Source organism: Procambarus clarkii, chromosome 1 (genome assembly GCF_040958095.1).
Source record: "Procambarus clarkii isolate CNS0578487 chromosome 1, FALCON_Pclarkii_2.0, whole genome shotgun sequence".
Lineage (NCBI taxonomy): Eukaryota > Metazoa > Arthropoda > Malacostraca > Decapoda > Cambaridae > Procambarus > Procambarus clarkii.
Window position 1 is genome coordinate 49,061,498 of NC_091150.1, and position 63,913 is coordinate 49,125,410.

General features: G+C 45.4%; 2 protein-coding genes across 2 annotated transcripts in view; both read right to left on the reverse strand.

The window, feature by feature from the left end:
• Positions 1–14,920, reverse strand: part of LOC123746049 (spidroin-1) — a 19,846-nt gene extending 4,926 nt beyond the window's left edge. The window contains exons 1-5 of the mRNA XM_045727274.2: positions 14,820–14,920; positions 12,156–12,355; positions 8,569–8,694; positions 7,317–7,415; positions 6,596–6,675 (exon numbers count right to left, since the gene is read on the reverse strand). Coding sequence (XP_045583230.1) covers positions 6,596–6,675; positions 7,317–7,415; positions 8,569–8,694; positions 12,156–12,353 — 503 coding nt within the window. The 5' untranslated portion in view covers positions 12,354–12,355; positions 14,820–14,920. The remainder of the gene's footprint in view (positions 1–6,595; positions 6,676–7,316; positions 7,416–8,568; positions 8,695–12,155; positions 12,356–14,819) is intronic.
• Positions 14,921–26,741: 11,821 nt separating this feature from the next.
• On the reverse strand, positions 26,742–60,722 carry LOC123746095 (uncharacterized). The gene is made up of 4 exons (XM_045727401.2): positions 60,655–60,722; positions 42,336–42,450; positions 40,789–41,205; positions 26,742–29,207 (listed from the first exon to the last, which is right to left on the reverse strand). The coding sequence occupies exons 2-4, from the start codon at positions 42,426–42,428 to the stop codon at positions 29,025–29,027; spliced, it is 693 nt and encodes a 230-aa protein (XP_045583357.1). The 5' UTR covers positions 42,429–42,450; positions 60,655–60,722; the 3' UTR covers positions 26,742–29,024.
• Between the last annotated feature and the right edge of the window lie 3,191 nt (positions 60,723–63,913).

Sequence of the window (63,913 nt, forward strand, 5' to 3'; positions counted from 1 at the left end):
ATACAGTGCCACACAAGAGGCTAGTGCGAAAGTTGGAGATGCAGGCTGGAGTGAGAGGGAAGGTACTCCGGTGGATAGAGGAGTACCTAAGCAACAGGAGACAACGAGTCTGTGTGAGGGGTGAGGTCTCAGATTGGCGAGATGTCACAAGTGGAGTCCCGCAGGGGTCAGTCCTTGGACCTATACTGTTTCTGGTATATGTAAATGATCTCCCAGAGGGTATAGATTCGTTCCTCTCAATGTTTGCCGACGATGCAAAAATTATGAGGAGGATTGAAACAGAGGATGATAGTAGGAGGCTACAAGATGACCTGGATAGACTGAGTGAATGGTCCAACAAATGGCTGTTGAAGTTCAACCCGAGTAAATGCAAAGTAATGAAACTAGGCAGTGGAAACAGGAGGCCAGGCACAGGATACAGAATAGGAGATGAAGTACTTAATGAAACAGACAGAGAGAAAGATCTAGGAGTTGATATCACACCAAACCTGTCTCCTGAAGCCCACATAAAGAGAATAACGTCTGCGGCATATGCGAGGCTGGCTAACATCAGAACGGCGTTCAGGAACCTGTGTAAGGAATCATTCAGAATCTTGTACACCACATATGTAAGACCAATCCTGGAGTATGCGGCCCCAGCATGGAGCCCGTACCTTGTCAAGCACAAGACGAAGCTGGAAAAAGTCCAAAGGTATGCTACTAGACTAGTCCCAGAACTAAGAGGCATGAGTTATGAGGAAAGGCTGCGGGAAATGCACCTTATGACACTGGAAGACAGAAGAGTAAGGGGGGACATGATCACAACCTACAAAATCCTCAGGGGAATCGACCGGGTAAACAAGGATGAACTATTCAACACTGGTGGGACGCGAACAAGGGGACACAGGTGGAAGCTGAGTACCCAAATGAGCCACAGAGACGTTAGAAAGAACTTTTTCAGTGTCAGAGTAGTTAGTAAATGGAATGCATTAGGAAGTGATGTGGTGGAGGCTGACTCCATACACAGTTTCAAATGTAGATACGATAGAGCCCAGTAGGCTCAGGAATCTGTACACCAGTTGATTGACGGTTGAGAGGCGGGACCTAAGAGCCAGAGCTCAACCCCCGCAAGCACAATTAGGTGAGTACACCGGCGGGGGGCTTCACCTCGCCGAATCCCCACCAGTCACCATCACCAGAGATCAGCGATCACACCGCAGAATATCATTTTGAGCATGTTCTGGTGCTACTGTAAGCGCCTGGTGGCGTCACAGGGCGGCCCGCGGCGTGTATGATCTCTCTCGTCCCGTCACCACAGGATATCCTCCACCCTCGTCTCAAGTGAGTTATATAAATATCTACGGTCCATACTCATCACGTTTAAGTTAATTAAATTAAATGATTTATAATAATATCTATAGTGTTTAAGAAAGAACTAATATGCACATTCCACAAACTTTATAAGACAGAAGGAGAGATACTACGCTCCAGTAGAGGTAGGAAGCACACGCACTCAGCCACTTCGACGCTCGTCGAAGGTAAGGGGGGGGTGGCTTCGGAGGTGTTGTGGCCGCTTTCTCATTCCCTCCCGCCACTGCGACCCTCCTTGAGCGGGTGGTCTTAGAGATTATTCACATCTCCAGTGGAAACTACCCGTCGCCATGATCTATAAGATCAAAGTGAGATTTAAAGGGAGACCAGCTACTCTCACGACGACATATCCTAGAGAGGATCGCCACAATCACTGGCGGCAACAATCAAAACCAACGCCGCCCCGGTTGACATCAGAGAGGACAGCCGTGCAGCTGAACTACTATTTACAAGCGTGGAGGCTGTGGAGAAACTCCTGTCCCCCTACTCACCAACCTATAGAGGTCGGAGGCCTGTCACCCTGCAGGCCTCCGACCTCCTCACCCCGTCGCGCCGCTACACGGCCTGCCACTCAATCTTTACAAGCAGAGTTAACACATTCATCACCACCGAGACGGAAACCGATATCATAGAAAGCATCAACTACCTGAACCCGGCCCTGACTGCGGTGACAGTAACAATCATCCGCAACGACACCAGACGGCCGACCATGACGGTCACCTTCTCTTCCCCTGCAGCTGCGACCCAAGCCGCCACCAACGGCTTCAGATGCCTCGGTATCTCCATAACACTGGACCTCGTGAAGTTGGAATGATTCTTACAGCTGAGGCAATGCTGCAGATGTTATAAATACGACCACTTCATCCAGAAATTTCCTCTGATACGAACAAGTGCAGCATATGAACACGGGACCACAACTACAAGACGTATCAGGCGACCACAGAACAGTGCATCAACTCTGGGGAAGCCCACACCACCGTCTCCCAAGACCGACTGCCCAGTGAGGCAGAGGGAACTGAAACAGATAGTCGAAGCAAAACTCACCACTACCCGTCTGAATGCAAAGTTCAACATCCAGTTGGCAGTGTTCTTACCCTTGCGGGTCTTTGTGAGCCGCAGGCCGGGTTTTGCCCATCCTTAGCTATCTGAATTGTCGCCCCACTTGTCTTGCAGATGTTTCTCTTCCAGTGGAACTAGTGAAGTCAAGCCATTATCTTTCCCACTCTTTAATCTTCTCCTCTCTTGCTACTTGATCCACAGTTTTAAATAGCTCTTGGTTACTTTCAGTGGGATGTCTCCGGTACTCCACTCATGTCCCTTACATTTGTATTGAGCATCTTTATGTAGTCGTTCTCATACCATTGAATGTTCATCTTTTGAGGGTTACTTCGCCCATTCGTATGGTGCGGAACTCTGAGACAGCTCTCAATTTGGTTATTAAGGTCATCAACAAATTTTTCAAACCACACACATTTGTATGGTTTGCACTATGATGTTACCGCAGGCAAGGATTTTGTATACATATTTTCCTAAATTTTTAGATTGTTGGTTAATACATTTCAGATCTTGCCCCCTTACGGCTCCTAACTGTTTGTGATATTGCCTGCTTTTGATGGTGATCGCTTTGTACGGTGGAGATGGCCGGTGGTGGTGGTTGTTGCTAGAGGTGGTGGTTGGTCGGTGGCAGCTGGTGTAGGCAACATAACCATAAAAAGAACAGGGTAGACTCTTCCAATGTTACTACGACCCATTGAGGGAGTAACAGCCAAGTCTTTTTGTGTGTACGGCAGAGTAGCGCCACAAAGTCAAGGCCAACATCCTCGACGACCACACATTCACCAAAAGTAACCTCCTGAAGGTCTGCAAAACCTTCGCCAACATGACACCGATCGACGTCGGACAAGTAGGAGTGAAAATAACGCTCTACTTCTCGAATAATGAAGACCTCGAAAAAATTCAAGGTGCCGCCGGGGAGTTGATCCAGGCGCAACTCCACCTGGACTACCCACACCAGTACCTGGCAGAACGGACCGTCTTTCATCAACGAGACCAGCCCCTGGATCACGAATTAGGCCATGGACGACATGGCCTGACATCGAGGATGAAAACCCAGACACGTTGTTATACCTAATGGCATACGCCAGCCGTACCGAAGGCAGGTGCTCATCCATGAAGCACCATCTTCATCTCCAGAGATACGGCTAGCCTGGCTACCAATCGAGGAATCAACTGCTTTGGCATCAAGATCCCAACCTACAAAATGAAGAAGGAACGCTTCTACGAGATTCAACAGTGCTTCAAATACTGCGAGTTCTCCCACCCTACCAACAAGTGTCAGCATCCCGTCCAGAAGTGCAGCATTTGCGCCCAGGATCATCACTACTCAATCTGCAAGTCAGAAAACCGATGCTTCCTGCTCTGCAAAGGCGATCACTCCGCGATTTCTCACCGCTGCCCTCGCAGACAAGAAATCAAGAACTAGGGTGCATCCAAAAAAGCCAAACCTTCCATCTCCGCCGTCGGCGCCTACAGCACCAGCCACAGCACCTCAGCTCCCACCAACCAACCAGACGCCTTGACAGCCCTACCAAACAGTGGCTCCACCCACTTGGCAACCCGGCCTCCACAATGGGGAACCAACGACCAATCATCACCCTCACATCCCCTTGCCTTACGCGAGGGCATTATACCTTGTCTCATTCGACTAGCAGAGAAGCTCGCCGGCCTATATAACCACCGGTTAGTCACGGAACTCAACACCCTGTACCTTGCCAATTAACGGTTTGGACCCCCATCATCGCCCCTGAAGCCAGTCTCACTGCCTCTCCTATTACCACAGGGACTACCACAAGGACGGCTACAAAGACGCCTGGTGTCTCAATCCAGACTACACAAACAGCAACATCTTCCACTTTCAGCTCCCAACGCTTCTACCATCATCATCTCGGACGATGCGCTCCAGTTGTAGCCACAACCGCCAAACTACGACACCCGAGCCCATCCCAGGCTGTGCGACAGAAGACAAAACCACTGGCTACAGACGACGCTTCGGACACTTCAGACGAGGAAATATCAGTGGGAGCACAATCGCCAAACTACCAATTCAACACCTACTCCGTACAAGACTTCCTCATGGAGGCTTCGTCACCAAACTCCAACGACAGCACAGCCATGTCAACTCGAAGCAAGTCCCAGTCGAGGAAAAATCAGAAGACCCAAAAGTGCGACAAGACATAACATGTTAACATTCACCTGCAGCAGAAGAACGAAGCCTGAAGAAAGAAGTCAGCTGAAGAACCAAGACTGAGGCGATTCTACCCATCGCCTACTCAACAAGCTACTCTCCATCTCACCTCAAGCCCTGGCACAGACCCTTCAAGCAATACTTGAAGGGTCAACACATACGTATGTGTGCAAACAATTTTCCACACCGCTCAAGGACATGTCGGAACAGCAAAACCAAGATCAATAACCAAGAATTACACTCGACGCCAACCTACGGTGGATAGGCCACCGAACTTTTTACCCTCCTCGTTCCACATCCGCATCCTCTTCAAGAATTTAAACTCCTCATCCTTCTTCCTCCTCCCAAATTCTCCAAGCCCTCTGGGGGAGTGAAGGCAGCTGGTTGTAGGACTGCACTGATATTGTTGCCACCTAATGTTAACTCCTCTATTTTCTTCATATATTTCTTAATATACAGGCTTATTCTATTTGTATTATTTCCTTTCATTAGATATTTAGGATTAGTCACGCAATCTTGACAGGTTACGTGACTAATTTCTGTGTCTGAACACACAAGAGTGGTAAGTAAGGGGTGGGCCAGTGAGGCAAGAGTGACCTTGTTATCTCACTCCAATGCGATGACAACAACACTTATTTTCTTAATATATATTAAGTTCTTTGTATGCGTATTTATGGAGGTTTATATATCTAATCATGTTACAGTAATGATTACCATTATAGAACTAATGGACAACTATTATTTTCGATGTTTCAACTCAGAGGGAAATTAGTTATTTATATCTTGGTAATTTATAGTTCGTGTTTATGAATTCTCTACTACATTCAAAATTAAAGTCAATCACTATGATTTATTTTTCAGTGTGTTATGATACAATATATGTACAGTGTTTAGGTTATACATTAAAGCTTTGGCTTATGATCCCTGCTAAAACATGACTCTTAGATCTTTCTCGTATTCACACTTGGCAATTTCAACATTGTCCGGCTGATATCTGGGAACCCTTATTGTTACCTAACCCTACACTTGTCAGCATTAAACTTCATCTATCAATCTTTCGTCTATTTTAAAAGCCTATCTGGATGGTCTTGTTGCAATTTTGTATCTTTCTGAATATATTTCTCGCCCTATTTTCGTTTCATCTGTAAATTTGCAAATGTTGCTTTTCAATCCTTTGTCTAAATCATTTAGATACATTTTGTACAACAGAGGTCTCTGAACAGAGCACTGGGGGCACACCACTTCCAACACTCTTTCACTCAAACATAAATTCATTTTTACTAACTCGCTGCTTTTTTTAAATACTCAAACTCTAAACCATCTTAAGACAGGCTCCCCGATACAACGGGCCACTAACCTTTGAGCGAGTCTCGCAAGGCACAGTATCAAAACCCTGGTTTAATTTAAGCTCTAGAATGTCGCATTCCTTTCCACTATCAGCTATTTGAAATATGCTGGAAACTCATTAATGTTAATTTATTAAACAGTAATGGCTCTTAGTAAAACCATGTTGTGAATGATGTAAACGATTGGTTTTCGTGATTATCGAGTCAAGCAATTTTCCTAAACCATACGTTAAGCAATTTGGACGATAAGTCAACGTAAGTGATCTACTTTTCTTCTTAAAAATAGGAACCACACTAGCAATCCTCCACGACTCTAGTACTCTTCTAAGCACACTGGCAAACACTTCATAAGAGAAGGAAAGTATGTGCCTTAATGCGATTCTCTCTAGGGATGATGCTGGCAAGAGATGAGTCCACCAAGAGATGATGGTAACAAGAGATGAAGCTACAAAGAGATGATGCTAGCAAGTGATGATAGTGGCAAGTGATGATGCTAGCAAGAGATGAAACAATGGCGGTAACACTCACAAAAACATAAACAAAACGGCAAGTCACAAGAGAATGTTGTCTGTCGGTTTTAAATACATTGTAATAGGCAAGAAACAGAAAGGGGATTTTTTCATCATTGCTGATGATGTTGGAGAGTTGAACGTACCCTTGCAAGTTGGTGTGAGAGGAGGAACCGGCGGCTTGCCAGTACTGCGACTCGGACCCAGCAGCATCCAGCCTCTCTCTCTGGAAAGGCGAGTAAGGAAGCAAATTACAAATGTTTTCCTGACCAAAATCCAAAGAAAAGAAAATCCAAAACTTGTATATTGGTGTTCATGGCAGTTAATCTTAAAGCATTAGAACTTTTTAGAACCTTAGAACCTTTTAGAACTTTATAATTTTGGAATATTAGAAGAGTATTAGAAGAATATAGAAGAATATTAGAAGAATATTAGAACGTTCTTGGCTGGACAAGAACAGCCGTTCCCAACTTAGTGCCTCTTTTGATATTACGTATTTGGAGAGAGGTGGAAGGAACCTGGTTTCGATTCCCGAACAGGGCGAGACGTATGTGGTCACGTCTCCTTACTTCCAATACCTCTTTTCGCCTACCAGAAAATATGCTATTAGGAGTTAAACGACTGTTGTGGGTTGCATCCTGTTGAATGGCCCGGTAGTTGGTTAGAAGGAACCTCGATAAGGAACAAAGAAAATATAAGATTAAATAATACGAGGACAAAGGTCTGGCACACGAGGAAGGAGTGAAAAAAAAACTGCGCCCAATCATTTGAACCATCGGGGATCGAACGCCGACCTTGTAAGATACAAGGCTTCTACTGTACCGACCAGTACAAAGGGTTAAAGAAAGAAGTGGACGAGGAGCTCACCTCCGATGGAGGGGGACTGCTGTGTGGGTCGTAGTCCTCGTCGCTGTCAGTGATGACGTTGTCCTGGTCAGCGAGGGCGGGATTGCTGGTGTCCGCGGGCTGCGCGCCGCAGGTGTCGGCCGCACACATCCAGTGGGTGGAGGCTCAGTATTAGTGTGGATATTATTTGTAATGTTATTTAGCTTTCATTAGTATTTTGCACTTTTTTATTAGTTTAATTATTATGATTATTATTATTTGTATTATTTTTTATTATTATTTATTGAATATATATTGGATATTATTACTTACGTTGTTCATTACCTTATCAATGTTTTGTCATAGAATTTAATTTTGTGTTTGTTCACCCCCCTCCCGTATTATCGTGTTTGTGGGCTCCGTATTACCATGTTTGTGTGCCCTGTATTACCTTGTTTGTGTGGACCCGTAATACCTTGTTTGTGTGCCCCATATTACCTTGTTTGAGGCCCCGAATTATCTTCTTTGAGGCCCTGTATTACCTTGTTTGTGTGCCTCTTATTACCATGTTTGTGTGGCCCCGTAATACCTTGTTCGTGTGCCCTGTATTACCATGTTTGTGTACCCCGTCTTACCATGTTTGTGTGCCCCCGTATTATCGTGTTTGTGTGACCCCGTATTATCGTGTTTGTGTGACCCGTATTACCTTGTTTGAGGCCCCGTATTACCTTGTTTGTGTGGCCCCGTATTACCTTGTTTGTGGGCCCCGTATTACCTTGTTTGTGTGCCCCGTATTACCTTGTTTGTGTGGCCCCGTATTACCTTGTTTGTGGGCCCCGTATTACCTTGTTTGTGTGCCCCGTATTACCTTGTTTGTGTGCCCCGTATTACCTTGTTTGTGTGCCCCGTATTACCATGTTTGTGTGCCCCCGTATTATCATGTTTGTGTGTCCCCAAATTACCATGTTTGTGTGACCCCGAATTATCGTGTTTGTATGACCCCGTATTAACATGTTTGTGTGACCCCGAATTATCGTGTTTGTATGACCCCGTATTACCATGTTTGTGTGACCCCGTATTACCATGAAGGCAGATCGACGTCGCCCTAGTCAGCGAAAGTTTGATCCCCGCGCCAGCAAGAGGCCCCGCAACCCTCAGTGCCGGCACACACACACACACACACACACACACACACACACACACACACACACACACACACACACACACACACACACACACACACACACACACACACACACACACACCAGAGTACAAACAAGTGAAGGTTGCTGACCTTAGTGACCTCGAGCAGGAGTGGGTGAGCGGCCGGGCACCGCGGGCCAATGAACTGCGCCAGCCCCTCGCCGGTCTTGACCAGCTCCTCCTCCAGAGTGCTCACCAGCGTGTTCATCATGTTCACCTGGTCACACAGAGGTCACACCGGGTCAGCAGGTTGCCACGTATAGCATGGGGGGGTGTCGCTGCTGTGTCAGGGAGTGACTGGCACTGTCCAGGTCTCCCTGGCACTGGCACTGTCCAGGTCTCTCTGGCACTGTTTAGGTTCCTGCATGAGTACTTACACTGGTCCACCCCTAATGCCATATTAGCAGCTGGCCAAGGTAGGGCAATGTAAACAGGCTATGGGGGAAGGTAAGCCGGCCACATAATGAGGTAAACAGATAACATGAGAAGGGAAGCCGGCCACATGAGGTAAACAGACAACATGAGAAGGGAAGCCGGCCACATGATGAGGTAAACAGACAACATGAGAAGGGAAGCCGGCCACATGATGAGGTAAACATACAGCATGAGAAGGGAAGCAGGCCACATGATGAGGTAAACAGACAACATGAGAAGGGAAGCCGGCCACATGAGGTAAACAGACAACATGAGAAGGGAAGCCGGCCACATGATGAGGTAAACATACAACATGAGAAGGGAAGCCGGCCACATGATGAGGTAAACATACAACATGAGAAGGGAAGCCAGCCACATGATGAGGTAAACAGACAACATGAGAAGGGAAGCCGGCCACATGATGAGGTAAACAGACAACATGAGAAGGGAAGCCGGCCACATGATGAGGTAAACAGACAGCATGAGAAGGTAAATATAGAAAAGACTTACCACAAGATAAAAATGAAAGACAAACAGTGGTTTGTTTTCCAGACAAAAATATATATTGGAAAAAGAGCAGAGAACTGGAGAAGGAGACGAGCGATGAGGAAGTGAAGTGAAGTGTTGGTAGGGAAAGTATGTCTAGAGGCTAATGGGAACCATATTCGATCATATGTTAATAACAGACATCAACATGTAGCCATCAATGATATAACCTCTCTCACTCTACCATTAACTGCAGGAGTGCCACAGGGCAGCGTCCTGGAACCTCTCATTTTTCTGATATAAATCAGTGACTTGCCAAATGTCTCCAATGTTCTTAAACCTATACTATGTGTTGACGACTTTATCTTCATCAGCTCAAACCACAACCCACATACTCTAAATAATATCGAAAATAACTAATTAAAAAATGGCCACTCAACAGACGTCAACCAACAAACTCACCCTAAACATGAAAAAGACCTACCACATCTTATTTGGGAGCAAATCTCAAACCATATGAACCTTCATTAAACATGAGGGAAGGTTCCTTAGTCTATACATATGCAAAAGACAAAACTTTAGTTCTCATGTACAACACAGAGCCCAAAAAATTTCCAAAACTGTTGACGTACAGTGCTCTAAGTAATCGATATTATGTTCTGCACTCTGTTCTTCTTACACTGTATTACTCGCTAATCTATCCCTGTCTACCATACGGTAGTCTGTGCATAGAGCTCAACCACTGAAATGGTTGAGCCAAACCATTACAATGGTCGGGCTCAACCACTATCATCACCCAGCAAAAATATGCTATCAGAACAATAACAAACTCTGTCTTGAAACAACACACACAGCCCCTCTCTTTAAATCCCTCAACATGCTAAACATACACTCCACACATTCTCTTGTGCTGTTTACACATACAAAACCTTATTCTTTTGTTCCATTGATTCTAATCCTTATCTGAAACTTTTCCTTGATAGATGTACTAGAACCCCTGGGCACCACATTATAAATAAATATATTCTTCAGTATTCCGAGAGTCAGACTAAATCTGTGCAAACATTCCATACGAATAACAGGACCCTGTTTATGGAACTCACTCCCTAATGAATTAAACAATTGCTCAGCCTATACATAATTCAAAAGTAAAACCAAAAAGTACCTAATTTCATCCATTTACTTTCCCACCACCTTGTGCTGCCCCACTCACCCGATTTAGTACTTAAGACATGCAACTTCATCAATATAATCTAGTCTATCAATTTGCAATGTAGTTATTATGTTGAACTCAAATTCTGTGACCTTTATAATTTAGCTTAAGGACCTGTGGACAACGCTGTGCGCGTATTAGCGAATTTGCAAAAATCTTACACTCAGACTCAGTGTATGCACTTTCTCAACTTAATATACCTTCTTATATAAATAAATAAATTTAATGAGAGGAAGTCAAATATTTCATTGATTGGTTTAGTTTGTGATAGGAAGAACCAGGATTCACCAAGCATTTACGCCACCACGAAACCAGTACATCTTACTACAGTCATGGCGTTTTGGTCTAAATTTATTAAAAAGTTTATGAGCACAAAAATACTTACTGTATATGCTGCTTTGGCGGCATGTTCACTGACAGCATGAGTGCCGCTGCTCGACAAACAACCCCTCTGGGTTGTTATAATATTACGGTGTTGTTTATAACCTTGGGGGTTGTGAGGTTTCCAAGTTCGTAAACGGTTTAATGAATGTAAACACAGCCGCCATGATTGGTGAAAGATGTACAGGCTTCGTCAGTAGTTGCTTAAATGCTTGATGAAGCTTGGGTAAGTGGTGATACATCCCATGGGTGAGGTGTGTATCAGTGCAGGAGATGAGGTGAGGGGAGATACACGTGAGGATGTGGTCTGAGAGAGTGGCACTGTGACAGCGATCTGAGAGAGTGGCACTGTGGCAGAAGCCTGAGAGAATGGCACTCTGCCAGAAGCCTGAGAGAATGGCACTCTGCCAGAAGCCTGAGAGAATGGCCCTATGGCAGAAGCCTGAGAGAATGGCCCTATGGCAGAAGCCTGAGAGAATGGCCCTATGGCAGAAGCCTGAGAGAATGGCCCTATGGCAGAAGCCTGAGAGAATGGCCCTATGGCAGAAGCCTGAGAGAATGGCCCTATGGCAGAAGCCTGAGAGAATGGCCCTATGGCAGAAGCCTGAGAGAATGGCCCTATGGCAGAAGCCTGAGAGAATGACCCTATGGCAGAAGCCTGAGAGAATGGCACTCTGCCAGAAGCCTGAGAGAATGGCCCTATGGCAGAAGCCTGAGAGAATGGCCCTATGGCAGAAGCCTGAGAGAATGGCCCTATGGCAGAAGCCTGAGAGAATGGCACTCTGCCAGAAGCCTGAGAGAATGGCCCTATGGCAGAAGCCTGAGAGAATGGCCCTATGGCAGAAGCCTGAGAGAATGGCCCTATGGCAGAAGCCTGAGAGAATGGCCCTATGGCAGAAGCCTGAGAGAATGGCCCTATGGCAGAAGCCTGAGAGAATGGCCCTATGGCAGAAGCCTGAGAGAATGGCCCTATGGCAGAAGCCTGAGAGAATGGCCCTATGGCAGAAGCCTGAGAGAATGGCCCTATGGCAGAAGCCTGAGAGAATGGCCCTATGACATGACCCGGAGAAAGCTGGCATTGTACACAAGATGAAGACTTAAGACAGAAACACGGAGACATTAATCTCGCCGAGTATGGTGGGCAGCAATAACAGAACCCGAGAGGTCCGAGAGAGAAGACTCACCGTCTGATTAATGTAATTCCTGAGGAACTTGAGTCTTGCGAGGCCCTCAGCTTGTCGTCTCACCTCCAAACACACGGGACCTTCACACGCCTCCCACCCCACGCCCACCACGCCGCCCCACACGCACGCCCACGCCACCAACACCAGCACTAGGCGGGGCGCCCTCGCTGGCGAGGATGGAGGAGCCGACGCACTCATAGCTGAAAGATACCCATAGAGCTACAAGAGGAACATTGTTCCGTACAGATGTCTAGTGTATAAGATCTGGCTATACTAAGGGAGGCGGTGCCTCTGGAGGTAATCACTTTAAAACCACTACGTAATTAATGCTATTATCTACTCCCTATTCATTGTTAGGTTAGGTTAAGGTTAGGCTAGGATAGGTTAGGTTTCATTATATTTGGTTACATTAATATGGTGTATTATTTTCAAAAATGTGTATTACGAGATTCAAAAACTATTTGAATATCCCTACAATTTCATTGACCTTAAAAAAATTCTTCACTCCGTTTAAAAAAAAACGAGTTAAGCATAAACTTTTTATATTTCAAACCAACGATTTGCAATACAATAAAGTTATAACTTGGGAATATTATCTGTTTAAACCAAAGGTTCACTTGCTAATTTACAAGAAGACTATTATTGAACAGTAATATGCTTTCAGCCCATCATGAATATCTAAAGTTTAATATATGTGATGTGCCGACAGCACCCATTCTCACATCCAGTTAGTGAGGGAATGGTTCTTGTGTGCCTGGGTAACCACTTCGCCTGGAAGAGAGGCTCATGACACACAACACTGATAAAAACAACTGGAGCAATGAGGTGACTCGAACCAGCAATCAGATGTGGGGTGTTAGGAGGGTCATGTAACAGATGTGGGTGTGTTAGGAGGGTTATGTAACAGATGTGGGGTGTCAGGAGTCATGTAACAGATGTGGGTGTTAGGAGGGTTATGTAACAGATGTGGGTGTTAGGAGGGTCATGTAACAGATGTGGGGTGTTAGGAGGGTTATGTAACAGATGTGGGTGTTAGGAGGGTTATGTAACAGATGTGGGGTGTTAGGAGGGTTATGTAACAGATGTGGGGTGTCAGGAGAGTCATGTAACAGATGTGGGGTGTCAGGAGAGTCATGTAACATATGTGGGGTGTCAGGAGGGTTAAGTAACAGATGTGGGGGTGTCAGGAGGGTTATGTAACAGATGTGGGTGTTAGGAGGGTTATGTAACAGATGTGGGGTGTCAGGAAGGTTAAGTAACAGATGTGGGGGTGTTAGGAGGGTTATGTAACAGATGTGGGGTGTCAGGAGGGTTAAGTAACAGATGTGGGGGTTTTAGGAGGGTTATGTAACAGATGTGGGGTGTCAGGAGGGTTAAGTAACAGATGTGGGGGTGTTAGGAGGGTTATGTAACAGATGTGGGTGTGTTAGGAGGGTCATGTAACAGATGTGGGGTGTCAGGAGGGTTAAGTAACAGATATGGGGTGTTAGGAGGGTTATGTAACAGATGTGGGGTGTCAGGAGGGTTAAGTAACAGATGTGGGGTGTTAGGAGGGTTATGTAACAGATGTGGGGTGTCAGGAGGGTTATGTAACAGATGTGGGGTGTTAGGAGGGTTATTAAACAGATGTGGGTGTGTTAGGAGGGTCATGTAACAGATGTGGGGTGTCAGGAGGGTTATGTAACAGATGTGGGGTGTTAGGAGGGTTATGTAACAGATGTGGGTGTGTTAGGAGGGTTATGTAACAGATGTGGGTGTGTTAGGAGGGTTATGTAACAGATGTGGGGTGTTAGGAGGGTTATGTAACAGATGTGGGGTGTTAGGAGGGTTATGTAACAGATGTGGGTGTGTTAGGAGGGTCATGTAACAGATGTGGGGTGTCAGGAGGGTTATGTAACAGATGTGGGGTGTTAGGAGGGTTATGTAACAGATGTGGGTGTGTTAGGAGGGTTATGTAACAGATGTGGGTGTGTTAGGAGGGTTATGTAACAGATGTGGGGTGTTAGGAGGGTTATGTAACAGATGTGGGGTGTTAGGAGGGTTATGTAACAGATGTGGGGTGTTAGGAGGGTTATGTAACAGATGTGGGTGTTAGGAGAGTTAAGTAACAGATGTGGGTGTTAGGAGAGTTACGTAAGAGATGTGGGTGTTAGGAGAGTTACGTAAGAGATAATTCCAAAAAGAAACTTTGCGGCAAGATACGTTCGTCCTGGGTACAAGTCCCAGGAGGAACAACTCAGCTGTTGTTGTCTTTGTATGGCGGTATGTTCATTAATAGGACGAACAACGCAGAAGGGTTGTGTTGCTATGAAGTACAGGGCGGTGCGTTCACTCACAGGATGAGTGTCGCTGCCCAGTGCCTTCACTCAAACAGAAAACGGGACAGTACGTCACTTTATGTGAGTGGATTTTATTTATTTATTTATTTATTTATTTATTTATGCATATACAAGAATGTACATAAGGAATGTGAGGATACAATTATGGTAATTACAGTCTTGTAAAGCCACTAGCACGCGCAGCGTTTCGGGCAGGAATTTCGGGACGTCATTTCATTTCAAATGACGTCCACTTTTGGCCATAGCACGCATACGAGCGAAAAGCAACGTTATTTTTAAGAGGACGGGTTGCAGATGCACGGTGTTAAGGAAGAGAACCTCTCACCTGCTGTGCTTGAGGGGGGACTTGTGTGTTGTAGAGCTGGCGAGTGACGTCCTGGCTGCTGGTGCCTCAGGCGCCACACTGGTGACAAGCCCTCCCTCCCGCCCTCGCTACACCACTGAAGCACCCTTGTTTCCACTATGGGGGGAGAAGGCGGACCCCTTGGGGGTGCCCGGGGGATGTGGGGCGGGCACTGGTGTGTCCTATATTGGAGCGGCCTCTGTTGGGGAGGGAGGGAGGTGGTGGTGTTGTTGCCTGCCTTCCTGTTGGGGAGGGAGGTAGTGGCTCCTGCCTTTCTGTTTTTTAATTTTTTTTTAAATTTTTGCCCCGAGGGGCGAGTTTATTGGGCAGCGCCACTCATCTTTAATTTTTTTTAAATTTTGCCCCGAGGGGCAAGTTTATTGGGCAGCGCCACTCATCTTGTGAGTGAACATACCGCCATAGCAGAATGTACAACACTCCCCAATAGAAAGAAAACCCGCTGGGTTGTTCATCCTGTCACTTGTACCCAGACACAGCTGGGACTTGCTTAACTGTCTCAAGTGAACAGCTCCTCAAACAAGAAGATTAACATTTATCAACCCTTAAAAGCTTACGTTATCTTGCGGGTGCAAATTGGTGTTCCTTTTTCTGGTGCAGGTGTTGGGGTACCTATCTTGCGGATGTTATACATAAGTACTGTTCGGTCCCTGATAGACTACGCAGCACCCGTATTGTCTTACACAGGACGAGGCAGAATTAAAAAAATAGAGTTGATACAGAACGAGGCTATGAGGATTATTCTTGGATGTCAAAGAAATGCAATGATTGAAATAATGAGAATGGAATTAAATTTACAGAGTGTGTATGATAAAGTCCGTGACATTAACACTAGAGTATCTATTCGCTTCATGCGGAGAAAAGGAGGGGATAAGCTGTTTCAGAGCGTTCAGACCTGCTTGAATGACGTACACACTTCCAGGAAACTAAGGGAGACACGCTACACGAGGGGATTAGCTCATGACCTCAGGGAATACGATGTACTTGACTGCTGCAAACCCTCTTACCAGTGTAATATGTCTGCTCCCTGGAAAGTACAGAAAATAGACGTCGAAATTGTACCCCTCAAGGTGAAAAAGGTTCATCATGAACAGGGACAATTACGGTGTTTGTATTGAAGCATGATATCTCGGTTACCAAGAGGCAACAGTTTACATGTATATTGTGACGGGTCGGTGGCGGAGGATGGCAGGGCAGGGTGTGGTGTCCTAATAAGGGAATATACGAAGTTTGGGACTGTGGACAGGATAATTGAACTCCGGCTTAGTAATTATATATCATCCACACAAGCTGAACTGCAGGCCATTCTGGCGTGTTTGGAGGAAGTACGTCATGACGACAAAAATGTTTTTGTATTTGTCGATAGCCGAGGAGCACTTGATTCCTTAAACAGTCGAAACCCAGTCTTCATGTCCATAGTTGAGGATTGTAAGAAAAGGATAACTGAGATACAGCTGAAAGGTCATAGTGTGAAATTCCTGCCCGAAACGCTTTGCGTAATAGTGGCTTTAGGCATTGTATGTACTAGCTCTTATCTATAAAGCCAACAAACTTTGTAAAATCTCTTTATGTATGTACCTTTACCTAAATAAAAATTATTATTATTATATTATTTTAAATTCATGTGGATTCCATCTCATGTTGGAATAGTGCTCAACGAGGTGGCGGATGACTTGGCCAAACGTGCCACATCAAAACCATAAACTGACATTGAATGTGAATTCACAATGAGACAAATAAGAAGCAAAATCAGAAATATTCAGGCACAGGCAGGAGTGGAGAGGAGAGAGATAATGTATGAGAGAAGTCAAACCATGCAACACTACATGTATGTGAGTCAAAACACCCATTTCACTTATGGTAAAAGGAGAAATGCTTGGAGTGACTCTGTGTACATGCAGCTCAGGCTTGGGTACAAATATTACTGGGATTATGGGATAGGTGTTCATGATAATGACACGAAGTGTAAACTATGTGGTATGTTAAGGTCTCACACCCTTGCCCATTATGTTCTTGATTGTCCGTTGATTAATGTATATAGAAACACTGAGATAAGGACTGTTCCTGAACAAATAGCCTGGATGTGTCACAACGGAAAGGTTGATGACATTCTTGAGAGATATAAGAATTTTGCAACAAGACTAATTTTTTGTTGAATGTCTCTTGCAAATTGTCTATACAGTACACCTCGGTCATAAAAGTATTTGTGTACGTCTGGTACCATACTACTTTTGTAAAGGAGGAAATGTAGATGTTTATCTCTCAGAATGTTTGGTAATATGTTTATTGTTTGTGATGTGTTTATATGTATGTATTAACACGATGTACTGAACGGGGTGAGAATAGCTTGAGCTACCTCATCCCTTTGTGTGTATTTTACCTCAATAAACTTATTTCAATTTCAATTTCAATTTCTGTTTTGGGTAGGTAGGGAGGAGATGGCTCTTGCCTTTCTCTGTTAGAGGGGGAGGTAGGTGGTGTCGCCTGCCTCTCTGTTGGGGAGGGGGATAGATAGGTAGGAAAGTAGGAAGGTAGGTAGGTATGTAGGTAGTTAGATAGGTAGGTAGGTATGTAGGTAAGGAGGTAGGTAGGTATGTAGGTAAGGAGGTAGGTAGGTAGGTAGGTAAGGAGGTAGGTAGGTAGGTAGGTAGTTAAGTAGGTGAATTCCATCCATGTTTACCAAATCACATCAGCTGTTTGTACTCTCCTCTTGTGATATTTACACTTGTTCCCTTATCTTTGTTGACTCGTCCAGGGCTCCCTGGCTTGATGCTTCTCTCTTCTGGTTGTTGACACCGCCATCTTGGACACCCTGGCTTGATGCCTCTCTCTTCTGGTTGTTGACCCCGCCATCTTGGACACCCTGGCTTGATGCCTCTCTCTTCTGGTTGTTGACACCGCCATCTTGGACACCCTGGCTTAATGCCTCTCTCTTCTGGTTGTTGACACCGCCATCTTGGACACCCTGGCTTGATGCCTCTCTCTTCTGGTTGTTAACACCGCCATCTTGGGCACCCTGGCTTGATGCCTCTCTCTTCTGGTTGTTGACACCGCCATCTTGGGCACCCTGGCTTGATGCCTCTCTCTTCTGGTTGTTGACACCGCCATCTTGGGCACCCTGGCTTGTGGGATGACCAACCCACACATCAGAAGGTGGAGAGACGATGGTGTTTTGGTCCGTCCTGGACCACTATCGAGCCGTGTGAGGAAGAGGGAATGTTGTTGTTGTTGTTTTAGATTCAGCTACTGGGAACAAAAAGTTCGAAGTAGCACGGGCTATGGTGAGCCCGTAGTGGACTTACCTGACACAGGAGCGGGGCTGTAACTGTGTGATCTCCGGAAGAAAGAAAGGAACGGGCAAATAAATAGTGTGGTGAGGAGCAGGTAAGAGAAGATGATTTCTAGAAGAAGGTATGAGGAAGGTGAAAGGTAAGAATAGGATGAAAGGTACGAATGGGAGGAGTGTAAGAATAATGGGAAGAAAAATAAGTGTGGGTAAGAAAAAGGATGGATAGGCTTATGTCAGATCACGCTTATTAAGAAGGTTGGAGCATTTGAGTATATACTGAGAAAGGGAAGCGTCAACAGCAACACAACCAGGACTCAGGTTCATCACACACAGAGATCACACTAACGTGATGCATCAAATGAACAAATCCACTCATGAATCTCAGGTTCATGTTGGGTATCAGAGCCGTGTCGACAAGACGGCGTCTGTGTAGAGTAGAGGCAGGGAAGATTATTTTAGAAGACCAATCAATAGGATGATTAGAATCCCTAACATGACAGAAGAGAGCATTGTTTGAGTCTGCAGACTTAATACTTCTTTTGTGTGCCTTAAGTCTGTTACTTAGTGTACGGCCAGTATTGCCAAGATATTTGAGAGGACAAGACGAACAGGAAATAGAGTAAACACCAGCAGCATTAGAAGCGGGAGGAGAAGCGTGAACCAGATTACTAACCTCACCTTTGTCGAAAGGCGAGCTTAATTTTTTTTTAAATTTTGCCCCGAGGGGCGAGTTTATTGGGCAGCGCCACTCATCTTGTGAGTGGACACACCGCCATAGCAGCATGTACAACACTCCCCAATAGGAAGAAAACCCGAGCCTTTATGTCAAGAGGACGAAGGGTATTAGTAAGATATTTGAGTTCAGATATGTAGGGAAGGCCGAGCACAGCAGCACTGGTGTTGGAAATAGGTTTGGGATGAAAGAAATTTCGTTTAACTTGAGAAGATGCACAGTTGATTTAATGTAAGGGGTATCCACGGCGAGAGAAAGATTTGTAAATAAAAGAAATTTCCGAATCAAGAAACTGAGGGTTACTGATGGACAACCTGTCCTCTTAAAAAGAACGTCGCTTTTGGCCGTTTGCCAGTATGGCCGAATATGGACGTAATTTGAAAATGAAAAAAAAATAAAAATAAATTTGGGATTTTTTTTCCAACAACAGTAAGTTAAGGGTCTTCTGGTAGGTTAGGTGGGCAGGAAAGAGAGGTTTCATCTCTCTTTTCCTCCGTGCTTTACGCATTCTACGCTCTCAGAAACTCTCAGTTTCTGAGATTTATTTACAACTCTCTCTCTCGCCGTGGATACCCCTTACATTTTATCAACTGTGCCTATTCTCAAGCTGCTGGTGTCTTCTCTATTTAAAGTTCGTCTGGTCCTCTCCCGTCCCAACCACTTGGGCTGGACGATAGAGCGACGGTTTCGCTTCGTGCAGGTCAGCGTTCAATCCCCGACCGTCCAAGTGATTGGGCACCATTCCTCCCCCCCCCCCTCCGTCCCATCCCAATCCTTATAACAAACACAGTCACTGAGAAGGGTGTCGACGAAATACATGCAGACTTTGTTATGCAAGCCCCTTGGGAATCTCCGCCAGCAGACTTTAAGATGAAGGAAAAAAGAACCAGACTAATCCTCATCTGCTCCGTAACATTGCACGGATGCATATAGAAGCAAACTTGGCATCCGACAGCTTCACTTACTTCACAGATGGATCAGTAGACCAGCAGGGACAAGAAACTGGAGCTGCAGTTAAAGCAGGAAACTCTGTAAATAGTTGAAGACTCTCAAATGGGTGTTCAACTTTACAAACAGAGATGCTAGCTATTCAAAAGGCTTTGGAACATGCTCTTGCTGAACACCGACAACATGTTATCATACACACAGATTCGAGAACCGCCATTGAAACCTTGCAACAAGAACACATACGTGATAACATACATCTGATCACAAATGTCATATCATTAATGCAAACACTCAAACGACAAAGCCGACAGGGTACTTATCAACTGGGTGCCAAGTCATGTGGGAATAATAGGAAACGACATTGCAGACGAAGCTGCAAAACTTGCAACTAAGAGAGGAAATGTAGACATCTACATACCACAGAGTCTATCACAGATTAAGAAAGTAATTAGAAACAGAGCAATGCAAAAGATGTAAAGTGACCACAAGACAGCAGTTGCAACACCAGGATCTGCGGGTTGGTACAAGAATTCAACCAACTACGAACCACTTATGTTTTGGGCAGGTGATCTCCACGCTCTAATATGTCACTAGATAGTGGTGAGAAAAACATGTTGAACGTGTCGAGATACTCGACAACAAGTCTTCACCAACTGAATAAGAAGCCGGTGAGGAAAAGAATGAAATATGTGATAAGAAAAGGGGTTTCTAAGTGATCTAAGCGAAGATGGAGAAAACTATTGGCACCAAAGTGGGCTATGTATTATTTTGCATAATAGCTCCAAATATTTGTGCTACTGTGTAACTGACATTTCCACAGTAGCAGACATATGTATACTAGATTTTCATGAGTTTTGGTGATTAATATGCGAGTGATTGAAGTTTAGAACACAATATATGGGAGAAATGTTCGAGTGTTGACTGTGGCTTCGTCATCAATACCGGTCAACGAGGTAAGTGCCAGAGACAACTTTTAAATATTGGTAAATTGTAGTCATTTTTAAACTTTTTCAATCATTTTCAAAGTTTATTACTTTTTATTTCATAACACTTCCTAAAATTCTGCCAATTTAAATATCACGTTGGTTATTATGGAAAATATATTCAGCGATATGAAGTACAAGTATATATGTATATTTATTATATATTATTATATATTTTTATTTTAATCATATTCATATTTGTTTTGTTCGTGCGCCTACGTAAAGCAAATCTACATCATGTTACAACTCCTAGTAGTTCTCTTGTCTCGGTTCCTGTTAATGGGTGCTGCAGTTACATACTCCTGTTGTTTGTAAGCGAATCTAATTAATATCTCATTAAGGATTTATGATGTTCTTCAGTTCATATAACTTAAAATTAACATGTGTGGTCATTATAAAGATATAACTAAGACGCGAAAGGTTGGACGTTTATTGTATAATCACCTGAATATAAACTTGACAGATTTAACTTAAAATTAACAAGTGTGAATTTCAGTAATTCATTTCAGTAATCATTGCCAAGATATAAGACAAGAAATATTGGACGTTTATTCCATGCCTCCAAAAATCATTTACACGAGGCTAGACTTGGAAACTATTTCATACAAAAAACGGCAAATCACAATTTTTTATCTTTAGCCTCTTTGAAAGAATTTTTTGAGTATATATATATGTATTTAACACAAAATATTAGACAAAAACATTTATAAACAACATTCAAGGTCTACGATAGTAAAGTATTTTGATCTTAAAACAACCCATAACTCTGCTGATGCCGCTAACAAGGGAGATTGCAGTTTTATTCTGATCAATGACAACATTGATCCAAAGAAATCACATGAAATTTACTTTCTATACAGTGCCTGGATTTACAGAAGTTAATAAACTGGTGTTATAACGAAACAAGGCAATTATAATGTACCCTATTTTACATAGTTTGAATGAATAGTAAAAATCTAATATTTTATACCACATTCTTAATATCAACAGGAGATTTTCGTGTTCCACGAGGTTGTGAGCGCAGTAGTAGTAGGCATCCACCAGTCTCAGGAGACTATAGAGTTGCGTTCTGGAGTGATCTCTCCAGGGCGCAAAGCCAGGGTAGGTTAATACGGGGAAGAAGCTGTTGCCCAGGCAGCAGGTCCCCCCTCGGTCTCCACGGCGCCGAAAGTCTCCAATGGAAAGGCAAACGCCAATACGATTGGTTCCAGCGTCGTCGCAAGAACATATTAATCATTGCGCTCACACCTCTAACTGGGCAATAGTGAGTTATGTTGTTTTTGTCTGAGATCATATATATATATATATATATATATATATATATATATATATATATATATATATATATATATATATATATATATATATATATATATATATATATATATATATATATATATGCGAACAAGCCTGAACGGTCTCCAGGCATATATGGAACTGAAAACTCACACCCCAGAAGTGACTCGAATCCATACTGCCAGAAGCAATGCATCTGATGTACAGGATCCCTTAACCACCGACCAACACGACCGGCAGTATTCGGTTCGAGTCACTTCTGGGGTGGAAGTTTTCAGTTATATATATATATATATATATATATATATATATATATATATATATATATATATGTATATATGTCGTACCTAGTAGCCAGAACGCACTTCTCAGCCTACTATGCAAGGCCCGATTTGCCTAATAAGCCAAGTTTTCATGAATTAATTGTTTTTCGACTACCTAACCTACCTAACCTAACCTAACCTAACTTTTTCGGCCACCTAACCTAACCTAACCTATAAAGATAGGTTAGGTTAGGTTAGGTAAGGTTGGTTAGGTTGAGTCATATATCTACGTTAATTTTAACTTCAATAAAAAAAATTGACCTCATACATAATCAAATGGGTAGCTTTATCATTTCATAAGAAAACAAAATGAGAAATTATATTAATTCAGGAAAACTTGGCTTATTAGGCAAATCGGGCATTGCATAGTAGGCTGAGAAGTGCGTTCTGGCTACTAGGTACGACATATATATATATATATATATATATATATATATATATATATATATATATATATATATATATATATATATATATATATATATATATATATATATATATACAATGAATGTAAATAAGAAACTAAACCTGGACACATTCAACAATAGACTTGAAACTACTGTCTGTGCTATAGATATAGAGTATATAACAGGGTAGGTTATTGTCGACATATATTTAACTGGAAAAGATTGTCTGATTCTTGACCTTGCTAACACCCGGTGTTAATACCTGGCTGACACGCAGTGTGGCTCTGTAGCCTCTTTAGTACAAGCAAGTGCCTCTGTAGCGTGGCCCCACACGCGTTTGATCAAACAGACTCGCTCCACCTGCGGCCCGTTGATGATTGATGAAGATTAAGCCACCCCAAGAGGTGGCACGGGCGTGAATAGCCCGTAATGCGGCCCGTTGGAAGTAACAGCCGTATATATCAGGCTACCACCAGACAAGCCTGGGCTAAGGCCGGGTTTGGGGGAACGGAAGATTTCGCGAAACCAAATACAGGTAAACTACAGGAAGTAGATAGCAGCGATCTCTGAGGGTCATGAGCCTAAACTCGACTCGGTTGCCTTTATTCATAGGAAATGGGGCCATTTACAGCCACATTATTCACAGAATTTAAAACTAAATTTTCCTTCACCGAGAGTAAAGGAATGACCTGCATCATGGCATCCTCTCCAGGCACTCACACCTGTGGCTACCTCTACGTGTGGACGGCAACAGAAGGTAACAGTAAGAATATGGCAAGGACTTGCCATATACACAACTTGATAATGGGACCGAAACGTCGTCGTTTCTTCATTTTCTGAGTATGGTTTGGCCATTATATGGCAAGGGAACCATGTCAGGAATTATACAAGCGTTTTCTGTCCTCGGATGAGACAGTAGAAGCCTCGACCCAGGTCGCTGAGACGTTATCGTCGTGATCTTGGATATGTCTGGTGTTATCGAGATCACTCGGAGGGGGTAATCATTTTTATTCACGTCTTAACTTACTCCATCTAACAGGGACTCTAGGTTTTGATAGTTGGCTGGGAGGACGGGAACCGGACTGGTGTAAATGATGCCATTAAAACAAATGGGTCCAATTTTAACCATCATACGGCCGAAATGGTTAATGACTTCATCCCTGAAAGCCCGCTTGCTGCTATGCACACAGATGGCTGCATGATGAATCTACTTAAATAATTATCAAATGCAGGCGATATGCTGAAGGAGCTCCGTGGAGGTATTTGTTAAGTATCGAGTTGGATGATGCGTTTGGTGGATAAAGCCTGGATGTTAGAGCCGTCAAGGCATCGATATATGGATGAGGCGAGGATGGTAACATTGGTACAAAGGATATATGGCCTTACAGCGAGGTTTTGCATACGAGGTAGAAGACAGGCTGATTTATTAAGCCCCGGAGTGCGTGGGGAATAGGCGATGGTGGCGACTCGTAGAGTGAATTCAGGATGGCGATCAGGAAATACGCCGACCTCGCGGATGCAGCAGGAAATATGCCGACCTCACAGATGCAGCAGAAAATATGCCAACCTCACAGATGCAGCAGAAAATATGCCGACCTCGCGGGAGCATCACGAAAGCGAGTAGAACGGCAGCAGCCGTCGTGGCTGGCTATGTCGATGGTTGCTCCTCACCTGAGCGAGCTGGCAAGCCCCACACAATGATGGAGAATACTTCCATCGGCACTGTGTCCCGTTGAAGGGGTGCCAATATTGCTTCGGCTTTAGCTCTCGCTAATGGTACACACCAAGTACCATGATCTACAAAGTGAAGGTCCAGTTCAGAGGAGACCACACGTTCACACGGAGGCAAATTCTGGAGTCATCAACATCACCAACGCAGCTCTTATCGACATTCGTGAAGACGGAGTAGGAGCTGAGCTCTTCTTCTCCAGTGATGAGGCACTTGAAAAGCTGTTTTCTCCAGTGTACCAGACCGCCCTGCAGGCCACGGACCTCATCCTTACACAGCCACGTCGCTACCTGGTTAACAGAACAATCTCTGCTTGGAGAATTAGCACCTTTATATCCATCCAGACGACAACCGACATTGTTGCAGGCATCAACGATCAGAACCCTGCTCTGACAGCAGCTGCACCGAAAATCATCGGTAATGATGACAACCAACGCTCCACCTGGAAGATCCCCTTCACCATTGCTGCTGCAGCAACGCATCAACATCCAATCGGAAGTGTTTCCTTCCTTCCCAGCCAGCAGCGCCACCTCCCAGCCTTCCCATTGGAGGAACAACACCCAATAATCAACCCAGCCACAGCCTCTACGCTTCTCCACCAACCACCAACTCCGGTTCCTGTTCTACTCCACCTAGCAGACCGGATGGAAGGATAAAAATATAGATTGCTACCACAACACGTTTTCCTGGCAATGGATTAACAACCATCATCGTTCCGGATGACCTACTCACTACTCATGCAACAACTAATTCAACCCCAGCAACACCTGAAGCTGATCCGGCCAATGATCATACAGAATCGTCTGAACCTGCAACACCTACTCCAGAGCTTACTACTGCAACTGCTTCAGCCACCATAGCCATCCGCGAAGAACCCTTCTATTCCTATGACGACGATATATAGGTGGATGACTCCACTTACGATGAAGCAGTTGAGGACACTTCTAAAACTGCGACACTGAGCCCTTCAGCTACATCTCCACAGCAGACAGGTAACTTCAGCTCACAATCAGCCCAACAGGTCGAAACCAGTATAACAGGAGACCTGCGCCCCGCCTACCCTGACTGTCTTCAGGGTGGGAACATGTAGATTACCTCAGGGTCAGAACATAATACCAGCCCGAAGACCAGAAGAACTAACAGCACCCATATACTCTGAGTATCCTGCCAATGCCAACATTGTAACGACAAGAAGTCATGCTACTGTAAGAAGGAAGTAAGAAGTCACCGCCAGAAGAAGGAAGTCTCTGCCAACACCCAGCCGTCAACGAAGCCTAAGAAGAAAATGCCACAGCTGCAACAAGAAGAAGCGCGACTGCCTCGACTTCGTTTCCCGAAGTTTCCACCCGTCACCACCCAGGAACATTACTTGCCATCCACACTGATGCCAGTCAGTTACAGCTCCGCTCCTGTGCCAGGTAAGTCCGCTACGGGCTCACAATAGCCCGTGGTATTTGGAACTTTTTGTTCCCAGTAGCTGAATATTAAACAACAACAACAATGACGCCAGTCAAAGAGTTCCAGACCGAGGTTGGCAGACCACCGAACTTTATATCCTCCTCGTTCTCCATCCCCCATTCTTTATATTCAGAATTCCAACTCTCCATTCTTCTTCCATCCCCAGATCCTTACCAAGCCCCTGGGTCATCAAAACACAAAACCCATTGCGAAATATGCCGACCTCGCGGATGCATCGGGAAAGACGCCGACCTTACGGGAGCATCCCAAAAGTTGCGACCTGGCAAGAGCATCAGGAAAGACGCTGACTTCGCGGGAGCATCAGGAAAGACACCGATCTCGCGGGAAGAACCCGTACGGAGAACCTTTATGTTCAAGGATTAGTGAGTGATAAGGAGTGGAAAGGAAGAACAACTGTCTCATAAAACGTTCTGGCTTGCCACATGTCAACTGAACTCTTCGCCCGAAGGACTCTCTTCCAATAACCGAGGGGGAGAAATAGATTGTCGCTTGAATGTATCTTGAGGGAAACTGGCGCTTGCTACGAGTTATATGTTGACAATTAGCACCTAAATTATTATTTTAGCGGAGAAGAGTACTAGCTTGAATGCAAATATTTATGACTATATAGTCTTTTAAAATTAATTTCTTATTGTTAGTATATAATATTATTTTTAACGATAGGAAATGTGACGTTTAATAAGAAAAAGTAAATTGATGTTTAATTTACTGAACACTTTATTTCACTTCTGTTCTATTTTAATTGAAAATACCTTTAGACTAACTGAAAATGTTTCTAGACTCAATTAACTTGAAATGATAGAGGCACTTCGACACAAGAAATGTTCAACATCTTGACAGTTTGGTAATATATAAGGACAGTAAAGAGCCTTATATATAATAAAGTCTTCGGAGCAGGAAGGTGGGTTAGCGTTGACCCACTAACGGTGGGTCCCGGGGGCCACCCCGGACCCGAAGCGCCCGCCCGAACCCGCAAGGAATCTGAAGGCACCGAGCTGGTACCAATTAAATTTTTATATGTAACCCGCACACACGCTGGTATCCACTTTATTGTGTGATCTGTGTAGCCACACATGTGCTAAAGGAGATGGGCGTATATATATCTTGAGGGTAGAACCACTTATACATTGATAAGGAAGGTAGGAGGGAGGGGGGGGGGGGAGGGGGGCGGGGTTGGCTATTAAAGCAACAATGCCGTAACCATCTCACGATGTGCCAGCAATACAGACATCAAGAGACAACATCCGTCCACAACGGAGCACATCTATAAATTTATATATGTAAAAAAAAGGAAAAGGCCTCGTAAAGGCAGGGCACATGAAGTACTTGACGTGGGAGGTACACATCAGTAAATGATGACAGATCTCAGAGGTCGGTAACAAGGGACCAAGATGACATCGATCATAAAGCTAAACAGTTAAGGATATCTTGAATTATCTTGGCAGAGTATCATCTGGAAAGCTCAGGACCAATTGCATCAAGTAGTTACACATGCACTTAAGAAACCTGTACATCGTTCTTTAATCATGATGGTTTTGTAATAATATACCAACAAGTTTATGAGCTCTAAAGCATAATTAAGTTGTTAACAGCAATAATAACCTTGGGTTGGGTGGTGGTTGTTGTTGTTGCTGCTGTGAATTAGGGCGACGACGATCGTGGGATCTGATGCGCCCAGGTGTACTCGTAAAGGGTTAAACGCAAATCCTAATGGCGAAACGAATGACGCATAACACCAGAAACGAATATGCCTTTACGACAAATAAACGCACAGACGGGCAGACGATTGAGGAGCCCCAGGAGTCCCTCAGGGTGACAAGCACCGGCCCCGCCCCACACAGAGAACACTGGGTAGCAAAACCAAAAACTCGGCCGCCAACTATACCGTAAAATATCAACCAGTGCCTTCCGACAGAGCAGAAGCCAACCGCCACCACGTCTCAGGGCACACCAGGTGTCCACCACGGCTGAGGGCACACCACTAGCCCACCACGTCTCAGGGCACACCAAAAGCCCACCAAGAGCGGCAACTTCCAGTACCTCTCGGTCAAGCCGCCGCCGGACACCGTCTACCCGCCGGGAGAACCAGCCAGAAAACGTTAAAATATCTATCAACGATCCTGTGACCCAAGGCGATATGTGCGCCAGGCGTCTTACAATCCGGACCGTGGAATAAGAATACCAAACGGCAGCATCAAATCCAAAATCACAAAACAGAGCGTGATCCGGCGGCTCCCAGGCGGAGGTGGCGTCCAGACGTCCGCTCGTCGTCAAGGATGAACCAGGAGTCCTTGGGTTGGGTTGTTTCGAAGCTTGTGTAAACAAAGCTCCCCCCCCCCCCCGTCCCATCCCAAAACCTCTTTCTGACCCCTTCCCAAGTGCTATATAGTCGTAATGGCTTGGCACTTTCCTCTATATTTTTTTTCATACTAAACTTTATAAAAAAAAGCCTCCATAACTAAGGAAAGAAGTGTTGATTGCGTAAATGCTCGATGAATCCTGGCCATGGTCTAGCTGTGCTCAAAATAAGATACAGACCCATATGATACTAAACCATACCTTCCACTAAGATTTCCTGTACATATATATATTATATTAATATATTATATATATATTATATATATATCAATATATATTAATATATATTAATATAATATATATAATATATTATTATATATTGCTAGCACAATATCGCATTTACCGTAGTATGTCTCCAACCAAGCCATGAACACCCGTTTTCTGTAACATTATAACCTTAGCGTCCCGGCAAATACACAAAATAACCGACAACGTAAAGGTAACGTTGTGGCTACGACCTATAAGGAACCATATTCAAGAGTGGCGTTGGTTCGACATTGCACTGGCGTTGTTCTTGGATATTGTGCCGACTGGGTATCAAGTTTACCACTAAATCCATCCTGGCCTCCCGATCCTTCAAGACCATTCTGCGGGCGAGCAAGTTTGTGAGCTTCGAGGAACGTCCTACTTATTAATGGGGGAAAGTTTGACTGTTGATCTAGTTCTGCGGGCGGTCTGTGCGGGCGGAGGTGGGCGGTTGAAGGCGTGAGGCCCCATCACAGGAGAGGGCAGGTCGCGGATAGATGGAGAGGAACTCTTGCGGGGCGGTGAAGCCAGTCCCACACCGGCCTCGTCAGCCACCCACTCCTGCAGAAGACACAATGTGTTCAAGTTAGATATATCCTCAACGCTGTATATGCACTTACCATAGAATTCAGTGGGCAAAGTATGCTTGAGTAATGCTAAATCAACGCTAAATCAACGTTAAATCAACGCTAAATCGACGTTAAATCAACGCTAAATCAACGCTAAATCGACGTTAAATCAAATACCACAACCATATCGCCTGTCCAGAACACCCAGCTGGGTTAAGTGCCAAACCTGCCCGAAACGCTAAGTTTCCTGCCCGAAACGCTTTGCGTAATAGTGGCTTTAGGCATTGTATGTACTAGCTCTATCTATAAATCGATAATTTTTTGTAAAATCTCTTGTATGTATGTACCTTACCTGAATAAACATTTATTTATTTATTTATTAAGTCTCAGTCATTACACGAGTCCTAATCAAGACCAAGTATTGGGAGGACCGAAGACGCCGACATTGGATAGGGAACCGATTAGATCGATTATACCACGAAGGAAATGTATAGTGCTCATGACGCCATGTAGAAGATGTATAGTGACCATAACACCATATACAAGAGGTAGCCAACATAGCATCATACAGATGTACAGCCAGCATAACACTACAAAAGATGTATAGTCACCATAACACCATACAGAAGATTACAGTCACCATAACACCACAATTGCAAAGTAGGACACGAGTGGTAGAGGAACTTTGCCAAATATGAACCACTTACTCATTTGGAAAGACAACAGGAAAGGAGGTACATATAGGAAAGGAGGTACACATAGGAAAGGAGGTACATATAGGAAAGGAGGTACATATGGGAAAGGAGGTACATATAGGAAAGGAGGTACACATAGGAAAGGAGGTACACATAGGAAAGGAGGTACACATAGGAAATGAGGTACACATAGGAAAGGAGGTACACATAGGAAAGGAGGTACACATAGGAAAGGAGGTACACATAGGAAAGGAGGTACACATAGGAAAGGAGGTACATACAGGAAAGGAGGTACACATAGGAAAGGAGGTACACATAGGAAAGGAGGTACACATAGGAAAGGAGGTACATACAGGAAAGGAGGTACACATAGGAAAGGAGGTACACATAGGAAAGGAGGTACATACAGGAAAGGAGGTACATACAGGAAAGGAGGTACACTGAAAGAGCGGCATTTAAGCCGCTGTTCCAGGCTTAAATATCCATAAGCTTGGAAAAATGGCTTGCATGTTCTGGAAGTGAGGACATTTTCTTCCAGAAGAAGAGGGGAAATTGACTTCCTAAAGAGGGGGGAGTTGGCTTCCTAAAGAGGGGAAATTGGATTCCAGACGAAGAGTGGAAATTGGTTTCATAAAGAGGTGAAATTGACTTCCAGAAAAAGAGAAATTGTCTTGTACATGAAGTGGGAAAATGGGTTTCTAGAAGAAGCAGGAAAATTCGCTCCGAAAAGAAGAGAGGAAAATTGGGTTCCACAAGAGGAGAAAATTGGGTTCCTTCCTCGACACAAGGAATCATTACGTGTCCGCTAAATAGTGGTTCTCTTATCTAGTAAACACCGATAAGCTAAACTGGACGATAAGCAACACCCGTTATAATAATCACAAGTTTAATGAGATAGCGTGTTTTAGCGTGAGAGCTGCAGTGCCCTTTTCGGTTTAGGCACATTGTCTCGAGATAAAGCAAGGCCTACTTGTTGTGTAGGTCTACAGGGGGAGGAATGTTCTGCGAAGGCCTACAGGGTAGGAACGCTCCGTGGAGGCCTACAGAACAAGAACAATACATGAAGGTCTACAGAACAGGAACAATACATGAATGTTTACAGAACAGGAACAATACATGAAGGTCTACAGAACAGGAACAATACATGAAGGTCTACAGAAAAGGAACAATACTTGAAGGTCTACAGAACAGGAACAATACATGAAGGCCTACAGAACAGGAACAATACATGAAGGTCTACAGAACAAGAACGTTCCGTGAAGGACTACACCCTCAGTACAATTTTCAATTCAAGACAAGAATGTACAAGAATGTAAGAACTCTTGTATATCTAATTAAAATAAAATAAAATTCCTGATAATATTTTCCCATAAAAAAGTCCTTTCATTTATTTATTTTATATATACAATAGTTCTTACATTCTTGTACAGCCACTAGCACGCATAGCGTTTCGGGCAAGTCCTTAATCCTAATTTTCACACACCCACGCACACATCCCCAGGAAGCAGCCCGTAGCAGCTGTAACTCTTAAGTACCTATTTATTGCTAAGTGAACAGGCGCATCAGGGCGAAAGAAACTCTGCACATTTGTTTCCTCCTCCGCCGGGGATCGAACCGGCGTCCCTTAGGACTACAAACACTGAGCGCTGTCCACTCAGCCGTCAGGAGCCCCCTTAAATTCATAATATTATATAATTCAGTAAGACAATAATAATGTTGACTAGAGAACAACAATGTATTCCAATTAAATGGTCAGATAAGAGTGCAGTCACTAAATTGCATATTTTGTCCTGAAGTGCGAGTTTGAGCCCGTTTTCTCCGAAAGAGTTTCTTTCACCCTATGCCCCTGTTACCTAGCAGTAAAATAGGTACCTGGGTGGTAGTCAGCTGTCACGGGCTGCTTCCTGGGGGTGGAGGCCTGGTCGAGGACCGGGCCGCGGGGACACTAAAAAGCCCCGAAATCATCTCAAGATAACCTCAAGATAACCTCAGAGTAAATCCATTCATTACCTCAAGTAACAAACTTCCCCGTCACTCCACCTAGATAGTTATCTAGATATTTGTCATAGTCTGTATCGTTCCAGTAATAGTATACTTGTAAACTGGCAAGTGAACCTTTGCCCTAAACAGAGATTATTCTGAAGTTACAATTTAATTATAAATCGTTGGTTTAAAATATAAAAGTATATGCTAAAATATTTTCTTTTAAATAGTCTGAAGAATTTTTTTTCTGTAAACGAAATTCAAAGGCATAGTTTAACAGATTTCGAATTCCATATTTTGGGCAGTATTACACCATATTATTGTAATGAAACCTGACCTACATAGCCTAACCAAATCTTAACCTAACCTAACCGTAGATAGAGAATAGATAATAGCACTAATGACGTAGTCATTCTCAATCCATTAACGTGAGTGGATTTCCTCCGTGAGGACAGGCTGGCGAGTTTATTTTAAGAAAATCCGCTGGGTTATCCATCATGCCTCTTATACACGAACGCAGCTGAGGACTTATTTTACTGTATAATAAGAAAATCAGTAGGAGTCTAGTCTGGGACTTCTGTGTGAAAGTTGTTCCCGGTCGATAGCCTTTGATCTGTTGTTCAGTAGTTTGTGTTTTTATATTTTAGACGAAATTAGGCAGGGTAAGTGCAAATGTGTTTTTGCGAGTTTAAGAGGTGATTATATGGTGAGGAGGTCTCAAGGAGACAAGGATACTTTCCCGCCAAGTGCCAGCGACGTCGCCAGAGCTTATAGAACGACGCTACCTGTAAGAACCAATTAGAGCAAAGCAAGACAGTGACGTTTTGTATGGAAAGCGCGGAGATTGGCGGAGGTAGGTCACTTCACACCTGAGTTTCAAAGAGGTCATATTACCACCGTCGCTTCGTTACTGCTGGATGGATATCATAACCTGATACTTGTCAGAAGGACCGAACTGGAAGATAAGGGCAGTATCCAGCAGTGTGTGTGTGCTCCCAGGAACTGACCTGGTGGTAAGTGGTTTCGTTACAGCTGTGTAGAAGTGGGCTTCGAGGAGTGGCAAGCTGCGCGACCGTAATGTAGACCTGATGTGAGATGTCTTCGTCGTCAGGAAGGACGACCTTGCTACAATAGCGTAGAAATGCCAGAGAAGGTTGCCATGCTGCTAGTGCACCAGGAGGGTCGCACTGTTTCCTGTCGAGTCGGCGGATGCAGCCGCGATTGTTTCCACATTGAAGAAGACTGGAGGCAATGTGAAGTCACGACGAAAGTTCAGTGTGTGTGAAACTAACAATTTGCCAGACAGTGTGTGTGTGTGTGTGTATGCATCAGCAGCTTGCTAACAGACCCAGGAGCTACACACACCGAAGGTTTCGTCTATTGGTAGACCCGTGCATCAGTAGGTTGGCCCTATAGTGATAGACAGTATTATATATGCAGCAGCTGTTAAGGGCAGAGGTTATGGACCCGGCCAGTTATGTGAGAATCTGCCCTTCTGAGGAACAGTGATATTTATGCAACAGTGAGGTGGTCATGGGAACCGGCTTGTATTGGTGTAGCAGAAGTTGGGGGCCAAGCGTTTAAACCCCGGGCGATAGTGTGAGGATCGTCCATTGAAGCAGCAGTTGGCGCCCAGTGTTTGAAACCCAGACAACCATGTGAGGACTGGCATATATTGAATAACTGACAATGGATTTGAGGGTAACTGACTTTAACTGGAAGGTAGAGCGACGGTCTCGCTTCACACAGGTCGGCGTTCAATCCCTCACCGTCCAAGTGGTCAAAAAAGCACCAGTCAAAAAAGCTAACCACACAATTGGAATAATCAAGTGAATCTTTGGCTTTAAAGGAAAAGAAGATGGCTGGTGCGCCCCCATTTGGTTACTGTATCCAAGCATGGAGACCTCATCTTCAGAAGAACATAGCTGCTCCGGAGAAAGTGCAACACCGGGCAACAAAAATCATACCAGTGCTAAGTCATCTCTCACACCAGGAACGGCTGAGGGCCCCAGGGCTAACAACACTGCAAACCAGGCATGGCAGAGTGAATCTGATTGAAACTTAAAATACTGATCAAATTGGAGGATGTTGATCCGGACAATTTCTACAAAAGGTCAGATGTAACACAAACAAAGAGCAACAGTTTCGAGCTCAACAAGCCACAATGTAGGACTGAGAACAGGATATGATTTTTCACAGGGTTATAAACCCACGGAATCGCCTACCCGCCGAAGTCGTAAATGCCAAAAACTCTGCTAACTTTTAAAATCCAATTGGAAAAAAATCATCAGAGCTAATATGGGAACATTTGACAAGACGCCGGCCTCCTGTCCTTGTGCAGGCCACTAGAGTCTTCAGTGACCCCATCAGCCCTCAGGCAATAATAGCATGTGTAACTATTGTTGCTAGTTAGTAGCGGGAATGTTGCAGGGTGATTTTCTTTTGAGTAATTATTTTCATTGATATTCCAGTGTTATTATATTGACATTATTGATTATTATTGCACTTTATGCTCATCTATATCATTATATTTATGATTGCATTATTTGTAGGTTAGATTAAGGAGTGATTGGACGTGATTAATGCAATTAAATAATATTTATACCTGTGAAGGAACGACATTCATTTATAGATACATGAATGTTTGTCTAGCGAGTGGATGATAAGTTCTGAGACGAGGCTGTGCCTTGAATTTTGCATCGATTTATATGATTTTTGATAACATAATTAATATTATTGAGATTTAATATGTTAATTTATATGCGATGAAGTGATACACTAGCCCAAGAAGAAGATTTTGAGCGACTTACTAAGGACTTACATAGATAATTTGTGTGCAAAATTTATATACGCCAGAATATATGTAATATAATTATATATGTCAGAAGTCAAGTCGGAAGAGGCTGTGGAAAACCAATATTAAAGTAGGCCTCATAGTTCAGTCAGTAGTGTGATATATGTTTGTGATTTTGAATAGTTCATTATATTATTATTACTTTAGTAAAAGCTGTTAAACTTACTTAAGCTATCATTGCGCCTTCCCGGTGTCCCTGGTGAAGAGTTTGGGTCTGATTAAGATTCTGATATTTTAGGTGGCCAGACCAAAATTCTGATATTAATCTGAAAATATAATTATCGGACTAAGAGGAGGTTTTGGTGGGAGACATTGATTGCAACAAGGAGCAGGGGATAGCTGGCTACATCCAGCAACAGTGTGTGTGTGTACTTGACAACAGGCCGTTGGTTGGGATTCTCCCATACACTATCTTGAGGTTATCTTGAGATGATTTCGGGGCTTTTAGTGTCCCCACGGCCCGGTCCTCGACCAGGCCTCCACCCCCAGGAAGCAGCCCTGACAACTGACTAACTCCCAGGTACCTATTTACTGCTAGGTAACAAGGGCATCAGGGTGAAAGAAACTCTGCCCATCGTTTCTCGCCGGCGCCCGGGATCGAACCCGAGACCACAGGATCCCGCGTCCGCTCAGCCACCGGCACTCTGACCTTAATATTGACCTGCAGGTGCAGAGAGAACAGGTATCTTTCCACAGGAATTTGGGAGAGTACTCGAGGAGAGGAGCACTCACTAGTTAGTTTTATTTTCTTTAATGTAACAGCTCGTGTGTCCCCCCTAATGTTGGACCTGGGACTCCCTAGACGTTTATTAAATCTGGCTGCACTAGCCCTGGTGGTCACATTCACGGACCCCATAGTTGGTTGTATATTTAGACGCATTTGTCTAAATGTACTACCAATAATTGCGGTACATTTAGGCATGTTTGTTACTTTAATTGCAAAAACTAATTACCTAATTAGTCAACTGTCTTATTATCCAACTGTTTAATTCAGGGGTTCTTAACCGTTCTTTGATTACAGATCCCCAGTGGAATATCAAATATATCCCCCAAATGCGTGAGTAAGTCACAATTACATATCTGAAAAATCTTAATTACATGTCTAATTTTGGTCAATTAGATTGCCCAAATATTTAACATTTGAACAGTGAATTATTTAAATTCAAATAAAATAATTCAGCGTTTAATGGACTAATTCTAAATTAATTAAATATTACAACAAAAAATAACCGCCCCTTCCCCCCCTTGTGTGGTGTTGTGGGAAACGAACAAAAAAACCTATAATGCACACCAATGACAGTAAGATAAATAAATAATAACGTTACCCACATCACCCCACACATCTAGGGCTCCCAAGTGCAACACCACCGGAGACATCAGCTGCTATACTAAAAAATATAAAAGTGACTGCTGAGATGGTCCTTCCTTCAAGCACTCGCCCCAGATTCCTGAGGAAAGACAAGCTGTTCTCTCTGCACACACTGTTGCTGGCTGGGTCCTGCTATCGGCTGTTCCCTGTTGCAATCAGTATTCCCTGCCAAAACCTCCTCTTACTCCCACAGTTAGATTATCAGATTAATATCAGAATCTCAGTTTGGCCAGCTAGAGTATAAGAACATTAATCAAACCAAATTCTTTCTCAGGCACACCGGGAAGGAGTAATGATAAGGTAAGTAAGTTTAATAGCATATACTAAAGTAATAATAATAATATAATGAACTATTCAAAATCACAAAAACAAATTTTACACTATTGACTGAACTATGAGGTCTACTTTAATTTGATTTTCCACAGCTTCTTCCGGCTTGACTTCTGGCAGCCTTGTATATAATAAAGTTTGTACACAATTATCATTGTAAGTCCTCCTCTTAGTAAGTCACTCAAAAGCCTCTTCTTGACCAGTGTATCACTTCACATATAAATGCACGTATTAAATCTCAATAACATTAATCATGTTATCAAAATCATAGAAATCAATGCAAAATTAAAAACACAGCCTCGTCTCAAAATTGACCATCCATTCGCTAGACAAACATTTGTATCTATAAATTTATTTCATTCCTACACAGGCATACATTTTCTTTCATTGTGTTAATCACGTGCAATCATTCAGTATTTCATACCTACATATAATGCCATACATATATATACACATTAAATGCAAGTGATCAAATGTAAAAATCAACTTCCGGCATTTCCCAGGTAGCCTAGGGAAATACCTGCTACCCTCCATTAGTTGGTTATAAACCTATAGGTTTGTGGACTATTGTCAGAATTGCCTCGTTTAGCTATACACCATTAAACTCCGTTTATCACTCCTAATGTGACACCAATAATCCACATTTATACCAGTCGATTTCTTAATTCAAGTATTCGGCTGGAAACTGTTCTTGCCGCTGGCCCGCGGACCTCAGTCTCCGCCGACCTTCGTCGCGGTCGCACTGCGTCCTCTGGATTACTGAAGGCCTGCGAATTTCAACACAAACCACTGCCTGTCAACAAATTACAATTAGACCTGGAATGCGTGTGCATATACCTTACACTTAAGTTCGAGGGACACACCTCACACGTGATCTATCGAAATAGATCCCCGTGGCGCAGTGGTAAAGCAGTCGCCCGGCACTTCGCGAGTGCTTTGGCTTAGATTCGTATCCTGGCCGGGGAGAATTGACTGGGCGCCAATCCTTAACTGTAGCCTCTGTTCAGCGAGCAGTGAATGGGTACCTGGTTGTTAAACTATTTGTGAAGTCATATTCTGAGGAAAATTAGGATTAAGGACCTGCCCGAAACGCTATGCGTGCTAGTGGCTTTACAAGAATGTAAGAACTCTTGTACATATAAAATATAAAAAATACACATTAATCCACTCATTGTTACTGTTATTCAATACAAGAGCCCTCACCTGGCTGTCGGGGGCTTTGAACACTGGCCCGTGCTATAATGACCCGAGCCTCACACGATCGGCCGGGGCTCTAAGCTCTTGGTCTCCAATTTCTGATACTATATAGGCCGGTTTCTACAACCGTCTTAACTGTTGCTACTAAAATACACGCCGGTTCCCACAACCGCGCCACTGGCACATAAATATCACTGTTACTGTGAAGGGCCGGTTCTCACATAACCGGCCGGGGCCTTATATAATACTGTATCATTATAGGGCCAACCTCCTGTTGCCCAGGTCTACTGTACTGGTCCCTTAACTCTGTAAATGTTCACTTAAAGATGCTAGTGCCCGTCCTTACCTTCAGGGCACCTATAGACCAAACTGACATACTGGTTTGTTCTTTTGGGTCGGGCCTGCGTACACGGCTTCTGGCTGACAATATCCGGCCAGCAGTAGCGGAGCGACAGGTGGCAGGAGTACTTGTGACCTTTCAGAGTCTCGGGAGTAAAGTGACCTGCCTCCGCCAATCTCCTCTTGCTTTACTTGCGCGACGTCACTATCCTGGTTCGCACTGATTGGTTCTAACATGTAGTATCGGCTTGGTAGCCATGACAACCTGGTGTCTTGAGCTTCTAGAAGCTCTGGCGACGTCACTGCACCTGGTGTCCTCTCCGAGACCTCTTGACCGTATAATCATCTCTTTAATATTGAAACATTGGCACTCATGCTACCTAATTTCCTCTGAATAAAATATACCGGCACGAATGAATAAACAAATAAATGGCTATCGAATGGGAACACTTCTCACAGAGGAGGGGTCCCAGACTCTCACAGAGGAGGGGTCCCAGACTCTCACAGAGGAAGGGTCCCAGACTCTCACAGAGGAGGGGTCCCAGACTCTCACAGAGGAAGGGTCCCAGACTCTCACAGAGGAGGGGTCCCAGACTCTCACAGAGGAGGGGTCCCAGACTCTCACAGAGGAGGGGTCCCAGACTCTCACAGAGGAGGGGTCCCAGACTCTCACAGAGGAGGGGTCCCAGACTCTCACAGAGGAGGGGTCCCAGACTCTCACAGAGGAGGGGTCCCAGACTCTCACAGAGGAGGGGTCCCAGACTCTCACAGAGGAGGGGTCCCAGACTCTCACAGAGGAGGGGTCCCAGACTCTCACAGAGGAAGGGTCCCAGACTCTCACAGAGGAAGGGTCCCAGACTCTCACAGAGGAGGGGTCCCAAACTCTCACAGAGGAGGGGTCCCAGACTCTCACAGAGGAAGGGTCCCAGACTCTCACAGAGGAAGGGTCCCAGACTCACAGAGGAGGGGTCCCAGACTCTCACAGAGGAGGGGTCCCAGACTCTCACAGAGGAGGGGTCCCAGACTCTCACAGAGGAGGGGTCCCAGACTCTCACAGAGGAAGGGTCCCAGACTCTCACAGAGGAAGGGTCCCAGACTCTCACAGAGGAGGGGTCCCAGACTCTCACAGAGGAGGGGTCCCAGACTCTCACAGAGGAAGGGTCCCAGACTCACAGAGGAGGGGTCCCAGACTCTCACAGAGGAGGGGTCCCAGACTCTCACAGAGGAAGGGTCCCAGACTCTCACAGAGGAGGGGTCTCAGACTCTCACAGAGGAGGGGGTCCCAGACTCACACATAGGAGGGGGGTCCCAGACTCACAGAGGAGGGGTCCCAGACTCACAGAGGAGGGGTCCCAGACTCTCACAGAGGAGGGGTCCCAGACTCTCACAGAGGAGGGGTCCCAGACTCTCACAGAGGAGGGGTCCCAGACTCTCACAGAGGAGGGGTCCCAGACTCACAGAGGAGGGGTCCTAGACTCACAGAGGAGGGGTCCCAGACTCACAGAGGAGGGGTCCCAGACTCTCACAGAGGAGGGGTCCCAGACTCTCACAGAGGAGGGGTCCCAGACTCTCACAGAGGAGGGGTCCCAGACTCTCACAGAGGAGGGGTCCCAGACTCTCACAGAGGAGGGGTCCCAGACTCACAGAGGAGGGGTCCCAGACTCTCACAGGGGAGGGGGTCCCAGACTCTCACAGAGGAGGGGTCCCAGACTCTCACAGAGGAGGGGTCCCAAACTCACAGAGGAGGGGTCCTAGACTCACAGAGGAGGGGTCCCAGACTCACAGAGGAGGGGTCCCAGACTCACACAGAGGAGGGGTCCCAGACTCACAGAGAGGAGGGGTCCCAGACTCACAGAGGAGGGGTCCCAGACTCTCACAGAGGAGGGGTCCCAGACTCTCACAGAGGAGGGGTCCTAGACACAGAGGAGGGGTCCTAGACTCACAGAGGAGGGGTCCTAGACTCACAGAGGAGGAGTCCCAGACTCTCACAGAGGAGGGGTCCCAGACTCTCACAGAGGAGGGGTCCCAGACTCACAGAGGAGGAGTCCCAGACTCACAGAGGAGGGGTCCTAGACTCACAGAGGAGGGGTCCTAGGCTCACAGAGGAGGGGTCCTAGACTCACAGAGGAGGGGTCCCAGACTCTCACAGAGGAAGGGTCCCAGACTCTCACAGAGGAGGGGTCCCAGACTCACACAGAGAAGGGGTCCCAGACTCACACAGAGGAGGGGTCCTAGACTCACAGAGGAGGGGTCCTAGACTCACAGAGGAGGGGTCCCAGACTCTCACAGAGGAGGGGTCCCAGACTCTCACAGAGGAGGGGTCCCAGACTCACACAGAGGAGGGGTCCCAGACTCTCACAGAGGAGGGGTCCCAGACTCACAGAGGAGGGGTCCCAGACTCACAGAGGAGGGGTCCCAGACTCACAGAGGAGGGGTCCCATTTTATGTTCCATCTGGAATCAAAACATAACATAATTGTGTAATTAGGCAGTTGAATAATACACAATTTTGTAATTAGAAGTTGAGTAATTTCAGTTGATTAATTGAACAGTTGAGTAATAACAGAGTTTCATTATATAGTTCAGTATTTAAACACTTGGGGAGGATTGACTAGGCACCAATCTTTAACTGTACGCCTCTGTTCACCCAGCAGTGAATGGGTACCTGGTTGTTGAACGTTTTGGCGGGTCGTATTCAAGGGGGAAAATTAAGATTAAGGTCTTGCCTGAGACGCTATGCGTGCTGGTGGCTGTACAAGAATGTAAAGTATGAGGAGGGGTAATTAGGAGAGAGGTGCTAGACTCACCTGCACGGCATTCGCGCCGCCCTCGGCTCGGTAGGCGACCAGTTTAGGAGGAGGTGTGAGTGCCTGGTGTAGAGAGAGAGCCTCCGTCGTCGCCGCCGCCGCCGCCGACAGAGAGCGCAGGGAGAGTGAGGAGGAGGAGCCGGCCAGGTTGACCACACTCTCGGCGCTCACGATGGCGTGCGGCGGGGGCGGTGATCCGGTCCTCGGGGCAGTGTGGAGGGTGATGCGAGGCTGCGACAGCTCCAGTAGAGGATTGGAAGGCTTGTACACCACACGATCCTGTTCCTCGCCGCTCTCGCTGGCCGACACGCTGCCTCGCCGCACCTCGAATGCGTCGCCGGACTCATCCCGCCGGAGACCGGACGGCGGTGGCGACCCGATAAATCGGGCGGACAGATCGCGCTCCAGTGGACTCGCCTGAGGATTCACACGCTACATTACTCACCCCGTCCTCATCAACAATGGGCCAAATGTTCATCCCATGCAGCCACCAAATCCCATGTTGACGAATGTGAAAGACTTTTTACACTCTTCTCACAACTGATGACGTTCGAACATTTCTCAAGTATTCTTTGCTGACGACCTCTGTTTGCATTGCAATTCTGAATTCTTTACCCACGTACTTCAAATTGAAATATTTGCCAACAAAACCTAAATCCCTAACTTAACATACGTCTAAATATGTAAATATGCTATTATATAATTCTATTTTATAATGAGAAAATTCCTATTTTGAATAAACACCACGATTAAAATTGGTGTAGGCGTCTTTGGGGTCGGCCGCTGGATGGAATGAACATTGCCTGAGGACGAGTTGACGGTACTATATCTCCCACACATGTGGCATATCGTAGGAATTTTTTCACATATGTCCCAGAACACAGAATTTGTGGAACAGTGAACAGATCTTGAACAAACCCGCCTGAGACCTTTGGCTGTTCTGACATTGTAGCAAAACAAAGGATGAGAAAATAACAGCATTTAGTACTCTACCCTCCACCCTCTCCCTCACTCTCACCTCCACCCTCTCCCTCACTCTCACCTCCACCCTCTCCCTCACTCTCACCTCCACCCTCTCCCTCACTCTCACCTCCACCCTCTAACACTCCCTCACTCTACCCTCCACCCTCTAACACTCCCTCACTCTACCCTCCACCTTCTAACACTCCCTTACTCTACCCTCCACCTTCTAACACTCCCTCACTCACACTCCCACCCTCCTAACACTCCCTCACTCACACTCCCACCCTCTAACACTCCCTCACTCTACCCTCCACCTTCTAACACTCCCTCACTCACACTCCCACCCTCTTAACACTCCCTCACTCTCACCTCCACCTTCTAACACTCCCTCACTTTCTCGTCCGCCCTCAAACACACTCCCTCACCCTCACTCTCTCGTCCACTCCACTCTCTCCAACCTCTAACACTCTCCTCCTCCTCCTCCTCCTCCTTCCTCTAACACTCTCCTCCTAACACTCCCTCACTCTCTCCTCCACCCTGCTAACGCTCTCTTACTCCGCCTCCCCCTGGGAGCCTGCAGGTACCTGTATGAGCGGGCTGCGCGGCTTCTGGTGGAGGGGCGGGAGGTTCCTGGGCTTGCGTCGCTGCTCCTCGGCGGAGGGTCGTCCTCCACCCATCACATGGTCCTCCTCCAGCGACCTGAGGGCGACACTCACCCCAGTTAGGTGGCTTACACACACACACACATGGAATGCATTAGGCAGTGATGTGGTGGAGGCAGAATCCATACACATTCTCAAATGTGTATGAATAGATGTATGTGTATTATATTGAATAGATGTATGTATATTATATATAAATGTATATTATAGAGCCCAGTAGGCTCAGAAATCTGTACACCAGTTGGTGGACATTTGAGAGCCGGGACCAAAGAGCCAGAGCTCAACCCCCGCAAGCTTAACTAGGTGAGCACAGCTAGGTGAGCACACAAATGTCAGTGAAGGGATATTGGAAGTGACTAAAAAGGGAAGATTCTTAACGAATAAAAGGGTGAACAGACACGTGGAGTAGAGATTTACCCTGACCAGAAGAGTTAGGGCGATGATTTGGGCGGGAAACGTCTGGCTGTAACTTGGGCTCCTCACCTGCGAGTTAATTTTTAACTTCTCCAAAGCTCATTGAACACCTATACTGGACCTGACGTATTTGGCTAAGGTTGACTTAGCATCCTTAGAGGCAGAGAGGAAAGAAAAACAAATGATTTAAGCAGCAATATATTGTCCATATGGGCATGCTGAAAGGGAGGGGGGGGGGGGGAATGGGGGTTTGATGGAGGGGGAGAGTTGGGGGGGGGGATGTTGAAGGTTAGGGGAGGGAGGGGAGAAGGGGGGGTGGTTGTTGTCCCATGTTGTGAGATTATAAAAATATTCTTCAACGTTTTAGATTTAGGGAAGGGGAGTGAGAATAGTGTTGAAGATTTATTATGGTGGGGTGTGGTGATGGTGGTGATTGTGGTAGGGGTGGTGGTGGTTGTGGTAGGGGTGGTGGTGGTAGGGGAAGGGATGGTGGTAGGGGAAGGGATGGTGGTGGTGGTAGGGGTAGGAATGGTGGTGGTGGTGATTGTGGTATGGGTGGTGGTGGTAGGGAGGGATGAAGGTTGACAGAGGAAGAAAGGAGGGAGAGAGAGAGAGAGAGAGACGAGAGATGATGTAGGGGGGGGGGGATGAAGATTACTTAAGGTGGTAGTGTTTTGTCACACAATCGACCAACCAGTTAAAAATGCAACTCATCAGTATAGCCTAAAACATTGACACGTTTTCTATGCATCGACCTCGAATTGATGGGCGGAGGTTGCTTAGATGCACACGCTTCTGGTTAAGCAGAACAGTTGCATTTTGTACGGAGTGACCAATCGTGAGAACGAGCTGAAGAGACCGGGAGGAGGGGAGGGTTGGGGGTGTAGGGAGGTTGGGGGACAGTGAGGGTTGACTGAAGCCGGGGAGGATAGGTTGTAGAGTCAGCGACGCGGGAGGTGGCAGCCACCACAACCACCCCCCCCCCCCCAACCCCACCACTACCACCACCACTAACTGCATCACAAAGGCGGTATTGACAGTATTTCCATCGACGTATTCATGAGTCATTGTTTTTCAGTGATGAACTTTATCAAGTCTAATTATAGGGCTAGACTTGCTGACGTAGCTATAGTCTAGCGTGCACAGCGCTCCCCACAACCACACTCTCAAGCCTCATACACCAGTCCGTTCTCCACCAGAGGACCAAAAATGGAAATGGGAACAACAGTACGTCAATTTCGCCAGCCGCTTCCATTTTCTAGCTTGCGGGGGTTGAGCTCTGGCTCTTTGGTCCCGCCTCTCAACTGTCAATCAACTGGTGTACAGATTCTTGAGCCTACTGGGCTCTGTCATATCTACATTTGAAATTGTGTATGGAGTCAGCCTCCACCACATCACTGCCTAATGCATTCCATCTGTTAACTACTCTGACACTGAAAAAGGCTCATTTGGGTACTCGGTTTCCACCCGGTGTCCCCGGTGTTCGCATACCACCCGTGTTAAACGGTTTATCTTTATCTACCCTGTCAATTCTTGAGAATTTTGTACGTAGTGATCATATCTTCCCTTACTCTTCTGTCTTCCAGTGTCGTGCATTTCCCGCAGCCTTTCCTCGTAACTCATGCCTCTTAGTTTTGGGACTAGCCTAGTGGCATACCTCTGAACTTTTTCAAGCTTCGCCTTGTGCTTGACAAGGTACGGGCTCTATGCTGGGGCCGCATACTCCATGATTGGTCTTACATATGTGGTATACAAGGTTCTGACTGATCCCTTACACAGGTTCCTGAAGGCAGTTCTGATGTTAGCCAGCCTCGCATACGCTGCAGATGTTATTCTTTTGATGTGGGCTTCAGGAGACAGGTTTGGTGTGATATCAACTCCCAGATCTTTCTCTCTGTCCGTTTCATGAAGGACTTCCTCCCACATTCGGTATCCTGTGTCTGGCCTCCTGTTTCCGCTGCTTGGTTTCATTACCATACATTACTCGGGTTAAACCTTAGTAGCCATTTGTTGGACCATTCATTCAGTCTGTCTAGGTCATTTTGTAGCCTCATATTATCTTCCTCCGTCTTAATCCTCCTCATAATTTTTGCATCATCAGCAAACAATGAGAGGAATGATTCTATACCATCTGGAAGATCATTTATATATATAAGAAACAGTATGGGTCCAAAGACTGAACCCTGCGGGACTCCACTGGTGACGTCTCGCCCATCTGAGACCTCACACAGTGATTCGCTGTCATCTGTTACTTAGGTACTCTGTTATCCAATGGAGTACCTTCCCTTTCACTCCTGCCTGTATCTCTAGCTTTCGCACTAGTCTCTGGTATGGAACTGTGTTAAAGGCTTTCTGGCAATCCTAAAATATGTAGTCTGCCCACCCCCTCTCTTTCTTGTCTGATGCTTGTTGCCTGATTGTAGAATTCAATTAATTCTGTGAGGCATGACTTGCCATCCCTGAAACATGTTTGTGTTGTGTCATACGAAAACTAGGTCGAGTCTCGCTGGTTCATCGCTTCCCCTCATTCTTGTGGGTTCCCTGATCTATGCTGGCTTAAAAATGTTTCTTGTTGTCACCTCCAGTAGTTTAGCTCTCCATGTTTCCTCTCCTTCATGCGGATCCTTGTTCTCCCAGTCTATCCTTCCATGATTGAAGTCACCCATGATGAGCAGATGGGATCGAATTCTACAGGCAGCAGAGGCTGCCCTCTCAATTATATTGTTAACTGCCATGTTGTTGTTGTCATACTCTTGCCTGGGTCTTCTGTCGTTTGGTGGAGAGTTTTATATCACTGCTACTACTACTACTCTTGGTCCTCCCATCATCATGGTGCCTGTTATGTAGTCTCTAAACCCTTCCCAGCCTGGGATAACCATCTCCTTGAAACTCCATTCCTTTCTCATGAGTAGGGCCACTCCACCTCCTCCCCTTCTCTCCCTCTCTTTCCTTATTACAGTGTATTCCTGGGGGAACACTGCATTTGTTATGATTCCTGAGAGTTTTGTTTCCGTGAGACCAATTACATCTGGATTTACTTCTTGTGATCTTTCCCTAAGTTCATTTGCTTCTCGTTGGTTATAAGATAAAATACTGTTTATAAATTATGTTATTTTCCAATTCCAATATTTTACAATTATACTTCTATAAGTAGACAAAATAAAAATAGAACTCTGTTATACTTCTATAAATAAAAAAACATATATAAATAATTAAGCAACCGGACTCATTTTCCTTCAAAGAGTTCATTGTTATTGTTACTAATGCATTAATTTTACTTCTTGGGAATTACTAGTTATTAATAATATATAACTCCTAAAACTGTATAACATTTAAAATAATTCAGAAGAATTGTTGTTATCTGCCCATTCTCTTCAGGGTGCTTCCAACCATGTTGTTATCTTCCTCTTTAAATACAAATATAATTACAAAAAAATATAATCTGTGGCTCAAAATTCCCATGGGTCCGAGAGATAATTTTTTTTTTAGAGGATTATCGAAAATTTGAGGCTCACACCCCTCCAAACGTTCGCCACACCTGGGCTAGCTTAACTTCCGACCCTCCCCAGGATGCAACCCACAACAGCTGGCTAACTCCTGGGTACCCTACTTTACTACAAGGTTAACAGCGGCATCGGTGAAAGGCAAAGTCAAATCCCAGCCAGTTCTGTCCCAACCCCGGGATCCTCGAGTGTGAGTCAAGGATGTAGACCACTGTGCCACGCATCTTCTGTTATGGGTTCCTTCCCTACACCAATGGCAAACACTCTAACGACAAGGCCGACGGGTACTTATCAACTGGGTGGCAAGTCATGTGAGAATAATAGGAAATGACATTGCAGACGAAGCTGCAAAATTATTTCCCACACAAAACAACCTGGTATACGGGAGACAGAAGGTGTTAAACACACTGGACACGACCCTATACAAGCCAACATAAGAGTCATAAACACTCAGCCACCGCTTGAGTGAGACAGAAACGAGTAACACTTGGTAGGCCAGCCAGAGGCTCAGGGACCACGCTCGTATATTCCTACAAAAAACATATAATGGTCATGGTGGGACAAGGAAGTGGAGGGGTGAGGTTATGGATCGGGTGAAGGGGGGTTGAGATGGGGGCATGGGGTGAGGGCTTGGGGTGAGGGCTGGGGGTGAGGGCTTGGGGTGAGGGTACTTACAGAGGAGATGGAGAGAGTTGGGAGGGGGGAGTGAGAGGCAAACTGAAGGGATGGATAATGAAAGAGAGAGAGCAGGGATAGGGGAGGGGAATCAGAGGAGGAGGGCTAATGTACTGAAGGGGTAGGGTAGGGGAGGAGGGTAAGTGGAAGGGGGAACAGATTAGTGGTCAACTGGCTAATTAATGATCCCTAGAGGCAGTCATGGAGAGCCAGGAGGGGAGGGGGGGGGAGGGGATCACGATCGATTAAGTGACAGTTTAATTATACAGATATTGCTCGCTACGATTTTTATACTTAATGAACTGGTCGTGGGGGAGAGGTCTGCGTCATGTGGTGGTCGTCGGAATAGTTCTGCGTCATGTGGTGGTCGTGGGTTGTGCATGTGGTGTGTACTCCAGTTGGTTGACAATTAAGAGGCGTGTCCAAAGAGCAGAAGCTCAACCCCCTCCGCGAGTACAACTACACGAATACAACTAGGTTATCTTGCGACGTATTTCGGTGCTCAATATCCCCGCGGCCCGGTCCTCGACCAGGCTTTCTAGGTGAGGAGTGGGGAGATGAGCCACAAGGGCGTCGACAGATTCCTACTTTTTCAGTGTCAAAGTAGGTAACAAACGGAATACATCAGGCAGTGATGTGGTGGAGGCTGACTCCGTACACAGTTGCAAGTGTAGATATGATAGAGCCCAGTAGGCTCAGGAACCTGTACACCAGTTGATTGACAGTTGAGAGGCGGGACCAAAGAGCCAAAGCTCAACCCCGCAAGCACAAATAGGTGAGTACACACACACACACACACACACACACACGCACACACGCACACACGCACACACGCACACACACACACACACACACACACACACACACACACACACACACACACACACACACACACACACACACACACACACACACACACACACAGCGGACTGCGCTCGTGGGTCGTATAGTCCTAAGGGCCCGGGTTCAACTCCTGACGGAGGCGGAAACAATTGGGCAGAGCTTCTTTCACCCCGATGTCTCTGTTCACCTAGCAGTAAATAGGTACCTGGGAGTTGACAGCTGCTGCGGTCTGCTTCCTGGGTATGTGTGTGTGTGTATTCACCTAGTTCCCTTAGTTGTATTCACCTAGTTGTGTTTGCGGGGGTTGAGCTTTGCTCTTTTGGCACGTCTCTCAACTGTCAATCAACTGTTTAATAACTACTACTATTTATTATTCCACACCACACACACATACACCCCAGGAAGCAGCCCGAGACAGCTGACTAACTCCCAGGTACCTATTTACCACGTGACAGCTGACTAACTCCCAGGTACCTATTTACCGCTAGGTAACAGGAAAAACAGTACAAGATATGATGGACCGAGTCAAGTGGAAATGCAAGGATGCCGAAGATAGTTTTATACCAACAATAAAGGAATAAAGTAGGAGGGAATATAATAACCCATGGTTTAACAGACAGTGTCAGAGAGCAAAAGTGAGACGCAGGAGGGAGTGGAGGAAGTAGAGAGGACACAGGACAGAGGATAATAGAATTATTTGCAAGAGAGCTAGGAAGTAATACAATAATATAAGGAGAGTATCGGAAAGGAATTATGAGAACGATATTGCCATCAAAGCGAAAATGCAATCTAAATTACTACATAGTCATATAAGAAGGACAATGTCGGTGAACGACCAAGTGACAAGACTAAGGAAAACAGAAGGGGCATATACGGAAAGTGACAAGGAAATCTGTGAGGTACTGAGTGCCAGTTTCCATGGAGTGTTCACAACCGAGCCTGAGCGACTCCCATTGTTAGAAGAGGAGATAAACCAAGATGAGAGACTAACAGATATAGAGGTGAGAGCAGAGGAGGTAATGAAACAACTGACAACACTGGATGCAACTAAAGCAGTTGGACCAGACAAAGTATCACCGTGGATACTAACAGAGGCAGCGCAGACCCTCAGCGTGCCTCTTGAAAGGATCTATAATGAGTGACTTACGAAGGGAGAGTTGCCCAGTTGATGGAAGAAGGCAAATGTTGTACCAATTTTCAAGAAAGGAGATAGGGAAGAAGCACTTAACTACAGACCAGTATCACTGACAAGCATCCCCCAGTAAAGTGATTGAAAGAATAATCAGGTTAAGACCAGTTACACACTTGAGAAAATTAGGTATATAAACAAACACCAACGTGGGTTCAGAGAAGGGAAATCATGCCTAACAAACCTTCTGGAATTTTGTGATAAAGTAACAAGAATAAGGCAGGACAGGGAAGGATGGGCAGACGGCATATTTCTGGGCTGCCAAAAAGTCTTTGAGACCGTACCGCACAGGAGACTGTTGTTGAAACTTGAGAGGCAGGCGGGAGTAATCGGAAAAGCCGTAGCTTGGTTAAGGAATTACTTAACATGCAGGACCCAGAATAAAAGTCAGGAGAGAGAACTCAAATTGCTGAACAGCAACGAGTGGAGTACCTCAAGGATCGGTGTTGGGACCAGTTCTATTTCTAATATACGTGAATTACATGCCTACAGGAGTCGAGTCCTATATGTCGATGTTCGACGACGACGTGAAATTAATGAGAAGAGTTGTGACAGATGAGGATTGTAGGATCCTCCAAGACGACTTGAACAAGCTGCAGAGATGGTAAGAGAAATGGCTACTGGAGTTCAACACGAGCAAGTGTAAAGTTATGTAAATGGGACTATGTGACAGGAGACCAAAGGGTCAGAACACAATGAAGGGAAACTACCTTCCTGTGACGATTTGAGAAAGAGACCTGGGATTGGTCCTAACACCAAATCTATCTCCTGAGGCACATATAAATCGGATAACGACAGCAGCGAACTCTACACTAGTAAATGTTAGAACGTCATTCAGAAACATAAGTAAGGAGGCATTCAGAGCGCTTTACACTGCCTACGTGAGACCAATTTTAGAGTATGCAACCCCATCATGGAGCCTCCCACCTAAAGAAACATAAGGAAACTGGAAAAGGTTCAGAAATTTTGTGTCGATTCTCGTCCCAGAGTTGCGAGGGATGGGATATGAAGAGCGACAGAAGGAACTGAACCTGACGACGCTAGAAAAAAGTAGGGAGTGGGGTGATATGACTGCAACATATCAAATACTTAGGGGTGGCCAGAGTGGAAATAGACGAAATGTTCACACGAAATACTAACAGAATAAGGTGACATGGGTGGAAGCTGGAAACTGAGATGAGTCATAGATATGTTAGAAGATTTTCTTTTAACGTGAGAGTTGCGGGGAAATGGAATGAAGTTAAGGAACAGGTTGTGGAAGCAAACTATTCATAGTTTACTAGATATGATAGGGAAGAAGGATAGGAATATATGCTTTAAACAACCGGCGCCTAGCAGGGCGGGGTCCAAGAGCCAGTGCTCGATCCTGCAGGCACAAATAGGTGAGTACACACATTATATCACACACACACACACACACACACACACACACACACACACACACACACACACACACACACACACACACACACACACACACACACACACACACACACACACACACACACACTGCACATAATCTCTCCCCGACTTCCTCTTGGTAATTTTGTACCAAGCTCTCCTGCTGTTGACCATTTGACCTTTTTCTTTCTCTCCCATCACCTCTCCTCTGCCTCCTCTACCAACACTTCATCTCTGTTTCCTCTCTCCTTCCCCCTAGTGTCTCTTCCCCCTAGTGTCTCCTCCCCCTAGTGTCTCTTCCCCCTAGTGTCTTCTCCCCCTAGTCTCTCCTTTCCCCTAGTGTCTCTTCCTCCTAGTGTCTCCTCCCCCTAGTAGTCTCTCCTCCCACCACTCCTGTGTCCTCCACTCCCGCTGCCTCGTCTGTCTCGCCACTGGACGCAATGAACCTTGGGTGCTGGGTGCTGGCTTCAAGCTTCCTCATAACACAAGATTATAGGAAGCTGCAGAAGACCTAATGCTGCCTAATAGGAGCTTACGAGGAGGCTCTTATTTATATGATGGAACAGTTATTGTCAGTGTTGAGAGCAGCTCTTGTCAGTGTTGAGAGCAGCTCTTGTCAGTGTTGGGGGGCAGGTCTTGTCAGTGTTGGGGGGCAGGTCTTGTCAGTGTTGGGGGGGGGGGGGCAGGTCTTGTTAGTGTTGGGGGGCAGGTCTTGTCAGTGTTGGGGCAGGTCTTGTCAGTGTTGGGGGGCAGGTCTTGTCAGTGTTGGGGGGCAGGTCTTGTCAGTGTTGGGGGCAGGTCTTGTCAGTGTTGGGGGGTAGGTCTTGTCAGTGTTGGGGGGCAGGTCTTGTCAGTGTTGGGGGCAGGTCTTGTCAGTGTTGGGGGGCAGGTCTTGTCAGTGTTGGGGGGCAGGTCTTGTCAGTGTTGGGGGGCAGGTCTTGTCAGTGTTGGGGGGGGGGGGGCAGGTCTTGTTAGTGTTGGGGGCAGGTCTTGTCAGTGTTGGGGGGGGCAGGTCTTGTTAGTGTTGGGGGGCAGGTCTTGTCAGTGTTGGGGGGCAGGTCTTGTCAGTGTTGGGGGGGGCAGGTCTTGTTAGTGTTGGGGGCAGGTCTTGTCAGTGTTGGGGGGGGCAGGTCTTGTTAGTGTTGGGGGGCAGGTCTTGTCAGTGTTGGGGGGGGGCAGGTCTTGTTAGTGTTGGGGGGCAGGTCTTGTCAGTGTTGGGGGGCAGGTCTTGTTAGTGTTGGGGGGCAGGTCTTGTCAGTGTTGGGGGGGGGGGCAGGTCTTGTTAGTGTTGGGGGGCAGGTCTTGTCAGTGTTGGGGGGCAGGTCTTGTCAGTGTTGGGACAGGTCTTGTCAGTGTTGGGGGGCAGGTCTTGTCAGTGTTGGGGGGCAGGTCTTGTCAGTGTTGGGGGGCAGGTCTTGTCAGTGTTGGGGGGCAGGTCTTGTCAGTGTTGGGGGGCAGGTCTTGTCAGTGTTGGGGGGCAGGTCTTGTCAGTGTTGGGGGGCAGGTCTTGTCAGTGTTGGGGGGCAGGTCTTGTCAGTGTTGGGGGGCAGGTCTTGTCAGTGTTGGGGGGCAGGTCTTGTCAGTGTTGGGGGGCAGGTCTTGTCAGTGTTGGGGGGCAGGTCTTGTCAGTGTTGGGGGGCAGGTCTTGTCAGTGTTGGGGGGCAGGTCTTGTCAGTGTTGGGGCAGGTCTTATTTACTTATTTATTCACTTATTTACGAATTATTAAATAAGTGATTTTTTACGAATTTCTTCTTATTTACGAATAATACATTTCTTGTTTACGTTTTGTTTTCTAATTATTCTCTTATTTTACGATTATTTCTTATTATTTTCTTATTTACAAATGTTATAGATATGCATCACTGAGGAAAGTGTTCCTCTTTATATGGACCTTGAACCGTGTGTGTGATGGCCAGGTGTTATAACTCCTTATGCTGAGGACACGAAGTCTAATGCTGAGGACACGAAGTTTAATGCTGAGGACACGAAGTCTAATGCTGAGGACACGAAGTCTAGTGCTGAGGACACGAAGTTTAATGCTGAGGACACGAAGTCTAATGCTGAGGACACGAAGTTTAATGCTGAGGACACGAAGTCTAATGCTGAGGACACGAAGTCTAATGCTGAGAACACGAAGTTTAATGCTGAGGACACGAAGTCTAATGCTGAGGACACGAAGTCTAGTGCTGAGGACACGAAGTCTAATGCTGAGGACACGAAGTCTAATGCTGAGGACACTAAGTCTAATGCTGAGGACACGAAGCCTAATGCTGAGGACACGAAGTCTAATGCTGAGGACACGAAGTCTAATGCTGAGGACACGAAGTCTAATGCTGAGGACACTAAGTCTAATGCTGAGGACACGAAGTCTAATGCTGAGGACACTAAGTCTAATGCTGAGGGCACGAAGTCTAATGCTGAGGACACGAAGCCTAATGCTGAGGACACGAAGTCTAATGCTGAGGACACGAAGTCTAATGCTGAGGACACGAAGTCTAATGCTGAGGACACGAAGTCTAATGCTGAGGACACGAAGCCTAATGCTGAGGACACGAAGTCTAATGCTGAGGGCACGAAGTCTAATGCTGAGGACACGAAGTCTAATGCTGAGGACACGAAGCCTAATGTTGAGGACACGAAGTCTAGTGCTGAGGACACGAAGTCTAATGCTGAGGACACTAAGTCTAATGCTGAGGGCACGAAGTCTAATGCTGAGGACACGAAGCCTAATGCTGAGGACACGAAACTATCTATCTTATCTTTGGCTTATCTAGGTCCCCGTTAAGCCAACTTCAGACCTGTCCCAAGATGCCACCCACAACAGCTGCCTAACTCCCGTGGTTCTTACTTTATTCCTAGGTGAACATCAGGTGTAAGGAAACGTGTTCAACCGTTTCTGTCCTGCAAGGGGATTGAACCTGCGTAAAGTATTTTACGTAATATTATTACCATTACGAACCTGCGTAACTCGGCTGTGTACGTTGAAACACGACCCTAATGTTGATTTTTTCGTTTTTTTGTTTGCAGGGATTTTCCTGCGCGGGCCCTAAGCCTCTGGCTGGGCCATTAAATGTTGCTTGTTTCTGTTTTACTTGGGTGGAGTATGAGTATTTATGACTCGTATGGTCGCTTCACTAAGATTTTGTCCCATGTGTTTAACAACTTCTTCTACTCTGTTGAATCTAAGTTGAAATCTTAATGGGTTTGTAACTGTGCACTGTGTTAGATAGTGTTCCAGTGGTCTGTCGGGCATTTCTCCACAGTGCTGACATTTCCTCTCATCTTCCGGAACCTGTAAGCCTATTTCCCATGCACATGGGAATCTAAGCCTGATGCGATGTAAGTGTACTTCTGTTGTTCTACTGCTCCCCTTTTATCAAACTAAGTGGTTCGTAGTTGGTTGAATTCTTGTAACAACCCGCAGATCTTAATGTTGCAACTGCTGTGTTGTGGTCACTGTTCATCTTTTGCATTGCTGTTTCTAATTACTTTCTTAATCTGTGAAAGACTCTGTGGTATGTAAATGTCTACATTTCCTCTCTTAGTTGCAAGTTTTGCAGCTTCGTCTGCAGTGTCATTTCCTATTATTCCCACATGACTTGGCACCCAGTTGATAAGTACCCCGTCGGCTTTGTCATTTGAGTGTTTGCATTAATGATATAACATTTGTGATCAGATGGATGTTATCACGTATGTGTTCATGTTGAAAGGTTTCAATGGCAGTTCTTGAATCTGTATGCATGATAACATGTTGTCGGTGTTCAGCAAGAGCATGTTACAAGGCCTTTTGAATGGCTAGCATCTCTGTTTGTAAAGTTGAACACCCGTTTGAGAGTCTCCAACTATTTACAGACGTTTCCTGCTTTAACTGCAGCTCCAGTTTCTTATCCCTGCTGGTCTACTGAACCATCTGTGAAGTAAGTGAAGCTGTCAGATGCCAAGTTTGCTTCTTTATGCATCTGTGCAATATTACGTAGCATATGCGGATTAGTCTGGTTCTTTTTTCCCTACAAGAGCCAAAATCTAAAAGTCTGCTGATAGCGATTCCCAAGGGGCTTGCATAACAAAGTCTGCATGTATTTCGTCGACACCCTTCTCAGTGATTGTGTTTGTAATATTGAATGTATTGATGGTGTTTATCACACAATGGGTCCACCTGTTGCTATTGGAGGCTCTTCTGTCCAGAGTTGGTGCTCCAGTGATTATATCTTTAAGTGAACTGATTCTAGGTCTAGTCAATACCTTAGTCAACATGCATGCAGCATTCCCTTTTACTCTTATTTCAATTGACGTTAGCTTGGTTTGTAGTCTTAGGTTCAGTATTTTAGTCCATCTGGGAGCTCCTGTTATGACTCACATTACATCGTTTTGAATAACCTCAACGTGTGCCCACTGGCCAGGAGAAAGAGTGAGTAAGGCAGGCGCTGCATAATCAACTAGGGAACGAACGGCGTGTATGTAAAACATTCTTAACACTTTGTGTCCCGCTCCTAGACGGGGCCCTGTGATTGCTCTCATTATATTCAGTCGTGATTTTCCTTTCTCCTTCAGATATTGAATTTGCTTGTTGAATGCCATTTTAGAATCTATCCACACTCAGAGATATTGATATTGTGTAACCCACTGAGGGTCAATGTCTTGAATGCGTAGGTGCCTGTCTGGAGTGTTGCCACCTAGTCTCATTGCCTTAGACTTTTGTGCAGATATTTTTAGGCCTAAAATGCTGCATTCAGATGTACTTTATCTAATGCCCCTTTTGCTTTATTTAGAAGTGAAGAACCTGTAATGACTAATGCTATATCATCAGCATAGATTAGCAATTTAACCCTTTCTGTAAATGTCATGGTAACGAGGTTTTCCATAAGGATGTTGAAAAGACTAGGACTGAAGATTCCTTCTTGTGGAGTCCCATTCTCATGCAAGTGGTAGTCCAACACTTTTCAACTTTACTCTGGCATACCTGTGACGTAGGTAATCTTGAATCCATGCTAGCATATTTCCTTTTACACCTTTTTTTAACTAAGGTGTATAAAATTGCTTGAAAGTTCGAATGCTTTTTCTAGATCAAGGAAGATCACTATAGCTGGACCCGAGTTAACTGTTCCTAGTAATGTTGCTATGCAGTTGGCAGTACCTACTCCTCTAGTGAAGCCAAATATGTGTTTATGCAGGTCTCCAGTCTTCCACAGTAGCCAATTTAAGACCATCCGTTCTGCAGTTTTACTAATGCATGATGTTAATGAAATGGGTCTGTAATTGCCAGGTTCTTTCGGCTTAGGAATCGGAATGAAGTCTGCTTTCTTCCAAGAGGTCGGTAGTTTGCCTTGCTGCCAAGATGCATTGATGACGTCCAATATTCCTCGTTCTCCAGCAGGACCTGCGTGTGCGATCATTGAGTATGTAATGTTATCAGCACCTGGTACAGTGTCCTTACCACCTTTTTTGGCTCTGATTAGTTCTTGTTTGGTGAAGGGACAATCACATTCGTCATTTGTAACTATGCTCTCATGATTGGCTGTCAACCTCTCTTGTTTTAATTGTTCTTGCTGCCTTCTGACCATTGCAGGAAGCTGATATGAAACTGTTCTCTCTGCAAATTGGAGAGCAAGTCTCTCAGCCTCCTGAAATGGTTGAATACATGCCTGTGGTCAGGCTGGTCAACCTGATATGGTTTTAGTCTGACCCCATATCTTGCCAAGACTACTATGTTCATTTAGAGTTGGACACCACTCAAACCATCTCTCCTCCTTTACCTCTCTAGAAACTCGTCTTGCTTCAGATATCACCGCTCTTAGCAGAGTTCTTCCTTCTGGTGTGGGGTTTCTCTTTAGATGTTTTCTGAAGATGTTGACTCTGTGATTTTGTTCTTTAACTTCATTACTGTAGAACCAATAGTTCTTTATTTTTGTGTTTCCTGTGATAATGATTGGAATAGCATTGTTTGCAGCAGCTGTAATGGCTTCCTGGAGATTGGTCTCGTGTATGTTCAAATCTTCAGGTGGCGTGTACGTTGCATACCATTTTTCAAGTTCCTCTTGGTATATATATTCCAATTGGCCTTTCTTAAATTCCACCTAGGTTGTGCAGGTGGTGTAGGAGGTCGTTCTGTGTTTAGTGTTGTGACAGTAGCATAGTGGTCACTGGTGATCACCAGGTCTACCTCCCACTTCGCCTGATGCTTGAGTGCTGTTGAGATCATTGTAAGACCAACGGAACCCACCTTTGAATGTGAGTGGGTTTCCCAGTGTTGAGAAGTATAATTTCAGGTACTTCTCACAGAGCTGCAGCTAAATGGCGCCCATCTGCATCGGCTGGGCCAGTCGCACCTAACTCTTGATGATGAGCATTAAAGTCCCCAGCAATAATTATATTTTCGTGCGCCGCCAGGGCAAGCACTGTCTCTGCTTCTAGTTTCTGTCCAGGGGACTTGTAGACGTTGTTTATGAGGAGCTCAATATTAGCCATATTTACTGTTACTGCTAATACCTCTACTCAATCCTCACATTAAACTGGGTCTATTTTCTTGCTGGGTATGGTGTTCCTGACTAGGGTCATTAACCCTTTTTGTCTTACCTGTTCATACGGTATAACATAGTGCTGATATCCAACTAATCTGAAGGATTTCGTGGCTGAGAAAAGAGTTTCTTCCAAAACGATTATATCTGCTTTCATGCTGATTGCAGCCTCCTGAAGGGTGTGGTTTTTATTTGCAAGACCTTGTATGTTCCACTGCAGTATTCGTAATGGCCAGACGACGGTTACGGTTGGTGTTGCCTGTTCTAGTAGAACTCCTCTTCGGGATCGACCTCTATATTCTCCACCTCGCAAGTCGTGACGCATCACTGCACTGATCATCCTCATGGTCATCCTCTGTATTGTTGGAATCTGTGCATAACTGTGGTCCATCGCTTTGTTGTTGGTATTCCTGCATGTCGGTCTGCATTGATTGCTCGTGGCTGTTTCTTGTGTTGTCGGAATCTGTGCATCTCTCCCATCCAGTATTTCGTTGTTGATGTTGCTGCATATCGGGCTGCATTGATTGTTCATGCCTGCCTCTTGTGTTGTTGGAACCTGTGCATCTCTGCCGTTCAATACTTCTTTGTTGGTGTTGTTGCATATCAGACTGCATTGGCTGTTGGTGTCTGTCTCTTGTGTTGTAAGATTCTGTTGATCTTGGGTGGTCACTGCTTCTTGCAGTTGCTTTTGTAAATGTTGGTGTTCTGGTGTCTTGACTACCCGACTGTTGTTGGTAGTCTGTATGTCCATGTTGCGTTGTTTTTCTTCTTGTGCTTCGTCTTGTCTCAGACTGTCTATTTCTTGTGTAACTGTGGTCTGCTGCACGATCTTGTCCATTATTACACAAGTGATTTCCTGAGTCTCTTGTTGTGAGGCGTTCTGCGTCATCTGTAGACAATTGATAATGTTCTCTGCCATGATCTTCACGATGTTTTTCAGCTGGACCTCGGAGGTAAAACTGTATATTTGTTGTGTTGATTCCGAAAGTGATTGCATTTTGCTCTCTTGCTTTTGCTGTATTTCTGCAGCATTTTTGTGTATTTTCTTATTTGGAATTGATAGATTCGCGAAAGTTTCCTCTGTGAGAGCGGGTGTGTGCTGTGGCTGTGTACAAGTGTTCCAGAGGTTGGTGTTGGTGTATGTGGTGCTGGTCTGTGGGTTTATCCTGGCCTGAGTTGTCTGCACCATTGGGGTCGGCTCCATTGCCTCCTCCCCCCCCCTTCACACCCATGAGTGGGGTCGGATCCCATGGGGACCCCCATGAACTCGCTGGAGTTAAAATTCATATTGTTTCATCGTAAGTTCATAATATTTCGAAATAAGATATTGACATGCAGAGTGCATATTCCGAAGGCCGAGTAAACCAGGAGGAGCCGTGAGCGGGTTCGAATCCTCTTTATGGGTTCTACTCATCTTCTCACTGATACATCACGTTAATGGGATTCCATTGTTGCTGGTTCGTTCTAAGGCTCCTGACACACATTGTGTACACCTTTGAGGTCGCCCCGGGCGCCGCCGGGTTCCTCCTCAGACTTGGGATATTGCGCTAGTTATATACCCATTCACACTTCAATTACTGGATACAAATCTCAAGATTTGCATTAACACGGCACAGCATAGCAACTAATTATCTATGATTGGCAAAATTGGCAAGACTTTAACCAATCTTGACAATAATAGAGAAACGTTACCTTCACTAACCTTGTACAAAAACTTCAGCTCTGGGAAAAATATGCCAGTAGTTATTTTATTAAATTTATTTATTATTCAATGAACTGTAATTATTTTAATTATTGATTAATTATTTTAGTAAGCGGAGTGTATAAGTTATTATTTAAAATCACTGATAAACTTCCACTTCAGCCATTTGGGGGGGTTATAATTATTAAATTTGGTTAGACCGTATATATCAACGGTTAACATTATTTGTTTCACTAAACTGTATTTGAATGGTTAGTGGATGTGGTTAGTGTAAGTGAATTATAGCCTTTACTGACTAGAACGCTTCCACAGTAATCGTGGAACCTGTACTGAACTCGTGAGTGGAACCTGTACTGCACCCATGAGTGGAACCCGTACTGAACCCGTGAGTGGAACCGGTATTGAAACCGTGAGTGGAACCTGTACTGAACCCGTGAGTGGAACCTGTATTGAACTCGAGTGAAACCTGTATTGAACTCGAGTTGAACCTGTACTGAACATGAGTGGAACCTGTATTGAACTCGAGTGGAACCTGTACTGAACCCGAGTGGAACCAGACTACTATGGCAGCCTCAACATTAATGACAATTCTTCACTAACAGAGTAGCCCCGACTCCAGCCTGTCAACAACATAGCTATGTACAAATACAATAATTATAATGATTTTATGGCAAATCTATGACTCGATTTACTAGTATTAAACTAACCCAATTCGTGCTGGAAGTTTATGCCATTTAACCAGCTAATCTAACATGTCTTATACATTGGCCGATAAGAACTAGGTAGACGGATAATTAAGCACTTCCCCATTGTTGCTGTAGTCGAATCCGTCCGTCAATTTAGGTCTTTAGTATTTCAAATACCGACGATGCGATCCAAGAGACACAGACCAAATGTACGTGTGCTGGCTGGGTAGGCCTGATGTGCGATAATAATGGCTACTCCTCCTACTCCTCCCTGAGGACGCGACTCTAAAATATGGTTCTCTTTTTTTTTTATAAATAATTGGAAGGAAGAGTTTTATTCTAATTTGACTAATAGCTGGTAATTTAGTGAAGAGTAATTTGTTAGTTCTAGTTCTAAGACTGTTGAATTAAGTATTTAGTGATTAATTACATGGGTATTAAATTGATTTCTGCTACGTGGCAATAAATCTCATTTTCTAGAGGAAAATGCCACGAATATAGTTTTCTCTATGAGTAACTAATGTATTTTTATATTTAATAAATACAAAAATCAACAGCAATATTATTTCCTGCATATTGTATAGGAAGTTAGTAATTGTTGTCGGAAATGTCCGACACCAGCTTATGTTCAAGCTTAGTGTATATAGTTCCTACGAGCAGACCACCAACATGCCCGCGGCGACCTCTCCCGACACCAACACATCATCTTGAAACACATGACTACAATCTATGCTTTTCCATGCCAGACTTTTACTGTCAGCCCCAAAGTTCTCAATATATAGGCAAGACGATGCATCTCTTAAAAGTGCCCGACAATGCACACACACAACAACGCACCATCAAGAATAGCATCTATTCCACACACACAACCAGACCATCACTAAACAACCAGGAACCACAGAGTAATCGACAGATACAGTCATAATAAGAGAGTGGACTGAGCAGAATCACTTAACATCAAACACTAGTATTAATGAAAAAGCAGAAACCAGATTACCTTGTCTTCGCGACAGGATCTTACAGGTGCCCCGAGACAGGGTGATACATACCCAAGGATCCTACAAGTGTCCCACAGGCAGGGTGACACATACCCACGTCGCAATTATGATGTTTCATACACCACACTCACTCCTTAAAACATCCAATTTACCCGCCAGAAAAATAAAATCTCACAGGAAGTTCCACCCTCTGAGGAACTGGGCATTACGGGTGCCCAGGTCTCAGCCTCCTAGGACCTGAGGACGCAAGGGGCAGTCCTAGGAGGGGGAGGAGGGGGTCAACGTTGGTTTGGGTAAAGATAATTTTGGTTTACCGTCCCGGCTGAGAGGAGGCGAAGACGGAGGGAGTGGACGGAGGTGTTGTCTGGTCCGGCGCTGGCCTGATACTGGCTATACATGCTTATTGATTGTCTGCTTGTTGCTCGAACAGGTGGGTCTTGAGCCGCCCACACCAGCTGTATAGCCTCCTAGCACCCACCACCACACCTGTCGTAACACCCACCATCACACTTGTCCTAGCACCCACCACCACACCTGTCCTAGCACCCACCACCACACCTGTCCTAGCACCCACCACCACACCTGTCCTAGCACCCACCACCACACCTGTCCTGGCACCCACCACCACACCTGCCCTAGCACCCACCACCACACCTGTCCTAGCACCCACCACCACACCTGTCCTAGCACCCACCACCACACCTGTCGTAACACCCACCATCACACTTGTCCTAGCACCCACCACCACACCTGTCCTAGCACCCACCACCACACCTGTCCTAGCACCCACCACCACACCTGTCGTAACACCCACCATCACACCTGTCCTAGCACCCACCACCACACCTGTCCTAGCACCCACCACCACACCTGTCGTAACACCCACCATCACACCTGTCCTAGCACCCACCACCACACCTGTCCTAGCACCCACCACCACACCTGTCGTAACACCCACCATCACACCTGTCCTAGCACCCACCACCACACCTGTCCTAGCACCCACCACCACACCTGTCGTAACACCCACCATCACACCTGTCCTAGCACCCACCACCACACCTGTCCTAGCACCCACCACCACACCTGTCCTGGCACCCTCCACCATAACACCTGTCCTAGCACCCACCACCACACCTGTCCTAGCACCTACCACCACACCTGCCCTAGCACCCACCACCACACCTGTCCTAGCCCCCACTGCAATACCTTTCCTAGGTGTGTTCAACCATGGAAAGATAGACTGGGAGAATGGGGACCCACATGGAGGTGCAGATACGTGGCGAGCTAAACTTTTGGAAGTGGCAACAAGGAACTTTCTGAGCCAGCATGTCAACGAACCCACAAGAGTGAGAGGCAATGATGAACCAGCTAGACTCGACTTGATATTCACCCTGAATGAGTCAGAAATAAGGGAAGTCAAAGTTGAAGCCCCATAGGAATGAGTGACCACAGTGTACTGACTTTAGAGTACTTGGTGGAGGTAGGGATAACCTATCCAAGGATGGGATCGGAGGGAAAAAGACTAAATTATCGAAGAGGAAAATATGACGAGATGAGAAACTTCCTCAGGGGAATACCATGGGAAACAGAACTTAGAGACAAGAATATACAGGTCATGATGGATTTTGTCACCCAGAAGTGCCAGGAAGCTGCACACAGGTTTATCCCTGTCCAAAAGGAGAAAAACGAAAAACAACAGAAAAACCCATAGTTCAACCAGGAATGCAAGGTAGCGAAGCAACTGAGTAAAAGAACATGGAGAAACTACAGAAATAACAGAACATCGGAGAGCAGGGAGAGATACCAGAGGGCCAGAAATGAGTACCTCAGAGTGAGGAGGGAAGCAGAGAGACAGTTTGAAAATGACATAGCGAGTAAAGCCAAGACCCAACCAAAGCTGCTCCACAGCCACCTCAGGAGGAAAACAGCAGTGAAGGAACAAGTGACGAAACTGAGAAAAGGGGAGAACAGATACACAGAGAATGACAAGGAGGTGTGTGAAGAACTCAACTAGAGATTCCACGAGGTCTTCACAATAGAGCAAGGAGAAGCCCTTGCACTAAATGAAGAGGCGGCAAACAAAGCAACCTTGGAGGAATTTGACCTCACCAGTGATGAGGTCAAAAGGTGTCTGCTGGAGCTGGATGCTAACAAAGGCTGTTGGGCCTGACAGAATCTCACCATGGATACTAAAGGAAGGTCCAAAAGCACTAAGTGTGCCACTCTCTATGGTGTATAACAGGTCACTGGAAACAGGAGACTTACCAGAAAGTTGGAAGACAGCTAACGTAGTCCCAATATACAAGAAGGGTGACAGGCAAGAGGCACTGAACTTCAGGCCAGTTTCTCTAACTTGTATACCATGCAAGGTGATGGAGAAGATCGTGAGGAAAAGGCTCGTAGAGCATCTGGAGGGAAATAACTTTGTAACGCACCATCAACATGGATTCAGGGATGGTAAATCGTGCCTCACAGGTTTAATAGCATTCTATAACCAGGCAACAAAAATTAGGCAGGAAAGAGAAGGGTGGGCCAAGGTGCATTTTCCTAGACTGCCAGAAAGCCTTTGACACAGTACTCTATAAAAGGCTGTTAAAAAAGTTGGAGCAACAGGCAGGAGTATAAGGGAAGGTGCTCCAGTGGATAAGGGAGTACTTAAACAACAGGAAACAGCGAGTAACGGTGAGGGGAAGACATCAGAGTGGCGAGATTACACCAGCGGAGTCCCACAGGGCTCAGTACTTGGATCCATAATGTTTCTAATATATGTGAACGATCTTCCGGAGGGTATAGACTCGTTCCTTCTCAATGTTTGCTGATGATGCAAAAATTGTGAGAAGAATCAAGACGGATGAAGATAGACAGAGACTACAGGATGACCTGGACAGACTGGAGGAATGGTCTAGAAAATGGCTGCTAAAGTTCAACTCAGGAAAGTGTAAAGTAATGAAATTAGGCGAAGGGAGCAGGAGGCTGAACACAAGGTATCATCTAGGAGGTGAAATCCTGCAAGAGTCAAATAGAGAGAAAGATCTGGGGGTTGATATCACACCGAACCTGTCGCCAGAGGCCCACCTCAAAAGAATATAATCAGCGGCATATGCTAGACTGGCCAACATAAGAACTGCCTTTAGAAACTTGTGTAAGGAATCGTTCAGGACCCTGTATACCACTTATGTCAGATCAATCCTGGAGTATGCAGCTCCAGCCTGGAGTTAAACACAAGTTAAACAAAAAACAAGTTAACCTAGTTAAACACAAGACAAAGTTAGAGAAGATTCAGCGGTATGCCACCAGGCTCGTCCCGGAACTGAGAGGAATGAGCTACGAGAAAAGGCTAAAGGAGCTGAACCTCACATCCCTGGAAAACAGAAGAGTAAGGGGAGACATGATAACCACCTACAAAATTCTCAGGGGAATTAATTGGATGGACAAAGACAAACTCTTCAGCACGGGCGGGACACGAACAAGGGGACACAGGTGGAAACTTAGTACCCAGATGAGCCACAGAGACGTGTGAGAGAGAGAGAGAGAGAGAGAGAAGAGAGAGAGAGAGAGAGAGAGAGAGAA

What these genes read in the sequence shown, in the direction of transcription:
- LOC123746095 (XM_045727401.2), bottom strand. Translation starts at nt 42,428, where the DNA reads ATGGGTGGAGGACGACCCTCCGCCGAGGAGCAGCGACGCAAGCCCAGG. An exon ending in CGCGCAGCCCGCTCATACAG is followed by an intron (nt 41,206 to 42,335) that starts GTACCTGCAGGC and finishes GTGAATCCTCAG; the next exon opens with GCGAGTCCACTGGAGCGCGA. An exon ending in GCGGCGCGAATGCCGTGCAG is followed by an intron (nt 29,208 to 40,788) that starts GTGAGTCTAGCA and finishes TGTCTTCTGCAG; the next exon opens with GAGTGGGTGGCTGACGAGGC.